Source organism: Tachypleus tridentatus, chromosome 7 (genome assembly GCF_004210375.1).
Source record: "Tachypleus tridentatus isolate NWPU-2018 chromosome 7, ASM421037v1, whole genome shotgun sequence".
Classification (NCBI taxonomy): Eukaryota; Metazoa; Arthropoda; class Merostomata; order Xiphosura; family Limulidae; genus Tachypleus; species Tachypleus tridentatus.
The window spans coordinates 104,093,087-104,165,175 of NC_134831.1; the positions used below are offsets into that span (position 1 = coordinate 104,093,087).

At 35.7% G+C, this 72,089-nt stretch overlaps 1 protein-coding gene across 2 annotated transcripts; it reads left to right on the forward strand.

Moving 5' to 3' along the window:
* The first annotated feature begins 14,188 nt into the window (after positions 1–14,188).
* LOC143256316 (uncharacterized) lies at positions 14,189–44,322 on the forward strand. Of its 2 annotated transcripts, none has more exons than XM_076513393.1 (3): positions 14,189–14,293; positions 38,695–38,974; positions 39,222–44,322. In XM_076513393.1, the coding sequence occupies exon 3, from the start codon at positions 39,859–39,861 to the stop codon at positions 40,297–40,299; it is 441 nt and encodes a 146-aa protein (XP_076369508.1). In that variant the 5' UTR covers positions 14,189–14,293; positions 38,695–38,974; positions 39,222–39,858; the 3' UTR covers positions 40,300–44,322. Both variants share the same exon structure in this region, with proteins under 2 accessions (XP_076369508.1, XP_076369509.1).
* The last annotated feature ends 27,767 nt before the right edge of the window (positions 44,323–72,089 follow it).

Sequence of the window (72,089 nt, forward strand, 5' to 3'; positions counted from 1 at the left end):
AGTTCACGCTCGACCAGTCGTTAACCTACTACATATCTTTAGTTTAACGTGAAGATTATCAGATATTCTACAGCAGCCATGACAGATTCTTGTACACCAAACCGATACGTCTCTCCAGTTTCACGTGTAATTTACTTTATCAAGAAAACGTATCTCTTAACCTTAGCCATGACATATTCTTGCCTACCAAACTGATATGTCTCTACATCTTTATATGTAATCAAACTAATCAGTGTAAATGATTTACTTTGATCGTAGTCCGTATTTGTTTGATCAAAGTAACGTAATTATTACATTTCCTCTAAAATCCATTAAACATATTTAAAATATCTCACTGTAGTAATAGCTATGATCAGTTGGTTTGCTGATCACCTTGTAATCTGAATCTAGACTCACTTCTACGTGGATAGCAGGCTGGTTTATCATCATGGCTACCCGAGTTAAAAAATGACTGTTATTTTTACTTATCACAGAGCAACGTAAAACTTTAAAATGTATTATGTTTTATAAGGAAACATAAATGTATGTTGTCGCTATAATTTTTGTGAATCATTATGTAAACAATGAACTCAAACTTCTGTGACCAACTGTAACGTACCGAGTTAACGTGATTTTCTAGAACTGCTTGTGTTCTGATACTATATATCATAGTCAGTCAGTCTTTCATTAGGAGTTGTAAGGCAATTTGTATCTTCGAAAATCAACTACGATTCGTGGAGGTTCATAATAAAAAACAAACAAACGCAATTCTCGTTATCAGTTGCCAATCGGCAATCGGACCTCTGCTCAGGAACCAATTTATCTTAGGTTTTCTTTAAAACTCTAAGCCTCATCAGAGCAATACCTTCCTTCAAAGTTGACTGAATGAATAGTTATGTAGTGCCCAAACTGTACAAACTCGATCGATAATTTTACTAAAACAGTTCACAACTGTCCAAACATGGTAAAAACTCTCTCGTTTCAGTATCATAATTTAATTTTCTACCATACGGTACAAAGTGATGTAGTAAACAGCGAAAGTCATCATTTATTTGATGCCTCGAAGGTCTCGTGGTGGGAAGATGTTTAAGTGTGAGTTTACGTGTGGTTATTATTATTATATCACATTTAAAATTCTTACATTATAGTTGTTTTATTCTTTAAAGTGTTTTAAAATAACAAATTCTCATTGCCTTGTATAATCATTGTTATCCTATTATTAATAATATATTTTATAGGCCTTCCATACGACTGGAAACCACGAGACTGTGGTTTGAATTTCACAAAGCTAAAAGAGGGCTATTTGCGCTAGCTGGCTCTATTTTGCAGTGTAAGACTAGAAGGAAGGCCGCTATCACCACCCACTGCCAACTCTTGGGTTACCCTTTTGCCAACGAATAGTGGGATTGACCGTCACATTATAACGACCCACGGCCGAAAAGGTTGATATGTTTGATGTGGCGGGGATTCGAACCCTGACCTTCGGATTACAAGTCGTACCTTAACCGTCTGGCCATCCTGGGCCAGAGGGTGTAGTAAATTAAAAGTATAATAATTACGTAGCAGCTAGTATAACCATTTGGATATAACCTCATATGGGTTACAGTGATTTGGCGGACATTTTGGAACAAGATAAAACTAATCGGTTGAAAACTCATGTTTTGGCACATTAAATTATTTTGCTTATAATGAATACTCTGAAGTTGAAGAGTCATAATTTTATTAGAAAACCGTAACGATGACGATGTCATATTTGAAAGTTAGTTGTGAATATATACCGATTAGGACTCAGTAGGTGGCGTTCAGTTTTGTTGTGTGTGTGTGCGCGTAACATTTCTCGAAATAATTTTATTTGTTTGTGTCACAATACTGCACAAAGCTGTCTGTGCTATCCGTCCATAATTTAGAAGCGTAAAAGTAGAGTGAAGTCAGCCAATTATCATCACCAACTGCCCACTCTTGAGCTACTCTTTTGCCAACGAATAGTGAAACTGACCGTGGCTTTATAACGCCCACACGGCTAAAAGAACGAGCATGTTTGGTGTGATGGGGATTCGAGCCTGCGACTTTCAGATTACAAGTTGAGTACCCTAACCACATGGCCATGGGCTCTATCCGAAGGTCTGAAGGAAACTCATAGAGCACAGTGGTCTAAGAATCGTGAACTTATTGCATTGGTAAAACGATCGCTCAACCTCGTAACCTGAGGATCACAGGGTTCGAATCCCAGACATTTAAGCATTTCAAGATACCTTACAACGTGTATTAAAGAATCGTATGTTTTCAGTTCGTGTAAATGATTAATTAGATGCTGGGTAAGAGTTGTTATGGTCACGCTTTAGAACAAACCACTTCTCGTGCTGTGAGCGAGCGCATGTCGCTTTTAGTAACCCATTTTATATCTTGTAATAGAGCACGTGCACAGCTTTAATGCTCACAAAATAAAATTCACGATCTCACTTGAAACAATATAAGTTTCAGTGAATCATGAGAAACAAACTTGTAACTGATTTTAATCTTGTTGTGTGAACGTTAAACGATCGTAACGTGCGAAATATTTCCTTCTTCGTGTTTATATTGATGTAAAGTGTACTTTTGTAGTAAAGGAACAGTTGGTTTGGATTATATCAAAGAACTTTAAGAAAGTACTCTAGATAAGAAAGTGCAATATATGGTGTGATTTTACTATTAAATATCAGACATCATAGTCATATGACATACCTACTCAGTTCTATGTGAGATCCTAATTTCTTTAAAGGCTTAGCTCGGTTTGACCACGAGTACGTCATGAACGTACACTTGATCTGTGATGCGGATATAACCCAACGTCACACGGATATAACCCAGGACGTCACACTTACGGTGCAGTTCATTTTCTCCATGAGTTCACATGACATGTTCAAGTGTATGACATAATTCACTTTGTTCGAGTTTGTGCTTGAATTCAGTAATGAGCAGCTTCATTTTTACCGTGAGATCACGGTGACGTCATCATATTTATGACACAGTTCGGTATTGTCGTGAAATCACGTTGACGTCATCATATTTATACAGTGTTCGGTATTGCTGTGAGATCGCGTTAATGTCATCACATTTATGGCACAGTTCGGTATTGCTGTAAGTTCACGTTGACGTCATCATATATATGGCACAGCTCGGTATTGCTGTGAGATCATCATTGACGTCATCATATATATGGCACATTTCGGTATTGCTGTAAGTTCACGTTGACGTCATCATATTTACGACACAGTACAACATTATTTACTGTGAAATAATGTTAACATGATATTTATGGCACAGTTCAGCTACTATGAGTTCATATTAGGATGATAGCGTGGATAGCACAGCTGTGCTTTACATTGAATAAACGATGGCATGAGCAGATGGATGATACGGCCTATATGTTCATGGGACATGATTACACAACTGTACAGTTCATGTTTATTGTAGGTTTATGCTGGTTTCATCAAATGATCACTTAACGGTACAGTTCAAATTTGCTGTACGTTTATGCTGGTTTCATCAAATGATCACTTAACGATACAGTTCAAATTTGCTGTGGGTTTATTTCGGGTTCGTCAAATGATTATGTCATGATACAGTTCGTATTTCTTATATATTCACGTTGGGGTGATCACAAAGATGACATAATTCACACATTTACAGCAAATTCTAGCTGTCTAACTATATCAGGTTCAACTGTCAATATAGTTCATAATTCACACATTTACATCAGGTTCTAGCTGTCTAACTATATCGGTTCAACTGTCAATATAGTTCATAATTCACACATTTACAGCAGGTTCTAGCTGTCTAACTATATCAGGTTCAACTGTCAATATAGTTCATAATTCACATTTACAGCAGGTTCTAGCTGTCTAACTATATCAGGTTCAACTGTCAATATAATTCATAATTCACACATTTACAGCAGGTTCTAGCTGTCTAACAATATCAGGTTAACTGTCAATATAGTTCATAATTCACACATTTACAGCAGGTTCTAGCTGTCTAACTATATCAGGTTCAACTGTCAATATAGTTCATAATTCACACATTTACAGCAGGTTCTAGCTGTCTAACTATATCAGGTTCAACTGTCAATATAATTCATAATTCACACACATTTGGCAGGTTCTAGCTGTCTAACTATATCAGGTTCAACTGTCAATATAGTTCATAATTACACATTTACAGCAGGTTCTAGCTGTCTAACTATATCAGATTCAACTGTCAATATAGTTCATAATTCACACATTTAGCAGGTTCTAGCTGTCTAACTATATCAGGTTCAACTGTCAATATAGTTCATAATTCACATTTACAGCAGGTTCTAGCTGTCTAACTATATCGGGTTCAACTGTCAATATAGTTCATAATTCACACATTACAGCAGGTTCTAGCTGTCCTATATCAGGTTCAACTGTCAATATAGTTCATAATTCACACATTTACAGCAGGTTCTAGCTGTCTAACTATATCAGGTTCAACTGTCAATATAGTTCATAATTCACACAACAGGTTCTAGCTGTCTAACTATATCAGGTTCAACTGTCAATATAGTTCATAATTCACACATTTACAAGGTTCTAGCTGTCTAACTATATCAGGTTCAACTGTCAATATAGTTCATAATTCACATTTACAGCAGGTTCTAGCTGTCTCTACTATATCAGGTTCAACTGTCAATATAATTCATAATTCACACACATTTACAGCAGGTTCTGCTGTCTTTATATCAGGTTCAACTGTCAATATAGTTCATAATTCCACATTTCAGCAGGTTCTAGCTGTCTAACTATATCAGGTTCAACTGTCAATATAGTTCATAATTCACACACATTTTACAGCGTTCTAGCTGTCTAACTATATCAGGTTCAACTGTCAATATAGTTCATAATTCACACATTTACAGCTGGTTCTAGATGTCTAACTATATCAGGTTCAACTGTCAGTTCATAATTCACATTTTACGCAGGTTCTGCTGTCTAACTATATCAGGTTCAACTGTCAATATAGTTCATAATTCACACATTTACAGCAGGTTCTAGCTGTCTATATATCAGGTTCAACTTTCAATATAGTTCATAATTCACACATTTACAGCAGGTTCTTTGTCTGTATATCAGGTTCAACTGTCAATATAGGATAATTCCCACACAGCAGGTTCTAGCTGTCTAACTATATCAGGTTCAACTGTCAATATAGTTCATAATTCACACATTACAGCAGGTTCTAGCTGTCTAACGATATCAGGTTCAACTGTCAATATAATTCATAATTCACATACAGGGTTCTACAACATATCAGGTTCAACTGTCAATATAGTTCATAATTCAGACATTTACAGCAGGTTCTAGCTGTCTAACGATATCAGATTCAACTGTCAATATAGTTCATAATTCACACATTTACAGCAGGTTCTAGCTGTCTAACTATATCAGGTTCAACTTTCAATATAGTTCATAATTCACACATTTACAGCAGGGTTCTAGCTGTCTAACTATATCAGGTTCAACTTCATCAATATAGTTCATAATTCACATTTACAGCAGGTTCTAGCTGTCTAACTATATCAGGTTCAACTGTCAATGGTTCATAATTCACTTACAGCAGGTTCTAGCTGTCTAACGATATCAGGTTCAACTGTCAATATAATTCATAATTCACACATTTACAGCAGGTTCTAGGTGTCTAACTATATCAGGTTCTGTCAATATAGTTCATAATTGTTTATTTACAGCAGGTTCTAGCTGTCTAACGATATCAGATTCAACTGTCAATATAGTTCATAATTCACATTTACAGCAGGTTCTAGCTGTCTAACTATATCAGGTTCAACTTTCAATATAGTTCATAATTCACACATTTACAGCAGGTTCTAGCTGTCTAACTATATCAGGTTCAACTGTCAATATAATTCATAATTCACACATTTACAGCGGGTTCTAGCTGTCTAACTATATCAGGTTCAACTGTCAATATAGTTCATAATTCACACATTTACAGCAGGTTCTAGCTGTCTAACTATATCAGGTTCAACTGTCAATATAGTTCATAATTCACATTTCCACAACGGGTTTCTAGCATTCAACTATATCAGGTTCAACTGTCAATATAGTTCATAATTCACACATTTACAGCTGGTTCTAGATGTCTAACTATATCAGGTTCAACTGTCAATATAGTTCATAATTCACACATTTACAGCAGGTTCTTCAGGTGTCAACGATATTCAGATTCAACTGTCAATATAGTTCATATGTCTACACATTTACAGCAGGTTCTAGCTGTCTAACTATATCAGGTTCAACTGTCAATATAGTTCATAATTCACACATTTACATCAGGTTCTAGCTGTCTAACTATATCAGGTTCAACTGTCAATATAGTTCATAATTCACACATTTACAGCAGGTTCTAGCTGTCTAACTATATCAGGTTCAACTGTCAATATAGTTCATAATTCACACATTTACAGCAGGTTCTAGCTGTCTAACGATATCAGGTTCAACTGTCAATATAATTCAATTCACATTTACAGCAGGTTCAGGTGTCTAACTATATCAGGTTCAACTGTCAATATAGTTCATAATTCCTACATTTTGGCAGGTTCTAGCTGTCTAACGATATCAGATTCAACTGTCAATATAGTTCATAATTCACACATTTACAGCAGGTTCTAGCTGTCTAACTATATCAGGTTCAACTTTCAATATAGTTCATAATTCACACACATTTACAGCAGGTTCTAGCTGTCTAACTATATCAGGTTCAACTGTCAATATAGTTCATAATTCACACATTTACAGCAGGTTCTAGCTGTCTAACTATATCAGGTTCAACTGTCAATATAGTTCATAATTCACACATTTACAGCAGGTTCTAGCTGTCTAACTATATCAGGTTCAACTGTCAATATAGTTCATAATTCACACATTTACAGCAGGTTCTAGCTGTCTAACTATATCAGGTTCGCTGTCAATATAGTTCATAATTCGAACATTTACAGCAGGTTCTAGCTGTCTAACGATATCAGATTCAACTGTCAATATAGTTCATAATTCACACATTTACAGCAGGTTCTAGCTGTCTAACTATATCAGGTTCAACTGTCAATATAGTTCATAATCCACACATTTACAGCAGGTTCTAGCTGTCTAACTATATCAGGTTCAACTGTCAATATAATTCATAATTCACACATTTACAGCAGGTTCTAGCTGTCTAACCATATCAGGTTCAACTGTCAATATAGTTCATAATTCACACATTTACAGCAGGTTCTAGCTGTCTAACGATATCAGGTTCAACTGTCAATATAATTCATAATTCACACAGCAGGTTCTAGGTGTCCTATATCAGGTTCAACTGTCAATATAGTTCATAATTCACACATTTACAGCAGGTTCTAGCTGTCTAACGATATCAGATTCAACTGTCAATATAGTTCATAATTCACACATTTACAGCAGGTTCTAGCTGTCTAACTATATCAGGTTCAACTTTCAATATAGTTCATAATTCACACATTTACAGCAGGTTCTAGCTGTCTAACTATATCAGGTTCAACTGTCAATATAGTTCATAATTCACACATTTACAGCAGGTTCTAGCTGTCTAACTATATCAGGTTCAACTGTCAATATAGTTCATAATTCACACATTTACAGCAGGTTCTAGCTGTCTAACTATATCAGGTTCAACTGTCAATATAGTTCATAATTCACACATTTACAGCAGGTTCTAGCTGTCTAACGATATCAGGTTCAACTGTCAATATAGTTCATAATTCACACATTTACAGCAGGTTCTAGCTGTCTAACTATATCAGGTTCAACTGTCAATATAGTTCATAATTCACACATTTACAGCAGGTTCTAGCTGTCTAACGATATCAGATTCAACTGTCAATATAGTTCATAATTCACACATTTACAGCAGGTTCTAGCTGTCTAACTATATCAGGTTCAACTTTCAATATAGTTCATAATTCACACATTTACAGCAGGTTCTAGCTGTCTAACGATATCAGGTTCAACTGTCAATATAGTTCATAATTCACACATTTACAGCAGGTTCTAGCTGTCTAACGATATCAGGTTCAACTGTCAATATAGTTTATAATTCACACATTTACAGCAGGTTCTAGCTGTCTAACGATATCAGATTCAACTGTCAATATTACTTCAGTATTCATCACACTGATTGGTTTATTGTTTGTTACACTGACTGATTAAGTTTCACAATGTTAACTTACAGTAACAAATATTCGACATTTTGTTCTAGTGTTATGAAGAGGCACCATTTTTGTGATAACGAATCTTATCTGAGTTACGTGAGTTTTCTGTAACCAGTCATCCATCAGATATTATTTATATGTACAGATGTAGCGGTATTAAAATATTTTTATTCGAATAGAAAGGAACTTTAAATAATTATATTTGTATTTCAGTAGAGTTTTATATTAGTACACACATTTATATTATTGAAAGTGATAAGTAACTACCATAATTCCAACTCACAAATGTTTACAATAAGTTGGATAAAGTGATACTTATGAATATATATATATATATATAAATCATTGTTGGTCTTATTATATAGAAAGATGTAACCTTCTACTGCAAATTTCTGTGCGTTGAGTTCGTGGATTTCATGATTTTTTATGACTGGTGCTGGATCCAATAACAGCTCCTTACGTTGAGTTCACGCAGTTCACGATTTTTTATTAACCTGTTTTTGATCCAACAAAAGTTTCTTACATTGAGTTCATATAGTCAACACACTCGTCTTTATCCGGAAATATTTTACTGGGTAACAGTAAGTATTTTCATGCATAAGACTCTTCAATGTGTAAAGTTCTTAAGAATGCACTATGAGACACAGCTGTGAGAGTGAAGCGGGAAAATTAGGTTCCTATATTTAGATGACAAAGATAGAGATACACGAGTGTGCTGCATGTTAACCATGTGCCATATTTACGTCTGACATGTCTCGACAATCTACGCATGCTCTATTGACAGAAAAGCACGCAGCGAATGGCGTTTCTCTAAGAAGTGTCTTATTATTTTGTAGATAGTGCTAGTAATACTATAGATTTTGTTTTGGACGGTATCAAAATGGTTCTCTGTGTTCACGGAGAGCTCTTAAAGCATATAGAAGAAAAAATTTTTAACTAGCTTTCCCGCACAATTTCTAACACACTTAAAGTATTTGTTTGTTTAAAGTTAAGCACAAAATTGCACAATGGGTATCGAAACCTGATACCTAGCGTTTTAAGCCTGCAGACATACCGCTGTGCTATTGGAGACACTCAGAGTAATATATATCTAAATCCAGGTTTTCTCTGAAATGAAAGTAAAACTTGACTGCTTGATTGGTTGGAATTAAGCAAGAAGCTACAGAATGGGCTACCCGTGCTTTGCCCACCACGGGTATCGAAACCTAGTTTTTAGCATTATGAGTCAGCACACATACCGCTGTACCATTGGGGGGTTTAACGTAAAACTAGAAACAAAGAGAGAGTAATATAACGCATTATTTAGAGGTTTTTTTTCTTGCACAACCATAGTGAACAAATGGTGTAAGTAAACATTATATATGTATATATGCGTGTGTGTGTGTGTGTATATCATATGAATGCACTTATGTTCAAACTGATTCGAAATTGTTTAGAAGAAAAATATTACATCAATATATCGATCTCACAGCTACACTTGTGACAGGAGTTGTTGCGTTTGTACGTGAAAATTTAACTTTTTGACTGATTTTCCAATCGACAGAAAATCCTTATACCAATGTACTTACAGACTTGTTCTTAGCCACTTTATGTTGGAACTGGTGGCTGAAGAATAATGCTCTTTTTTCAAAGTACAAGTTTGTCTTTAAACTACAGATGTGACAAAACGTAGACAGTATGGTGTTACTTTGAACCGTTCTAAAAAATATATAAAATGTTTATGCCCAACAATAGCGTACAATGTTATCACATTGTCTCATGGCTTAATGACAGCTTATTTCTGGTTGATAGATAGCATCTGGTATCAGATGCTTTAAAATCTGAAACAATACAATCTTTTAATGTAAATTATAATTTTACAAGTACAAGAAACAAGTAAAATATGACTAATAAACTTTTGTGAATTTTAAAAATAATTTTTTGTTTGTTTTTGAGATTCGCGCAAAGCTACACGAGGGCTATCTGCGCTAGCCGTCCCTAATTTAGCAGTTTAAGACTAGAGGGAAGGCAGCTAGTCATCACTACTCACCGCCAACTCTTGGGTTACTCTTTTACTAGCGAATAGTGGGATCGACCGTCACATTATAACGTCCCCACGGCTGAAAGGGCGAGCATTTTTTTGCGACGGGGAGTCGAACGCCTTAACTCACATGGCCATGGCGGGCCATTTAAAAATAATAGTTTAGTAAAATAAAGCACAAAAAGCTGGGAGGTAATTTAAAAGTAGATTATAAAAAATATAATGTAGTGAAAAACAACCAAATAATAATAAAGACAACATTTCGTAATATTACTTTGAAACTAATCATTTTTCTCAAATTGTTTAAAATAAAACAAAATAATAAAGAAGTGATGAGCGTCAGGAAAATGATAATTATGATAATTTAATATTTATTTAATAATACAGTTAGGATAAAGTCTAGAAAACTACAAAACAAAATTAGAGTAAATTGTGGAAAGATAAAACTGTTTAATATTTACTCTGAAAATATAAGGGAAACAACAAAAAATTAGAACCGGATAAAATATTGAGGGTCAAGATAACTGAATCTGACAGATTACCTCTTTTCTTTTAAACTTTTTCAGCCAGGATATGTCAACTGAAAGAATTTAAAATGCCTGAAGTGAACTGGCACGTTTTATAAGTGTGTTTACTAAATATATGTTTACTTTTAATTTAGGGTAAATAGTAGCTTGTCTTCTTCCCCTCAGTAGTTCAGTGGTAAGGATTATAATGCTAAAAACCATGTTTCAATACCCAAGGTGGACCCAAGGTAATCCTTTATACAGAATTTGTTTAACAACAAACTAGCAACTTAATTTATGAAAATTCAAATGAGATATTTTACTAAATTATCAGTTGTTTTTCACAGGACTACAATAATAGCACTGCACAACAATGCTTTTGTTTCTTGAACACTGTTGGGTGTTCCTTATAAATTTTGGCTGCTGATCACGAAAATCACATCAAATTTGCCCATCACGTACCGTTTCATCGAAATCTTCAGTTTCACCAGGACGTTGCTACAATGGAAAAACGATATCAGGGCAATTGGAATCTGTCAATGCTTGCTGACTACTGTTGGACACTGCAACGTGATGCACTGGACATTGAATACAAACAAAAAATCAGGAGCAAAACACTTTTAATTATGTTGAACTTAATAGCATATCAGAAACATAAATGCAATTAAATATGTTATTGCCGGTAAACAGTTAACTGTCTATTTCTCAGAGTTCCTACGTGATGAAGCAAAACCAAAACTATATTTGTGCATACCCACCAGGTACCTGTCACAATCAGCAAAAACTTTTCAGAAAGCAAAACTTATCAAAAAATTGTTGTGCAGTGTTATGTTATTAGTACATATTTGTCCTATTGTTTTTACTGACATTACTGAACAAGCATTGCCTGGAATATTTTGCCTCCACTTTACTTTATATGAATTCTGAAAATACATTTCAATAACACGGTTATATAATGTTCTGTCATAAGTATTAGAAGAAACCTTGAGCTACTGATATGAACCACCGAACGTAGCCTTATTTGAGTGCAACTCAAAAAGACACACCGGCTAGGTAGATTAGTGTGTGGAAGATGACACATGCCTATTAATTACACGTATCTGAGAGAGGAGAGAATATAGACTGGTGTAGATATGAAAATAAATACTTAACATTTACTTGGTCACACACACTACGTACAATGTAAAATATCATTTGTTGGTCTTTAGGAGTCATATCATCCATCATATATAAAATGTTCAGTTGACTTGAAAATGATACAGGAGTCTTTAAAACGATCACTTTTTTAAGGATTCCATAAAGTACCAAGCAAAGTGTAGCCTAAATTCACAGTAATGTAGCTATATGTAATGGGCATTACCTGTGAAGTCTGTGAAATGCGCTCCTCGTGAAGTTGGAAATCCTGTTGTAACCATGACATCATTTTGTTTGAAGTAAAGCCCTGTGGTACCAAATTCTTGAGAATTCTTCATTATTTTCAGGTGATGATAATAATTGCTTTATCTTTCAGAATAATTCGTTATTTTCAGAGAATGATAATAATAGCTTCATCTTTCAGAATACTTTTTTATTTTTGTGATGAATAATTATGGTTCTGGAAGTACGAACGAACAAAATTTGACTGTAAAGATTTATGTTATTTGTGGGACAATCTGGTATTAGCTGCAGTCTGCACTTGTGACGTGAGGTTGTTCTGTGTATTTCATCATGTCTAAACGTGCAGTTCCCTGTTAGGTCAGAGGTAAGTTTACCGTCTTACAACACAAAAATTCAGGGGTCGATTTCCCGCGGGTGACATAGCAGATAGCTCAATGCGGCTTTGCGTTAAAACGAACAAACAAACAAACAATAAATACACCTGGACATTAAGAAGTTTTAAAGGACATCTTATAAAGGTCATAGATGATTTTTCAACCAACAGATCAATACGTTGATCCACTGAATAATGCTACGTTTTAACTCGTAATATCATCGACTTGGAATGACCTGTCTAAACATTTACCTGTTTATTTGAAAATAAAAACCACAGTTTTAACATTGTGATCAAATGGTCGTGCTCTTCAAAAGAACGCTAAATAGAAGCTACTCCAGACACCCAGTTGAAATTAAATGACAGCATACCTTAGAAAACATTTATTCAGGTCAAAGGCCACGGTCGTAGTAAACTATAGTTCTCACAAAAGGTCATTGATAATCAAACCATTTTTTTCTTAATAAAAACACTGAAAGTTATATATTCCATATGAAGAACCTTTGTAGAAGGAAATTACACGTAAGAAATATATTCCCAGACTCATATCTGGATCAGCAGTCACATCCCTACATATATCCTATCACATTACACTTTTCAACATATATTATTTATAGATCATAACAAGTCGTTTGAAACATTTAATAAAATTAAAAGATTGATAGGCAGATTCATCTGCACATTAAACATTTATGTACTTTCATAAGACGAAGAGAAATTTATCCTAGCTGGATAAGGTTTCAGGTATTCGAAGGAACAAATGTATTAAGAAAGAATAATCACATAGTACCGTTTTCTATGTGGCACTAGTCAAAGTTCATAAAATTTCAAAAGAAGAATTGGTTGTCAATGGTTTGTTGTTTTTGAATTAAGCACAAAGCTACACAATGGGCTATCTGTTCTCTGCCCACCACAGGTATCGAAACCCAGATTGTAGCGTTCTAAGTCCGCAGACATGCCGCTGAGCCACTGTGGACAACGGTTTGTTATTAACGTAATTCCATGCTATAATATATATAGTAAATTAACTCGTGATATATAGATCTTTAACAACACTGATGAAAGAAGAAAAATATCAAAGTTTAACTATGATTATACCGATCTGTTTTTGTGTTAGTTTTGCCTAGAAAGAGTTTGACCATGTGGTTTATTATGAACAAAAGTTTATGCATTTCGCAAACATTATTTTCGTCATTTCTTAGATATAAGAAAAACTGAGGACATTCATCAACTTCGTTTGTTTGTTTGTTTGTTTTGAATTTCGCACAAAGCTACTCGAGGGCTATCTGTGCTAGCCGTCCCTAATTTAGTAGTGTAAGACTAGAGGGAAGGCAGCTAGTCATCACCACTCACCGCCAACTCTTGGGCTACTCTTTTACCAACGAAAGTGGGATTGACCGTACCATTATAACGCCCCACGGCTGGGAGGGCGAGCATGTTTGGCGCGACTCGGGCGCGAACCATCAATTTCGTACTTTCAAGAGCATTACGAATCTCAAATTTCTTCTTAGACTCTCAGTCCATTAAACAGGTAAACAAATGAAATGCAATCGCTTACCTAAAGCTATATGCAATGTTCTAGTGTTACTTTATTTCGGTGCGGAAACATACATATCAAAATTGAGTATTTTATGACGTTAAAGAGTAGCAGTAATTCGTACAGCTACCTACCTGTTGCCACATATCCTCAAGGGAAAGCTGAGAAGAGAAGAAGCCGGTTTCATGAACTGTCTGTAGTTCTCTGAAGATGTTTCCACTTGGTAGAACGTCCATCATTAGAAACGTATACACAGGTTGGTGTTGTTAGTTCTTATTAATACTTCGTAAATTGTTCGGAGATGTGAAATATACCACTAAACACGCTCAGTTACACTGCTAACTTTCACCCTGTTTAAAAGCTCACTCCAGCAAAAAAATCACAGACACATTTATATTTGTGTGTAGATTTGTAAGTATATATATTTATGTACATATCTATACAGTGAGGTCAAGCTGTCTCAGCTCTTCTCTAGTCTTCTGCAGTGACACTGAAAACATTTAGTATACATGCACATCACCCAGCTCTGACCGACTACACGGGCCCCGAGTTCTGTGGTTCGCGCCTATGCAAACGGTTACATCTCCACACGCTCGCTAACTCACTCGTAACTCTAGCCTCGCTCACAGTTATCAGCAGGAAAGCTATTACTGGGTTTGAGAGTACGGAACTTTGGCATCCTTTTCAGATAACGCGGTGAAACGCACCAACAAAGAAGAAGTGTTATGTAAACACTTTCATATCGCAAGTATTTCTTCGCAACAGACATACCCTTGTTTTAAGTAACTATTCAAAATAATTGGACGCAAAAAAAGGAAGACAAGTGCACAAGAAAACGAGTTTTGATTTATTGGTATAACAATAACAACGGTCCGTCATGGTCACGTACGTGGTTAAGGCACTTGACTCGTAATCCGAGGGTCGCAGATTCGAATCTCCGTCACACCAAACATGCTCGCCCTTTCAGCCGTGGGGGGCGTTATAATGTGACAATCAATTCCACTGTTAATTGGTAAAAGAGTAGCCCAAGAGTTGGCGGTGGGTGGCGATTACTCGCTGCCTTCTCTCTAGTGTTACATTACTAAACTCGGGACAGTTAGCGCAGATAGCCCTCGTGTAACTTTGCGCGAAATTCAAAACAAACAAAAACAATAACAACATTGGTTTAGTTCAAAGCTGGTTTCTGGTCATTTACGTGAATCATACACTACAAAAACATTTAATAAGCTTACATAGTTGTTTTTTATTTATGAAATCGTTCTAAATCATAGAAAGCATGTTCAAAATGAATCATTTACAACAACACTGACAAGACCCTGTTAATTAATAGTGAACTAATAAATTACTCAACGTTTCAAGTCCTCTATCGTATGTACTAATCATGGTTCTAGTTCATCTTGTTTTCATATACACTACTGATATATCTTATAAACAGCTTTTTCAATTAAATTTTATCAGATAGAACAGACGAAGTGAGCGAGTAAATATACAGCGAATAAAATGTAAGTTCCGATATAAATTCATAAATAAAATAATTTATGAAAATATAAATTTAACTGGTGGAAGCTAAAACTTCGAAAGGGAATCTAGAAGTGACCTGTCCTAATGAATTTTCAGAAATAATTCACAGTAATTACTACACGCACGCTCTTATTGAAGTAATACGTTATATATATATATATATATATGTATAATATTTATACATATTAAACCTCCTAAAACTCACAATAGATAAGATGTTTAAATCTCACACTGACAGTGACTTTCACTAAAGAAAAATTCGAATAATATATTTGATGTAGAGTTCTTTTCTTTTGTATTTCCTCTTTATGTTAAACATAAAAAAAACGGTTAAATACTGAAAGTAAACATCTTTCATTTGTTAAGGGTTCATTTTAAATGATATTAGTTTTATTTATTTTCTACTTCTGAGCTTCAGACATGTGTTTATCAAACATTTTATTTTTATCTTGTTCAAAGACACAAATCTTGTATGAATTACACAACATACAATGTTACCTAGCAAAATATATATACACTTTCTACAGCCCTTAAAGTTTACAAATATTTTTTTGTAATTTTTGACAGCATTTATTTTTGAAGGAGGAAGAAACTAAGAGAAATATTTAATTTGTTCTTTTATCTTTCAGAGTTTAATAGAAGCCACAAGAAATGTAAAACAAAGATTGTAAACATGATTCAAGAACATAATCTAATTACTCTTTTACTGGGTCATGTTGAGCATAAAGCACGAGGAAAACTTATGTAAAACACAAAACAGAAAAATATTACAATAATTTAATGCAATGACTCTTTCATAAGATAGACGTTGCATTTAAAACACTATGAAAGTTTGTACCGCGAGTAAACAATGATGAAAAACTGACGAAAAAATGAATTTAATTTTTACAAGTATAAAAAAATGAGGAAAGCGTTTTTGGTTATCTACCCTGATGGCCAGGTTGGTTTTGAGATTTTCCATAAGTACATAGATTATTACGTAGGTTATTATTTGTTTTTATAAATAAACAAATACATTTAATTCAATGAACTATTATAGAATATAGGTAAAACATTTAAGGCTCAATCCTGTAAATGCTTAAAAAATACAATTAGTTGATTTCTACTTGTATAATAACAAGGTTTTTTTTCTTTCTCTTTGTTGATAATTTATGTGCCTTTCCAAAGTAGAACATTGTTTAAGTTTCGTTTCCTGCACGAGGGCTATCTGCGTTAGCCGTTTTTAATTTAGCAATGTAAGACTAGAGGGAAGACAGCTAGTCATCACCACCCACCGCCAACTATTGGGCTACTCTTTTACCAACGAATAGTGGGATTGACCGTAACGTTATAACGCCCCCACGGCTGAAAGAGCGAACATGTTTAGTGCGACGGGGATTCAAGCCCGAAAAATGAAAGAAAGAGGAAAACAGAAAGTGTATATCTAGAAAATTTAAATATATATCTGTGAGAAAACATAAAAAAGTGAATATTCTAGATAAATATATCTCAGTGAGCGAACATAAAAAAATGAAATATTCTTGAACAATATAAGATATCTTGGTGAGGAAACATAAAAAAGTGAATATTTTAGAGAAATATAATATATCTTAGTGGTCAAACATAAAAAAGTAAATATTTTAGAACAATATTATATATCTCAGTGATCAAAGATAAAACTGAGTACTCTAAAACAATGTAATATATCTCAGTGAGCAAACCTAAAAAAGTGAATATTCTATGATAGTTAAATATATTTCAGTGAGAAAACAAAAAGTGAATATTCTAGAACAATATATAATATATCAGTGTGCAAAAATAAAAAAAAATATTTTAGAACTATATATCATATTTCAGTGAGCCAAGATAAAGTGAATATTCTAGAACAAATAAATATATTTCAGTGAGCAAATATCGAAAAGTGAATATTTTAGAAAAATATAATATATGTCAGTGAGCAAACATAAAAAGTGTATATTTTAGAACAATATATTATATCTCAGTAAGTAAACATAAAAAAGTGTATATTTTAGAACAATATATTATATCTCAGTGAACAAACGTAAAAAGTGTATATTTTAGAATAATATAATATATCTCAGTGAACAACCATAAAAAGTGAATATATTAGAACAATAAAATCTATCTCAGTGAGCAAACATAAAAAGTGTATATTTTAGAACAATAAAATCTATCTCAGTGAGCAAACATAAAAAGTGTATATTTTAGAACAATAAAATCTATCTCAGTGAGCAAACATAAAAAGTGTATATTTTAGAACAATAAAATTTAACTCAGTGAGCAAACATAAAAAGTGTATATTTTAGAACATGTGATGCATCTTAATATGTAAACAAAACGGCTGGTGGTTTTAAGATCTGGGGAATACGAAGGATTCACACACAACCCGATTGTGATTCCCGGCTTTACATCTTCCAGATTAGTTGGAACGTGTGACACACTCTAAGTATGTGATGCGAACTCATATGTAAACGGCTGTTGGTGTAAGATATTGAGAACATACAAGATTTACACAGAACAGGATTACCACCAAATATTCTTGTAAAATTAATGACGCACCAATCAATTGTTCTAGAAAAACAATATAAAAACCAAATAAATTAAAAACAAAATGCTTAGGCAAAATCACAAAAATATCATAGACATGTACGATTTTTTGTATCACCCTTTACATTTCGTAGAATTATTAATCATTAATAACCCAACATGTAAGAATCGGATATTTTATTCCTGAAGATAGTACATAAAGCACTCTGGTTTACTGGCACTAACTTCAGTGTTAAAGGACATTTGTAATAGTCACTTCTAATGTGAGTATTGTTTGTTTGTTTCTTTTTGAATTTCTCACAACGCTACCGGAGAGCTATCTGCGCTAGCCGTCCCTAATTTAGCAGTATAAAACTAGAGGGAAGGCAGCTAGTCATCACCACCCACCGCCAACTCTTGGGCTACTCTTTTACCAACGAATAGTGGGATTGACCGTCACATTATAACGCCCCACGGCTGAAAGGGCGAGCATGTTCGGTATGACGGGGATTCAAACCCGCGATCCTCTGATTACCAGTCGAGTGCCTTAACCACCTGGCTATGCCGGGCTTATAATCTAAGTAGTCGAAACCGTAATGTAATGACAGTATACTATTTTCGTGTGTAACAAATGGATTGCTTTTCATTTGCAAAATAATTAAAATTGTTTTGACCATACAGACGTCATTAAGTTAGTATTGAAAATTTGTACAACGAATAAACAAATAAAGATAGTATGGTGTCAAAGATACTTGAACTTACGTTCCTAATATTGCTGTCCATCTGACCCATAAATGATTTAGTAAAACTTTATTAAAAAGATATAAATATTCCTAATTATTTAAAAGCTCGTATGACTTACAAAAATGTGCTAATTAAACTTTAACCGGCATCACCTCTCTTGCAGCTTAGCGGTAAATATTCAGGCTTACGTCGCTAAAATTTGGGTTTCGATATCCATGGTGGGCAAAGCATAGATAACCCACTGCGTAGCTTTGTGCTTAACAATAACCAGGCAAGTAGCAATTAACCAGTATCGAATCCCCTATTATTCAAAAACTTACAAAAAGCATTAATAGATAAACAATATTGTTACACTCACACAACACTGTTCGACAGTCCTAGCTTATAAAAGTTATAAAACACTGACCCACAAAGCTTAGGCCAGCGTTAAACTGTTGACTCTTTATAACTTATTAAAACGTTCACAGCACTGTCCACCAGTCTCAGGCCAATATTAATCTATGAGTTCCTGAATAGTTCGTAAAGCTATAACATGGATGTCAACATTAATTAAATTGTAATTATTCACTAGCTCATAAAACTGAAGCACCATCGTCCACCAAGCCGAGGTCAACATCAAAGTACTTGTGTTTAACAAGCTTTTAAAATAAACACATATTGCTGTCCTTTCACGTAACGTTAACAACATACTTAATACTAAACAACCTGTGAGTTCAGTTTTCCATTCTCTCAGCTCTATAGGCTTTCAAAATTAGATAGCACGACGTATTTTTTTCTAAATAGGACACAAACCGTGCTTTCCTGGCCATACAAGTTGAACTGCTCTGCGAAGCAGAACTCGTAAAATCAACACAATTTTGACATTATGAAACTGAAATGAACGAACCAACACTTGCACCAGTGTAAGAATGGTAGCTTTAATAAAATATCGCGTTGTGAGGCTTAAGTCTAGAATGTGATTACATTTGCTCACCTACATTTGATCACCCAGCGATACACGTATATTTTTTGTGACAACAATACAATAAAATACTAACGTAGTCGTTCCTACTGTTTAGAAGACGCGAATTTAATTTTTAAATACACATGTTCAATAGAGGGCGGGTGGGAACGTCCTGAAATCCAGACAAATGTTAAAAACAAAATGATTTTTTTTTTTGACAAAATAATATAACATTCTTATCAAGTGTTAAAAAACAAATGAAATATTCTACATATTTCCGCCGAAACTTATTACAGGCACCAATGATTGCAAACACGAAATCAATCTCACATGACAGCTTCAACAGTGGGTGGGTAACGCCTCAACGTAATGGCAGATCAGTAAACGCTTTCGCAGCCCGGGTCGAAATGCCATTTTCTAGCAGCAAATATATATATAAAAAAAAATCACAGTGTTTAACCTATCCATGCTGAGAACTACACAAATGTCACAGCAAATAGAACACTTTTCGATTGTTGCCTGCGGCCTGGCATGGCCAATCGTGTTAAGGCGTGCGACTCGTAATCTGAGGGTCGCGGGTTCGTATCCCCGTCGCGCCAAACATGCTCGCCCTTTCAGCCGTGGGGGCGTTATAATGTGACGATCAATCCCATTATTAGTTGGTAAAAGAGTAACCCAAGAGTTGGCGGTGGGTGGTGATGACTAGCTGCCTTCCCTCTAGTCTTACACTGCTAAATTAGGGACGGCTAGCGCAGATAGCCCTCGAGTAGCTTTGTGCGAAATTCAAAAACAAACAAACAAACAAGCGATTGTTACCTTGGCAACCAGTACACAGGATAGTCGCTTCTGTTATCCACATATTTTCCTATTGTTTAGTATTAGGTGTGGTGGGCTGAGGTTTCACTAATGTGTAAATCTAGTGAATGCATAAGGATTTTTAGATTGTTTTCTGTTTCTTTGATGTTTAGCGCAAAGCTACAAAACGAGTTATTTGTGTTGTGTCTATACGGAATATCTAAATCATAATTTCAGAGGTATGAGTCCTCAGAGCCACTGGGGTGTTGGAATGAATATTTTTACACATTTACCGAGCAACTTTTATAGCAATATTATAAAATGTAAAAATTACTAATGCCTACTGATATATTTCATGTATGTTGATTTAGCATCAACAAAAACAGGCAGCGGTAAATGGTTACATTAAACAATTAATTCTTTGCATTTTAAGCATTTTCCGGTCTATTAATTTGTTTGTTTGTTTGTTTTGTTTTTTGAATTTCGCGCAAAGCTACTCGAGGGCTATCTGCGCTAGCCGTCCATAATTTGGCAGTGTAAGACTAGAGGGAAGGCAGCTAGTCATCACCACCCACCGCCAACTCTTGAGCTACTCCTTTACCAACGAATAGTGGGATTGATCGTCACATTATAACGCCCCCACGGCTGAAAGGGTGAGCATGTTTGGTCCGACCGGGATTCGAACCAGCGACCCTCAGATTACGAGTTGAGGTATCTTTTACATTAGTTATAAATACATCTTACCATTTTCTTGCCCCCCCCAGTGACACAACAGCAGCTTATACTGCTAAACCCGGGTTTCGATACCCGAAGTTGGCATAGCACAGATAGCCCTTTGTGTATCTTTGTGCTTAATAACAAACAACAACAACAATTATCATTTTCTTGATAAACTGTTTTAAGTTTGGAAAGTGAAAAGGAGTCTTTGGTAAAACAGATATTTCAATATCCTTTAAAATCCATTAGAAGGATACATTTCACTCTTTTTTATATCCGTTAAAATCCATTAGAAATATGTATTTCGCTTCCTTTATATTCTTTAACATGCAGTAGCAAGATATATTTCTCTCCTTTTATGTCCTTTAAAATGCGTTAGAAAGATATATTTCTCCACCTTCACTTGTCTTTTTCATTTTGATCTTTGTTTTTGTTTTTTAATCACGATAAGTTTGTTTTTCTTTCATATAGTATAATCAGTCACAGCTCGGAAAACCATTTATTAGGCTTAAGGTATTGTGGAGATTTTAATAAAGAACTCAACTTCAAGACAAACTTTCCAGTTACGTAAGAAAAAATGAGTATTGATGACGTAGAACTAGTCAATCGTAGGGCGTAGAGTATGATCTGTTACAGTTTACTGCGAAGGTTGTAATAACTTTACTTTCACAACGTTGTTTCCGGTTACGTGCGGAAACTGAGTGTTGCGAATGTAGGCTTAGCAAATACTTGGACATAGATAAGCAAATCATTTACGACAATTAAAAATCCTAATCACCACTTTCAAAACACACGTTTCAGTAGTATGTTAGAAAGCGTTACGGTTGTGGTTTGCCTGTTTTTCAGTGGTGGCAAATCTTTAGATTTATAACACTCAGAATTGGGGTTCGATATTCGCGGTGGGTAAAGCACAATATCTATTTTTCTGGCTTTGTGCTTAACAACAAACAAATAAATTAAACAACGCGTTATTTCGTCGGTGAGTAAGCGGTAACTCCAGGGATTTACAGAGCTAAAATTCTGGATTTGATTCCACGTGGTGAACACAGCATATAGCCCAATGTAACTGACATGAGTAGCAAAATTTAATGGATTTATTTAGTGCTGAGTGTGTGTAATATTTGTTTGTTTGTTTGTTTTGAATTTCGCGCAAAATTACACGAGGGCTATCTGCGCTAGCCGTCCCTAATTTAGCAGTGTAAGACTAGAGGGAGGGCAGGTAGTCATCATCACCCACCGCCAACTATTGGGCTACTCTTTTATCAACGAATAGTGGGAGTAACCGTCACTTTATAACGCCCCCACGGCTGAAAGGGCGTGCATGTTTGGTGTGACGGGGGGTTCGAACCCGCAACCCTCAGATTACGAGTCGAACGCCGTAACACGCTTGGCCATGCCGGGCCCAATGTGTAATTGTTGGCATCGAAGGAAGTAATGTGTCATTCCAGAAATAGAGTAACGAATTCTCTAAATCCGGCCCCCTAGTGGCATCGTAGCATATATGCGGACTTGCAAAACCAGATCCGCTCGGTGGGTAAAACACAGATAGACCATTGTATAGCTTTCTGCTTAACTTCAGAAACAAACAAACTCTAGTTTGTTCTTCACTAACAACAAAAGCTTGTGTATCGAGGCTGGGAGAGAATACATGATATATAAGAGAAAAAAATATTTTTAAGTTCAAATCACATATATTGGCCGAAGCAGGTTAACCTTAACGATTTTTTTTTTTTAATTTCACGCAAAGCTACGCGAAGGCTATAGGCGCTAGCCGTCCCTAATTTAACAGTGTAAGACTAGAGGGAAGGTAGCTACTAATCATCACTCACCGTCAACTCTTGGGCTGTTCTCTTACCAACGAAGAGTGAGATTTAGGGTATCATTATAACGCCACCAAGACTGAAAGAGCGAGCATGTTTGTTATGACAGGGATTCGAACCCGCGACCCTAAATTACGCGTCGAGTACAATAACCACGTAGCCATGCCGGGCCGCCAACCTCAACGAAAAATGCCTATTGAAGAAATTTATCAGGTATGTAAAACAAAACAAATCTGATAGACGTAGAAGACATTAATATAACCTGATGATTGAACTGGCCAGAAAGATTTAGCGACTAACACAAATATTAACCTGTTCAGTGCCGTAGACAAGATAACTCGTCCAAGCCAATCGGTAACACAGTGCCACGGACGAGTTAATTCGTTCTCAATAATACCTAACTTCAACACTAGATGTCAGCACCATGCATGCTTTTGACCTACATACAAATTGTTTCACTTTCGATTTAAAATGGCGTCATGAAAAAAGTTATAAAATGAAGAAGCATCAGAGTTGAATTGTAGTAGCTGAAATACTTGGTTGTCAACAGGTTAAAAATTTTATAATTCCATTTTTCATTACTAACTTCTCATATAAAATCACACGAACTAGAATAAGGTTTGAAAGACTCCTAGATACACTCAGGATATGGAATATCGCAAGATAAGTGTAATTTCTGATATCCAATAAAAGATATAAAGACACTTGTTTTTTTTTTTTTTTTAGATTTAGTATTGAGACATGAATTTTATTAAACGATATGGAAATTGCTTTTCAAAACCAGTAACGCACTGAAACAGTTTATTGAATTGGAAAGAAATATCCTGAATAATTTAAAATTAGGATGTTTTTGTTGTTTCAAATTAAGCATAAAGCTACACGATGGGCTATCTGTGCTCTACTCACCACGGTTATCGAAACCCGGTTTATAACGTTGTAAGTTCGTAGACATACCGCTGAGCCACTGGGGGGCATTAAAATTAGGAACATTGGTAAAAAAAAAAAACAAAGACTATTGACTAATTGTGTACTCATGTTGAGATGAAAATCTCAATTTAGAGGGGTCGGGGGCATGCTCTCCAGAAAATTAATATGATAATATAATTTGTAGTTGCTATATAAGTCTGATATATATATTAAACATATAGATAAGTAAAAGTCATAAGCTGCATAACCATCTTTACTATTGTTAAGTGATTCTAATATTTTGCCTACAAAAAACAGTCGCAGAGTGAGTGCTTTTTAAACACATTGAAAATATTTACAACTGTTAAATAAGATTCTATAATTCTAGTTCAGTTAGATACTATAGCATTTTACTGGCAGGACTCATTTTATTTATTTGAAGATGGATATAATGCCCGAGGTTAAAATCATAAACTCAATAGCTTAGAACTACGAGGGCTGTTCAAAAAATACGCGGACTGTTTGAATTGCGCGGCTCCAGTTGGTTCCAGGGAAATCCGCTTGGTGTCGCTAGGTTCGCACAGATCAGCTGATTACGACGCCATTTCCCGATTGCAGATATCTTCATTTGTGTATTAGCTACGCGGTTTTAAGTGAAGTGCGATTTTTTCGTTTGGCGGATTTCAGAATGAATGACCTGAAGGAGCAACGACTCACTGTGAAATTTTGTGTTAAACTTGGAAAATCTGCGACTGAAACTTTTGCTATGCTTAACACGGCTTACGGTGATGTTGCTATGAAGCGTACGGCATGTTTCAAGTGGCATGAACGTTTTAAGGATGGTCGACAGTCCATTGAAGATGATGAGCGTCCTTCCACGTCAACTGACGACCCACACGTCGACAAAATCAACACCCTGGTGCGGGCAAATCGACGTCTGACTGTCAGGGAGCTTGCTGAAGAGTGTGGGATATCAGTTGGATCTTGTTACGAGATTTTGACCGAAAAATTGAAGATGCACCGCGTTGCTGTGAAATTTGTGCCTCAGAACTCGTGAGTTTTTGGCCAAACACTCGATCACTGTTCTTCCCCCCCTACTCACCTGACCTTGCTCCTTGAGATATTTTCTTGTTCCCCAAACTCAAAAGACCCTTGAAAGGAAGAAGATTTGAGACGATTCCCGAGATTAAGGCAAATGCGACGAAGGAGCTGGAGGACATTACAAAAGAAGCGTACCAGGACTGTTTCAACAAGTGGAAACACCGTTGGGATAAGTGTGTGCGTTGGGGAGGAGAGTACTTTGAAGGGGTCCCAGACCTGTAACTTCTAAATAAAGTACATTTTGTTTTATGACGTCAGTCCGCGTATTTCTTGAACAGCCCTCGTATTTAGTTAGGAAAATATTGTGTTTAGAATCTCCTGCTGCCTTCTGGAAGTTACGTTTAAAATGCATGTTAAGAAACACTGATGTGTTAAAATAACTAAATCTATGAGGTTATTTAACATTATACAACTCTAATAGTTAATAAATAAACTGAATAGTAAATAAACTTCTCCTTTTTAACTTTGCTAGTTACTCGGCATAAGTCTGACTCATTTTGAAACACATTCTCTGTCGTGGCAACGAATTACAATAATTAATAATTTTTATGGTTTCATGTAACAAGAGTTCTCGATCGTTTCGTAAATTGCCTGGCATGGCCAGTTGGGTTAAGGCGTTCGATGCCTAAGCGGCAGGGCGCGGGTTCGAATACACGTTGTACCAAACATGCTCGCCCCTTCAGCTGTCGGTCGTTGTAAGGGGACAGTTAATCCCCTATTCGGTGGTAAAAGCCCAAGAATTGGCGGTGGTTGGTAATGACTAGCTGCCTCCCCTCTAGTCTTACATTGCTAATTTAAGGACGGTAGTGCAGATAGCCCTCGTGCAGTTTTGCGCGAAATTCAAAAAACAAACAAACGTTTTGTAAAAAAAAATAATCCACCAGGTAATTTATATCAAATATAATTTTAGAAATGGATTAAGCCTAAAACACGTATAGCAACTTACACGCATTTTATATAAGTTGCATTATTCATGGCCTGGCATGGCCAAGCGCGTAAGGCGTGCGACTCGTAATCCGAGGGTCGCGGGTTCGCGCCCGCGTCGCGCTAAACATGCTCGCCCTCCCAGCCGTGGGGGTGTATAATGTGACGGTCAATCCCACTATTCGTTGGTAAAAGAGTAGCCCAAGAGTTGGCGGTGGGTGGTGATGACTAGCTGCCTTCCCTCTAGTCTTACACTGCTAAATTAGGGACGGCTAGCACAGATAGCCCTCGAGTAGCTTTGTGCGAAATTCCAAAACAAACAAACAAAACAAGCATTATTCAATATCTCAAAAATTAATAATTTCAATGAAGTATTTGGGTGAAGTAATTCAGAATCTTAAGTGGGGATCGGTTTTACCCACTTTCTGATCCATCTACCAAATAACCGATAGTATTATGAGAAAGTTGTTTAAAATTTAACAAACCACTTTAAAAAGATTCGACATTTTTGTTTAATATCCTTATATAGCATTACGAACAAAATACATTTTTCGTTAAAAATATTAAAAAGGCTGATTTACGAAATCATTCATTCTCTCTTATCTGTCCAGAAATAAAACTTTTATAAGCGCAGTATACAAAAAAGCCTTTGTTGGAACTTTCTTTGGATATTTGAAAACTAAATTAAATTTTCGCGTAAAATACGATACGCTAGAAAAAAATTTGCATAATAAAGAAGAGAAAAAACGTCATATGTTGTATCTGTATTGAAATTCGTTGGTACAGAGAGAGAACATCGCCTTGTGGGAGTGGTATGTATATATATATTTCTTTCTTTTTCCCTTTAAATCTGCTCACTTTGCTATTAGGCTTAAAGACGGATGAAAAATGTTAACTTTAAACACTAGATGGCAGTGTTATTGTATATAGAATAGTTTGGGAATTGGCAAAAAAATTAGATCAATGTGTTTAGTTCTTTATAAACATTAATTTCGTTCAGTGAACACACGTGAGGATTTGAAATTATAATTTTAAAAGATATTTTACAGAGAAATTAAGTAGAAAATAACTTTGGCGAAATAATAAAATATTTTTATATGATCTGCATATTTTTTAGGATGTTTTTTTTTTTTTAATTTCGCGTAAAGATACACGAAGGCTATCTGCGTTAGCTGTCTCTAATTTAGCAGTGTAAGACTAAACTAAAGGGAAGGCAGCTAGCTAGTCATCACAACTTACCGTCAACTCTTGGACTGCTCTTTTACCAACGAAAGGTGAGATTGAGTGTATCATTACGACGTCCCCACGACTGAAAGGGCGAGTCACGGGGATTCGAATTCGCGACCATCAAATTACGGGTCAAAAGCCTTAAACACCTGGTCATGCCGGGCCCATTCGAAGATGTAAAAGACTTACATTTAGATTAAGTAGTCTAGATTGACTTTAGAGTGTTAAACTACTAGCAATCATGTAGGATGAGAATCAGAAGTCTTAAGAAGATGTGTCCTGTTTTTCAGTCTAATTAGGCTGCTTGTTTTGCTACAGAGAAACGTAACAGTTAAATATATGTGATATGAATTAAATGTATCGATTGCTAATTATCACACTGCGTACTTGTAGCAGTATTTGTTCAAAATAACTAGGCCCAGCATGGCCAGCTGGGTTAAGGCGTTCGAGTCGTATTCTGATGGTTGCGGGTTCGAATCCAGGGCGCACCAAATATGCTCGCCCTTTCAGCTGTGTGGGCGTTATAATGTTACGGTCAATCCCACAATTCGATGGTAAACGAGTAGTGACGGCTAGCGTAGATAGCCCTCGAGTAGCTTTGCGCGAAATTAAAAAACAAACAAAACAAACAAATGTTTGAATCTCTAGAATTATAAGACAAATCAAAGACTAAGTCTGATTTGGACTTCTAGAATCTGAAAACAATAATATTTTCTCCACTTATAGCTTTAATCATAGCTATCTGCTTTAAAACAGAGGTTTTGCTTGTGACAAAAAAATGAATTTATCTGGAATTACTCATGCATCAATCTACATCTGAATGATTATAACACAAAAATTCAGGTTTCGATACCTGCGGCAAACATAGCGCAGATGGCCAATTCTGTGTAATTGCGCTTAACAAGAAATGATCCACGTGCAATCCTGTGTTCTTTGTTAATTATTTTCAAATTGGCAATAATATCAGAAGCATACTTCTCTGCACTTGATTATTTTGTGATGTTTCAATACTCGAAATGAGAGACTAGTGCCACATACGTAAAAGAATTATTTCGTGGGACTAGTGCGACTTGTATTGCAGCTTTTCTTGTCAGTGAGTGAAATATTTTGACGTTGCTATGGTGACTTGGAATTATTTGATATAGCAAATCTCTCCCTACTTTTAAAATTCATTGTCATCACTGCTCTAGCTACCCTAGAGACAAGAGTATACTAGGCCCAGCACAGTCGACTGTTTCAGTGTGGTATGGAACATAAGAGTCCCAATAAACACTACCATGTCAGTCAACTGTGATTTTTGTTACACATATGCACACATCCCATACGTGTGGTGTATGACTGAATCAAAACATATGATGATTACAGAGAAAAGGTGACATAAGATATTATGTAAAACAACATGTGACAGTGAGTAACATTCTATATTTTTTACTCACTCTATTTTACTTCCGGAAGATAAACGCTCTAATAAGATATTCTTTTATACAATGAGCAATTATCTTATAGTGATCTAGAACGGGATAACTACACGTGTGGCCCGGCATGGTCAGATGGTTGGAGCACTTGACTCGTAATCCGAGGGTCGCGGATTCGAATCATCGTCACACCAAACATGCTCACCCTTTCAGCCGTGGGGGCGTTATTGTGTGACGGTCAATCCTACTATTCGTTGGTAAAAGAGTAGCTCAAGAGCTGGCGGTGGGTGGTGATAACTACCTGCCTTCCATCTAGTCTTACACTGCTAAATTAGAGATGACTAGCGTAGATAGCCCTCGTGTAGCTTAGCGCGAAATTCAAAACAAAACAAACCACACGTGTTCACTGCAAGTATATATTCGCATTTACAATGTAGACTGAACACTCCTTTCAGCAACAAGCAGTTTATAAAACTGGAAAGTGTACCATTCAATGTTCGAGGAAAGTTATTAGCACAGCTTCAAGAAAATGATTTACGTTACGTTGATGGATCATAATAGAAGAGTTACTTTTTAATTTTGTGAAAGAGAACTGTGACACTTCATGTCATACAACCGTCAGGAGTAGTGTCTGTCCAATCACAGAAAAGATCTGGTGTCTGTTTAATCATAGAAAATATCTGGTGTCTGCCTAATCACAGAAAAGATTTAGTGTCTGCTCAATCAGAGGAAAAATATAATACACTCCTAAAAAAACAACTCATACCGGAAACTTAAGTATTAATAATACACTCCTATAAAAAAACTGATACGGGAAACTTAAGTATTAATAATTCACTCCTATAAAAACAACTTATTCCGGAAACTTAAGTATTAATGGCATTACTCTCGAAGCAGTTATAAGTACGACAAAAAAGACAATTGTTTGTCGTAATACATTATAAGTACGACAAAAAAGACAATTGTTTGTCGTAATACATTATAAGTACGACAAAAAAGACAATTGTTTGTCGTAATACATTATAAGTACGACAAAAAAGACAATTGTTTGTCGTAATACATTATAAGTACGACAAAAAAGACAATTGTTTGTCGTAATACATTATAAGTACGACAAAAAAGACAATTGTTTGTCGTAATACATTATAAGTACGGCAAAAAAAGACAATTGTTTGTTGTAATACATTATAAGTACGACAAAAAAGACAATTGTTTGTTGTAATATAGATTTTAGTCTGTGACAAACAATGTTGAAATTTTGTATAATTATTGACCAAGAAATAGAAATAATTATAACAATTAAGGTCAAAGTTTGTATTGAGGTCAAACCAACGTACCAGTTTACCTTATTCACGAGGACATCAACACCGATCTGTATCAAGGCCAAACCAACGTACCAGTTTACCTTATTCACGAGGACATCAACACCGGTCTGTATCAAGGTCAAATCAACGTACCAGTTTACCTTATTCACGAGGACATCAACACCGGTCTGTATCAAGGTCAAATCAACGTACCAGTTTACCTTATTCACGAGGACATCAACACCGGTCTGTATCAAGGTCAAACCAATGTACCAGTTTACCTTATTCACGAGGACATCAACACCGGTCTGTATCAAGGTCAAACCAACGTACCAGTTTACCTTATTCACGAGGACATCAACACCGGTCTGTATCAAGGTCAAACCAACGTACCAGTTTACCTTATTCACGAGGACATCAACACCGGTCTGTATCAAGGTTAAACCAATGTACCAGTTCATTTTATTCATGAATAACTGTTAGTGTCAAGGTATAAAGCATAAGTTATCGGCCCCCCAGTAGCTTAGCGGTATGTCTGCGGATTTACAACGCTAAAAACCGGGTTTCGATACCCGTGGTGGACAGAGCACAGATAGCCAATGGTGTAGCTTTGTGCTTACTTCAAAACAACAACAACATAAGTTATTGTCCCGTTCCATATTTCCTTGCTATAAAATACGTTCTAAGTTTTTATCTGTGCCAGTAGTTACATTATTATTCATTCAGTCAGTCAGTGTTTATTAAGCGACTATCAGGTTAAGACAAGATAAATGATTTTAAGAAATAACACATGCATTTAAGAATACAGTGGATCAGAATACTGCGGTTGGAATATGGTTGTATTTTGTAAAAACGATATGCCAAAAGAACTGTGCTGCTCTCGGAAATACGTCCTCTATCGGCAATCGCATTTACTTTGAGGACACTTATTACCCGCCAGAACCAGAAACTGGAACGCCCATTGCAATTAGTTTCTGCAATCAATCTTACTCCACACATTTCTACTGACCTTCCATTATACTGGACATCGTCTTCCAATATCATTCTTGAAGCAAGACAAACACACAGAAATCCATGTGTTTGAAGAATGTTAGAGAAAGGGGCGAACCTAAACAAGGGTTTTATTCTGCACAGTTCAAGGAAACAATGTTGTGAATTTAAACGTGAAATTTGTTGCTAGCCATTTATATTTGTTGATGCGATCTCATAATGAAGTAATTTAATTTCGTATAATTGTAGCCAGTATGTTATTTTCATAGTAGCTAGAGATTTATGTGTGTTATTTTGTTTATAGAGATATCAGTGTGATATTTTGATAGTAGTTAAGATATCAGTGTGTTATTTTCATAGTAGTTAAAGATATCAGTGTGTTATTTTCATAGTAGTTAAAGATATCAGTGTGTTATTTTCATACTAGTTAGAGATGTCAGTGTGTTATTTTCATAGTAGTTAAAGATATCAGTGTGTTATTTTCATAGTAGTTAAAGATATCAGTGTGTTATTTTCATAGTAGTTAAAGATATCAGTGTGTTATTTTCATAGTAGTTAGAGATGTCAGTGTGTTATTTTCATAGTAGTTAAGATATCAGTGTGTTATTTTCATAGTAGTTAGAGATGTCAGTGTGTTATTTTCATAGTAGTTAAAGATATCAGTGTGTTATTTTCATAGTAGTTAAAGATATCAGTGCGTTATTTTCATACTAGTTAGAGATGTCAGTGTGTTATTTTCATAGTAGTTAAAGATATCAGTGTGTTATTTTCATAGTAGTTAGAGATGTCAGTGTGTTATTTTCATAGTAGTTAAAGACATCAGGGTGTTATTTTCATAGTAGTTAGAGATGTCAGTGTGTTATTTTCATAGTAGTTAGAGATGTCAGTGTGTTATTTTCATAGTAGTTAAAGATATCAGTGTGTTATTTTCATAGTAGTTAAAGATATCAGGGTGTTATTTTCATAGTAGTTAGAGATGTCAGTGTGTTATTTTCATAGTAGTTAAAGATATCAGTGTGTTATTTTCATAGTAGTTAAAGATATCAGTGTGTTATTTTTATAGTAGTTAGAGATGTCAGTGTGTTATTTTCATAGTAGTTAAAGATATCAGTGTGTTATTTTCATAGTAGTTAAAGACATCAGGGTGTTATTTTCATAGTAGTTAGAGATGTCAGTGTGTTATTTTCATAGTAGTTAGAGATGTCAGTGTGTTATTTTCATAGTAGTTAGAGATGTCAGTGTGTTATTTTCGTAGTAGTTAAAGATATCAGTGTGTTATTTTCATAGTAGTTAAAGATATCAGTGTGATATTTTCATAGTATTAGAGATGTCAGTGAGTTATTTTGATAACAGCAAAAGCTCTTTCTCTTTTCTATAAATCTTGATGAAGATTTATTTACATTCTCTGAATTATGTTAGAATATCCTTATAACTTATCTTGTCACGATGATGAAAGCACATCTATTTCTTGTTCCAACTTTCGTTTCTCAAACTAGAAATTTTTATAGAGTATTTTCGTAATTTTTGTTTTGCACGCTGATGCATTATTTGTAGGAAAAAATTGAGAGTTACTCTTTGCATGACTGATTCGTGATTTGTTCATCTTGTTAGTACTAACGTCTAGGAGACGTCCGTTTAAAATCGTCTGGCAACGTCGTCAATGACAATGTGCTTATGGTAAACGTAATTTTTAGCGATTCTACATCCTCGTATTCCAGTACTAGTCTTCTATTAACAATTTTGTTTACTACGTCGCAGAGAGATAGTCATTGTTAAAACTGGTATGTCCCGGATTTTGTATTTCTTTACTACTTTTCCATACAAACATTTTTCTTCAAAAAGTGATGTGACAAACCATAAATTCTATCGGTTGCAACATCGTATTAACACTTGGTTGTGAATTCCTCATGAGATAAATTTGCAGCAACAAAGTTATGTCTCCACAGCTAACACATTCACACTACTGTATTGCGAGTTAAAATTAACCATCTCTGTATGAAGCAAATGTCAAACATTGCTTTGAATTTGTGACTTTTCCTTAAATAACTTAGCTTTATGTGATCATTAAAAAATAAAATCATTTTAAACGGGAAACCAACAATATAATAACAATTTACCTCTCAAAAATGTGTTTTATTAGAGAAATGACGTATGAAAGCATAACATGTACACATATCGTCAAAATACTTGGTTTTACGTAGACAAAGAATAAAAAAATAAAGTCGTGTATATTTTGAAGTATTCGATTTGGTGTGTTTTGAATTTCGCGAGAAGCTACACGAGGGCTACTTGTCTAATTCAGCAGCGTAAGACTAAATTGAAGGCAACTAGTCATCACCACCACCGGAAACTCTTGGGCTACTCTTTTACCAACGAATAGTGTGATTGATCGTAACGTTATAACACGCCCACGGCTGAAAAATCACCGCCCACCGCTAACTCTTGGGATGCTCTTTTAACAACGAATAGTGGGAACATGTCTGTGTAATGGTTGAACAATTAAAAGGGGTTTTGTAGATTAATAAACCGCATTGTTTGAATAAAAGTTAAGACAAAAACTACCTTTATGCTCCAAATAAAAATATAAAAGTAATATTAATTTTTAAAATATTTATATTGTGTGGAAAGGTCGTTTTGGTCTGGCATGGCCAGGTGGTTAGGGCTCTCGACTCGTTATTTGAGGGACGCGGATTCGAATCTTTATCACATCAAACATGTTTACCCTTTCAACCGTGGTGGCATTATAGTGTGTGGTCAATACCATTTCTCGTTGGTAAGAGAGTGACTCAAAAACTGGCGATGGGTGGTGATGACTAGCTGCCTTTCCTCTAGTCTTACACTGCTAAATTAGGGACGGCTAGCGCAGATAGTCCTCGTGTAGCTTTGCGCGAAATTCAGAAACAAACATAAAAAACTAAGAAACTACATATTCACAATGCAAAATCGCCGATTACAAGATCACACTCGATTGGTTAAGAACAGAAGGTCAACATTTACAGTTTGCAAAATCATCAGGTTTAAAAAACTGATAGAAATTATTTTACAATTATAATGTACACCACACGTAATTGTAGCCGTGGGGTTTTTCAAAAGTTTACAAAATTTATGCTGTGCAAAATCTGCGTTACAGTTACAGATATATTATTAAAACAAACTTCTAAACTAAAAACATTTCAAGCCTTTTAATTTCTCAGTAATGACGAGAAAACCCACTTGTAGAGAAATATATATATGTAAAAACGGCTGGTTTAGGATGAGGACCCCTACATAAAAATTTTCTCTACCGTTTAATTTCTGTTGGAGTCTTGCACACTTAGGAAAGATTGATATAAAGTATTATCAGAAATATATGCTCATGTTTTATTTCATCCAACAGAACACTCATTTCAGTTGGTAAGATACATTTCCAGAGCCTACAGCCTACTTCTCTGAACTATAAATAACTCACAATTCAGCGGTTAAAGAGGAAAATTCACGAGACTACTGTTAAGATAGAATAAAAGCAAAATTTTTGTGTAGATTGATTCTTACATCCAGTAAAAAACTCAAAAGTACCACAAAAACAAGATACTTTTATAATCCACTAATACCTTTAAATTAAGACTGAGCTTTTGTTAGCATGTTTGTTTGTTTTTTTGAATTTCGCGCAAAGCTACTCGAGGGCTATCTGCGCTATCCGTCCCTAATTTAGCAGTGTAAGACTAGAGGGAAGGCAGCTAGTCATCACCACCCACCGCCAACTCTTGGGCTACTCTTTTACCAACGAATAGTGGGAGTGATCGTCACATTATAACGCCCCCACGGCTGAGAGGGCAAGCATGTTTGGTGCGACCGGGATTCGAACTCGCGACCCTCAGATTACGGGCTGAACGCCTCAATAGACTTGGCCATTCCGGGCCTTTTGTTAGATAAACGTAGAAAATAACGATGCGCTTGTATCCGTTAAACTCGGAGTTCCATCTATGTTGTGAGCACAGTGCAAATTTGCGTTTGAAAAACTAAACAAACAAGCATGTGATGTACGGTGTACTTTAAAAAATAAATAAAAGTAACTGTTCTTATTATTGTAACTCCAGTGGATCAATGGTAAATGTTCAGACTTGCAATGTTAAAATTCGAGCTTTATTTCCTTTCCGATAAAACACACATAGAGCTTTCAAAATTTGTAATGCATACCGGAGGGATTTAGACATTTTGATAAAATTTAAGAAAAAATTGTCTTTTGTGTGTTTGTTTTAATACCACGCAAAGTTACACAAGGACTATCTGCGCTAGACGTCCTTAATTTTGACAGTGTAAGACTAAAGAGAAAACAGCTAGTTGTCACCAACAGCTGCCAATTCTGGGGCTACTCTTTTGTCAATGAATAATGGAATTGACCGTGACATTATTACGTATCTAGGGCTGAAAGGGCGAGTATGTTAGGTGTGACGGGGAATTCGAATACGCAACCTTCAGATTACAGTCGAGCGTTCTAATCACCTGGCCAGGCCGGACCAGTTTCTTGATTTGAAGAACACTTTAAGAGTAAAGGGTGCCCTGTACGAGTGACTGTGAAATCTCATTATTCTATTAGGCAAGAGTAATCTAAATGTTTTCTTAAGTGCTGTTGACCAGTTACCTACTCTGTTAGAAATCAGTCTAAAATTATGGGCAGCAATTGTGCAACTTTAGGCAAAGTTTGTAACGAATGTGTGCATAAAAATTCCAACTTTTAATATATTTTATTAGATCCAACCCTTTAGACAAAACAATTGGATTTTCAATGGTAATAATTTCAAGATGACCATCTCGGAATAATAAGGATATGACGTATTGAAAACTGTGTTTTCATACTTTGGAATATGCGACATGTAAAGTTAACATTCGTAACGAAATAAAATTTCAACATACGAGGTCTGATCAAAATGTTCTAAGACTTATACTGTTACAGGTGCCAGTGCAGAGGCAATGAGCTTCACTGAGATGTGTACAAAGTACAAATAGTGATCTACCCTGTGAACAAGCCATTTTTCCAGACCTTATATCCGTGTTGCGAAAAACGTGTTCAAAGACAGACGTATCTCTTGCCTCTGTCGTAACCAAACTGGGCAAAAAATAAGAACAATGTGTTTGTATCAAGTTTTGTGTGAAAAATGGAGGAACAGAAATTCTTAAAATGTTAAAAACTGCCTTTGGTGATAACTGCTTAACTAAGGATGTCGTTTATCAGCGGATAAAACTCTTCCAAGATGGCCGGGAATTGGTCAAAGATGACCCACGTTCTGGGCTACCGACGACATCGTCCACTGATGAAACGGTCGCTAAGGTGAAAGACAGTTAACTAGGCCTTTTATAAAGCGGTCATAATTCGTTTGAGGGAGAAAGTTAGAAGAAATAGCCCCGAGCTGTGGGAGAATGGCTACTTCACCATGACAATGCACCTTCACACACACTGTTGTGCCTGTGCACCATGACAACGTTCCTTCACACACACTGTTGTGCCTGTGCACCATGACAACGTTCCTTCACACACACTGTTCTGCCTGTGCACCATGACAACGTTCCTTCACACACACTGTTGTGTTGACACAACACAACCCTGTATTCTCCCGATCTTGCCCAGTGTGATTTTTTCTGTTCCCAAAAATCAAAATCAAGTTGAAACGAAATAGATTTTATGATGTTCCAACCATCCATGATAATGTGAAAGCGGAACTTATTCATATTAAGGCTGAAGACTTCCAGCATTGCTCCTGAAAACAGCAGGAATGTTAGAACAAATGTGTATCAGCTGGGGAGACCACTTTGAAGGGGATAGCATATAATACTGATGTATGTAGATTATTCTTCGGAAAAAAGAGTGAAGACTTAGAACTTTTTGATCACACCTTGTATATAAATAGTTGTTGCCTTTCCCTGGTTTTTAATGAATGCATACCAATAATTTTGTTTGTAATGCAAGTTAAAGAATGAAGTATTTTCATTGTTTAATTAGGGAGATGGGTGGCACTTTCTGGGAAATGGGTGGCACTTTATTGTAGCTCTCGTGCCAGAGTAAGTTTTATCCTCATAAACGTGCTGACTCGTGCTACCAACAAGAATACCAGACCTCACTAAACAAGACGTAGAAGAGTACTTAAGTAGTATGGTTTTAAGCTAAGCATTTCAGCACTACATAATCGTAAGAGTAGGACAATATTACAAATAAGCTGTTATTTATATACAATAAAACTAAAGTATGAAAAAATGCCTATTTTTAGTTAATGTGAACAAATTCGTGTTTAGATGGATAATCTTTTCAGCTCACATAATCTTAGCTGGAGTTAAATTAAACATTATCTGTCTCAACTGAAATTTAATAGAAAGTTTAAGATATAAGATTAAACAGATTTGGGATAATCGTGTACCACGACTTTTCTGACTCCACGTCTGTAGTACCGATCGACTTTTGTGGAGTTAAATTAAGTATTTGTAGTTTGAGTAAATAATGTAGACACTATTTCCAGCCTAGTTTGTTTACTGCTATTTTAGATGTTCCTAGTTGTAGGCTTGAAAACATAATATTTGTATTTTGTTTCAATTTGTAATTCTCCCCTTTTTAAATAAACAATTTTTACCAATTTTGTAGATATATATATATATCAGTCAAAGTGAAAAATATATGAAAATGTAATTAATTGTAGGTAAATTATACAGATTCACAGAAAGAAGTTGTGTCAAATATTATCTGATCTTTTATTTTATTTTGTGATAAAATTTCATTGAGGTTTCACTGAGCTTTTCTTCAAAGAAATCCATATAAAGAAACGCACCAAAAACAGTGAAAAGAAACCAACGAAAGTGCCCAGAAATGCGTGAAGTGTCATCAATGTAAAATCGTCTTATTTTCGAGGCACTTAATCAAATGTTGCGGCAATTTTTAAAGGGTTTTAAATATTAACAGTTTTGTTTTTTTGGCATTATATTTGAAAAAAGACGTAAACTTACTTGTTGATGTAGGAATACGATTGAAATGTGTAAACAAACTGGATGCGTTACGAACAGAGACGCTTATAATGTTTGCCAACTATTGTAAATTTCAGTTTAAATATCAAGCCTAGTTGGTTCAACTTGTGAGAGCGACTTTTTAGTGAGTGTGTAGATGCATCACAATTCAATAGAATGATAAAACGTTGTGAAGATATTACAGTTCCCTTGTGTAAATATATTGACTACAGTTTTACGTTTATGCCCAACCAGTTCTATCATGAAACGCCAAAAGAAGCAGAGCTAGAAGTCCACCAGTTCTGGTCACTGATTAAGATTCAATGTTCAAAGAACTTGTGGTTCTTTCTATGTTTTATGTACACACCAATCTGTATTTCAGGCTATAAGAAACCTTTTCCGGTATGCAGCTCTGTTTGTGAAAAGACACCATCTTGGATTTGCTCGCATTGCACAATATAACAAATTTTTACTTTTTCATGTTCCTGGGCAAAAAGTGTTATTTCCCAATTGCTTATGCCTAAAGTAAATGGAGAAGACCTGTTTTTCTCTTCAAACTTTGCTTTTGTGACCCAGGTAATGAAATTTTCAAGTTTACCCATTTTCCAGAACATTCCAGGTACATTCAGTGCTAAGTAACTGATAGAGAATTTTCACGAACTTACAAAAATTTTCTAGAATATTGTTGAACTTATGAGAGTTTTCAAGAACCTTTTATAATTTTCTAGAAATTTTTATGGTAATATATATATACACAGGGGCTCACCACTCACCACTTCAGTTTGGTTCTAGCTCCCTAAGTGAACACATAGACGTATCTGATTTATCAGAGATGGCATCAAGAAGCTGCAAGCATTCTCCAGACGCATTCTGTTATGTATGTGGCCAATTTATCAAGACAAGAGCAAAAAATTACTCTGTAACAGCATCTGCTAAGACGTGTGAAGCCTACAAGGTATATTTCAGCATGCCTGTTGGGATCAAGACAAACCCTGGGCACCTCATTTTACCTGCGAGCAATGCAAAAAACTCTATAAGGTAAGACGGACAATTTTTGCTTGCTTGAATAGTAAGATTTTATATTTTACAAAATTTAGACCTTTTAAAATTTAAATATTTTTCAATTTATTTTTTAATTTCCAATAGTATAGAAAAATATCGCATATAAAATACTTTGAATGAACCTCTTACACATTAGTTGTGGATGAAATAAATTTATTTTTCATAATAACAATTTTACAATTAACAATTAAAATAACACTTTTCGTAATTTGCCCTTTTGGAGGATGGAACAGAGGGGAAAAGAGAGCCATGAAGTTCGCTATTCCAAGAATTTGGTGTGAATTCACTGACCACTCAAGCAATTGGTACTGTTACGTGGTGGACCCTTCCAAACGTCGGGCTGGCAAGAATGCATCTGCTATCATGTACCCGGACCTTTCATCATCCATCGCTCCAGTGCCCCACTTCTCTGAGCTCCCTGTACCCACTCCTCCAAAGAGAAAGCAGCCATCCTCAGAAAAGACCATCAAATCAGAAGAGGAGGTGGACAATTTCAGAGGGGCAGCTGGTGAGAGAAACCCATACTACCCCAACTAAAGAGACCTCAATGACTTGATCGGAGATCTTGATCTTACAAAGTCGAATGCCCAGCTATTGACATCTAGGCTCAAGGAGTGGGATTTGTCAGATGAAAGTGTGCAAGTCGCAAGTCAGAGAAAACGTCACCGACTTTTTTCAAGCTTCTTTGTTCTTCAAGATGGCTCTGCTTCTGCCACAATGTATCCGGTCTGTGCGAGGCAGTTGGAATTGCCTGTAACCCGAACGAATGGCTCCTCTTCATTGATAGCTCATCCAGAAGTTTCAAAGCTGTGCTTCTCCATAACGAGAATAAGTATCCGTCTCTTCCCCTAGCTCATTCGATGCAACTCAAAGAGGAATACAACAGCGTCAGGACCTTGCTAGAAGTCTTGAAGTATGATGAGTATGGCTGGGAGGTTATCGGAAACTTCAAAATAGTAGCCATCCTGATGGGTCTCCAAGGAGGCTTTACCAAGTTTCCCTGTTATCTTTGTCTTTGGGATAGCAAGGACACCACAGTGTACTACAACATGAAGGACTGGCCACAACGGACCGAGATCTCTGAGGGGAGGCACTATGTCGGGGTTGAGCCACTAGTAGACCTCCAGAAGGTGTTGTTTCCACCATTGCACATAAAATTGGGTCTTATGAAACAATCTGTCACAGCTCTTGATAAAGAGTCTGCAACCTTCAAGTACCTTCGAGACTTCTTCCCTTGGCTGTCTGAGGCAAAGGTCAAAGAAGATCCTGGAATGTACAGAATTCTTCAAGAAACTCAGTAGGAAGGAAAAAAAGGTTTGGGGCAGCTTTGAAGCAGTGGTTCAGGTCTTCTTGGGCAATCACAGGGCCGAAAATTATGTTGAACTGATTGAGGTTCTGGTGAAGAACTACGGAAAAGTGGGCTGCAGGATGTTCCTGAAAGTCCATATCCTTGACGCTCATCTTGATGAATTCAAGGAGAACATTGGAGCACACTCAGAGGAGCAAGGCGAGCGCTTCCACCAAGATATACTGGACTTTGAACGCAGCTACCAAGGAGCGTATAACGAAAACATGATGACAGACTATATTTGTGGGTTGATATGTGAAAGTGATTTACATTACAGTCGCAAATCTCGAAAAACTACTCACTTCTAAACATTTTTGTTCAATTTTGTATAACTTTAGTATAAATACATGTAAATCTTTATTCATGTGTTGTTTTATTTAGACCTTATGTAAATGAAAATGTGCAAATTTTCCCGTTTTAGCATAGAAAATAGGTTAATTTCTAAATTTCATTATCCAGGTCACAAAAGCAAAGTTTGAAGGGAATAATGATCATTTTCTGTACTTTTACAGCATAAGCAATTAAGAAATAACACGTACTATCCAGGAACAAAATATGTGTTACATAGTGTTATGAAACAGTTTGCTTGGCCAGAGGGAATGAACTACATGAATCTATTTGAATATGGAGATTGAGACCACGATAATTAACGGTTACCATGATCAATATATGTCTGGTTTTTAAAAGTCACCTAAATGTAAGGATTAATTAATACATCAGTTGTAGAGTTTCCTAACGAAGAGTGGTATACAGTGATTAACATGCAAAAACGTAACACTTTAACAGACATCACTTGAAGAAGGGCCTAAGCCCGAAACGTTGGGTAAAATTAACTTTTTCCTAGACTTTATTACCATTGTATCTGGTTTTGTTTTTTTCTTTCTTAAACGGTTACTAACGTCGTAACCTAAATCAAAAGAAACTCATACTCTTTGTAATTATGACTAACAATTTACCAGTTTAAGACTAGAAGGAAGGCAGCTAGTCATCAACATCCACCGCCAACCCTTGGGCTTTATTCTTTTACCAACGAATAGTGAGATTGACACTGAAGGGGCGAGTATCTTTGATGCGACGGGGATTCGAACCCGCGACCCTGCGGGTTACGAGTCAAACGCCTTACACCCCTGTCTATGCCGGGTCAAATACAGTAATAGTAACTTCCAATTATTTTAGTAATCTGGGCGTGTAGTTTGATTCTAAATTCAATCAGTTCCCTTCACTCAAAGTATTGCTTATCTCAAAAAATTTGACCATCCATTTATCCGGAACTTACTAGAAATCCAAACTTTCCTTCAAAACGTAGAGCGAGATTTTTAATGTTAACATCAAATTACTTTACTAGTTCTACAACTGTAAAAACTTTAGTGTAGTTTATTATTCTTTCAAAGTAATTTGACTAATGTCGAAAATAAAAAAATCAGTTTTATTTTAAGTGCTTTATCGGTTCTATCACTTCAACTATCTTTAACTTGAAGTGTGTGTGTGTGTGTATATATACTTGTGTTTTCGTTTTATTATGATAGGTAAGTCCCCCGCTGGTACAGTGGTAAGTCTCGGGATTTACAACGCTAAAATTAGGGGTTCGATTCCTCGTGGAATCGTACGACATTTCAGTGTAGTTACTCGAATCTATATCAGTTTTCATGATACCAACATGCTTTCCTGCTCCAAGTTCACTACAGTTTGTAGTCAAACAATGCTTTCTTACTTTTCCATAGAAACTGTAAGCTTTTTGTTTTTCAAGTTAAGCACAGAGCCACACAATGAGATATCTCTGCTCTTCCAACCACTTGGGGGAAGGGGACGGGGGGTAGAAGTCGCATCAACGAATCCCCTCCCTTAGTTTGTTGTTTTTTGACCTAAAACTGCAAGAACAAGTTGGTAAAACTTTTAACATTTTCATTTATTTCAGTAAAAGGTACTAGATAGAAGTCACGTGAACAAGTTACTGTGGCTTTAACTTCTCGGTGGTATCTGTGAAGTGCAGATAGCCCTCATGTAGCTTTGCGCGAAATTCAAAGAAACAGCGTTGGTGTCTGTGAAACGGTTGTCGTTCAACCAATGCTTTTTAGCATTAATATTTCTATCACAGATATCCCACTGTATTTAAATAAAAAAAATTACTAACTATTTGGTTCTCTAATTAAACAACGGTAAGTTTACGGACTTACAATACTAAAATACGAGGTTCGATTCCCCACAGTGGGTATAACAAATAGACCACTATGGAATTGATCAAAAAACAATTGAGTATTTGAATTTCAATAACAAATACTTTATTAGTAATTAAATAATTTATTTTCTGTGAGCTGTATTTCGATATAGACAGTAACAGCGTATAAGCGTTTGTTATTACCTCATAGTTAACGATGCTGGCTGGTAAACTTCAATATAAGTTAAACATATGATGTGAGTGAAATCAGAAAGAAACAGTTTTAGTTATTCCACGGGCCTCATTGGGACAGCGGTAAGTCCATGGATTTACAACGCCAAAATTAGGGGCTCGATTCCCCTCGGTAACACAGCAGATAGCCCGAAGTGTCTTTATTATAAGAAAGCACACACACACAAACAAGTATAACGGATTAGTTTTCTAAACGCACATCTGTAAGTGAAATGATGCTATTGGGAAAGATTTACAATATTTTATCACAAGTAGTGCAGTAGTTACGTTGAAGATATTATGGTAACAAAACAAAGTTATGTTGTAGTTACAGAATACTTAAGAGACATTCGATCTATGTGTGTAGTGATGAGACTAGAGACTTTTGGAAATGTCAAATAAAATTCACGTTGTTTTAAGTGCGTTGGGTTTGAATTTCGCGCAAAGCTACACGAGGGCTATCTGCGCTAGCCATCCCTAATTTAGCAGTGTAAGACTAAAGGGAAGACAGCTAGTCATCACTACCCACCGCCAACTATTGGGCTGCACTTTTACCAATGAATAGTGGGATTGACGGGAACATTATAACGCCAGTGTCCGACGGGGATTCGCACCCATAACTCTTAGATTACGAGTGGAGTACCTTAACAACTTGGCCATGCCGTACCATTCAAGTGTGTTGAGATCCGTGATTTTATACACTCAAAATCTACTGGTAATCACAGACAACCATTAGGAGATATACGATTTGTTTACAAATACTGAACTGAGGACAGGAGGAAAAGAAAACCAGGTGAAAGATGACTGCACAGTGTGTTACAGATGAAAGATGACTGCACAGTGTGTTACAGATGAAAAACGAGTGCACAGTGTGTTACAGATGAAAGATGACTGCACAGTGTGTTACAGATGAAATATTAGTGCACAGTGTGTTACAGATGAAAGATGACTGCACAGTGTGTTACAGATGAAAGATGACTGCACAGTGTGTTACAGATGAAAAACGAGTGCATAGTGTGTTACAGATGAAAGATGACTGCACAGTGTGTTACAGATGAAAGATGACTGCACAGTGTGTTACAGATGTATATGATTTCCTGTATGTTTTCTGAACTTTTGGAAACTGAGGTCAGAAGTGGGGGTAACATCACGTTACTGCATATCGATTCTTTAGTTTTCTATGTTACTTCGTCTCATATATCTAGGAGGTTGTTTACTGAACTATTGTCATTGTGTTTAAAGCCATTTGACTTTCTAGAAAGACGTAATTTTTAGAGTGAATTAAGTAAAGCCTTTTAATAAAGCATCAGCCCAGTTTCACAGATAAAATGTGTTTTTTTATTTTGTTATTTTGGATGTAATAATGATCAGTTCCTGCTTGTCTTTGTGGTTCTGAATGGGTATGGCACACTTGGATTTTATATTGTATATGAATCAGTTCGGCTTTATAATGTGTATGGCTCACTTGAGTTTTATGTTGTATATTATCTAGTTCGGCTTTATAATGTGTATGGCTCACTTGAGTTTTATATTGTATATTATCTAGTTCGGCTTTATAATGTGTATGGCTCACTTGAGTTTTATATTGTATATTATCTAGTTCGGCTTTATAATGTGTATGGCTCACTTGAGTTTTATGTTGTATATTATCTAGTTCGGCTTTATAATGTGTATAGCTCACTTGGGTTTTATATTATATATTATCTAGTTCAGCTTTATAATGTGTATGGCTCACTTGGATTTCACATCGCAAACTGCTCATTTCATGTAATTGTTTAATTTTCATTCAGTACACATGGCTCTATTAAGTAAATTTATCATCATAATAAGTTCGTTAGTTTTATTGTGTAACAGGTCAAGTATATATACAACACCGGAAATAAAATATGGAACTGTTCGATTTAACGGTAAGTAAGTATGTAGTTAGCAAAACATACCTTTTACATCATACAGTGATTCGCCAAACAATTAACCACTAGTCATGAATAGCTAAGATAAGAAAGCGTACGTATCGTTAACGTGTGAAAACTAAATCGATTTATAATTTGTTGATTTTTACCTTGATTTACTAAATGAAAATAGGTTAGGTCACGGGTCAAAGTTGGGGTGGGCAAATTTAAGAAATGCCTCTTCATATCAATCTTATTGTGGCTGTTGGAGTAGAGAATTCATCTGAGCTTATGGATTATTACAATAGTGATGATGATTGTTTTCGCCACATTCCTCCATAGACAGTGGGGGCGCACTCTCTTTGATATCAAAATGTAAGTTGTTTTTTTTCTTTTTGGTTGGGCGTAAGAACGTAGCGCTATCCATGAATGCTGTTTACGTTAGCTTACGTCAATGACAATAAATACTCAATAACATCAATAATGGAGCAGAAGGGTAGTGTGCCCCATTATTAACATTCCCCTTGTTCCAACCTGTCATCCCAGAATGTTTGGATTAGGTTGGTCAAGCGACCTAGAAATAGTTATATAAATGACAAACAGACAGATAGACATATTTCGTGCGTTAAATATACAGATTTTAATTAATCAGTTTTTATCTTTAGCCGCGTGATTGTAGAACTATTAAACCTAGTTCAAGAAATCCAGACAGACTAGATAATTGCTAAGATACGCTACCATTTACCACGAGAGATCTAAACAAGTTTTAAATATTTAAGAAACAATCTTTTGTCTGCTTTTAGTATTATTCATGCTAAGTTATCCCACATCATTTTCGCATACCCAAAGCTACTGTTCAATCGACAGACTAGAATGAAAGCAACTACTCAACAACACTTTGCTAGTGTTTTTGGCTACTAGTGCCTTATCGAATATAATATTTCAATTTCACTCCTACAACCCGCTCACAGACTCAGATTTCATATGAAGTTGGTAGACACTAGTCACGAACCATGAATTCACGGATTCATAGTTTGGATACTCTAACCAAAGTCAATCTTATAACGCTCGAACGTTCCGAAAATAAAACGCGAACCATGGGCATTCGGAAACACGCCCCGGGTAAGCAAATCACTTGGCCACAAAATAATCCTTTAAGTTTTTATAACAACATTTACCTTCAATAAGGTGTATGTGTTTTTATTATAGCAAAGCCACATCGGGCTACCTGTTGAGTCCACCGAGGGGAATCAAACCCTTGATTTTAGCGTTGTAAATCCGTAGACTTACCGCTGCACCAGCGGGGGACCCTTCAATAAGGAAGTGTCTTCCTAGGCTTAGGTACATTATAAAGCTTAGTTAAAAAAGAATTATTTTCAAGGGGTTGGAAGTAAACTGACAGCAATAATCTTCTTCCCCAAGGCGTTCCCTCAGGAAGATGAAAGTTGTTAAGTAATCGGCGATTAAATTTCTTCAGAACCACATAAAGTAGACAGCGAATTAAAGTGACATCTAATAACTTTACGTCGTCAAACACTAATAGAAAGCAACTGAAAGTAAAGTAATTGAAGAAGGGAACGTTACATGCCTAATTCTGTCTATATTTCAATCTGTCACTAAAACAAATATATCAGTATAAAAACTTGTGATTATGTTGGAAAAGTGTAGATAGAGGAACTATTACTACTATGGGTTATAAAAATATCTATGGACCAGTCGTTCCTAAACTGGGTACCTCGGAATTTTTACAATTATTAATTAAATCTTTTTTCTTAAATTCAAATTTGATTTATTTTCTACTTGAAGCCCCCCGCTAGTACAGCGGTATGTCTCCGGATTTACAAAGCTAAAATCAGGGGTTAGAGTCCCCTCGGTGGGCTCAGCAGATAGCCCGATGTGGCTTTGTTCTAAGAAAACACACACTTCTTCTTGAAACATAAAATAACAGTAGTTTTTGCTTGTCTTAGGAAGAGTGACATGTGATTGTTTCTTTGTTTTGAATTTCGTGCAAAGCTACTCGAGGGCCATCTGCGCTAGACGTCCCTAATTTAGCAGTGTAAGACCAGAGGGAAGGCAGCTAGTCATCACCACCCACCGCCAACTTTTGGGCTACTCTTTACCAACGAGTAATTGGATTGACCGTCACATTATAACGCCCCCACGGCTAAAAGAGCGAGCATGTTTGGTGCGATCGAGATTCGAACCCGTGACCCTCGGATTGCGAGTCAAACGCCTTAACACACTTGCCACACCGGGCCTGAAGAAGTAAGGAAGCTATGGTTTAGGCAGTCAATGAAGCCTTATTTATATCAAAATACACGAATATCGTATGTCACAATTTTTAGCTCAGCTTAGTTTCATGTATAAAACCATCCGAAAACCAATAAACATGTGTATTAATTCCATGCAGAACGATTCTCTGTAATGTAATACGAATATAAATCTAATAATGTAATACGAATATAAATCTAATAATGTAATACGAATATAAATCTCCAACAATCGATTCGCCTGAAAATACCCGAATACTTGTTTGTTACCAAATTTTTCGACATTTTTATAATAAGGTCAATTTCTTATCATACTCAGCAATACATGTATAGGGCTCAGACGTTTTTTGTTAACCGTTAAAGTAGAGTTTTATTTATTGTAATGGAATTTTAACTAAGTTCTGCATGATTAGAAGAATTTTTTATCGACAGGATAAAACTTTTATTTTATATTAGAGGCTTTTGACTGTCATTTATCACTGTGCCAACTAATTTAATCTGGTTTGGCATGTAAGGGAATTCGCAATCTGTGGGTCGCAGATTCGAATCCCCATCCTACTAAACGTACTCGTCCTTTGAGCCATGGAGGTGTTAAATAATGTGACGGTCAATCTCACTATTCGTTGGTAAAAAGAGTAGCCCAAGAGTTGGCTGTGGGTGGTCATGACTAATTACGTTCCCTCTGGTCTTTCACTGCTAAATTGGTACAGATAGCTCTCGCGTAGCTTAGTGCGAAATTAAACAAAACAAAACAGATTAGTTGAATTGTGTTAGTTTTGTATTATTTTAAATCAACATGTCTCTGATATTTTCAACTAAAGTAATGATTTCTTATTAGTCCAGTGGAGCTACTTTCAAGTAGAAGCTATTTTAATCCTACAATAAAGTAATGTTGAGTACGTTGGTGGGTGAAAACTATTTATACTAAGGAAAACCGGTTGTGGGTTGTTTTTAATTTCGCGTAGAGCTACAAGAAGGATATCTGCGCTAACTGTTCCTAAGTTAGCAATGTAAGACTAGAGGGAAGGCAGCTAGTCATCACTACCCACCGCCAACTCTTGGGTTACTTTTTACCAACGAATAGTGGGATTGACCGTTACATCCCCACAGTTGAAAGGGCGAGCATGATTGGTGTGACGGAGATTCGAACCCGCAACCCTTGGATTACGAGTCGAGCGCCCTAACCACCTGGCCACACCGGCCCTCTATGTAAAATAAACCTCAGCATTCCCAACACTGTGACAGTGGTGAAGTCTACGAATTTACAATACTAAAATAAGGGGCTCGATTCCCCTGGGTGGACACAGCAGATAACCCACTGTGACTTTGCTATAAAACAAACAGTTTTAACTTTATAAACATCAATATAGTTAAACAGGAACACGTGTTTAAATAATTTATCACAGGTTTTAAGCTGCTCTAAAGGTAAGTTGTGCAAACCGTTTAATTAAGTTTCGTTAGTGATTCAAGTTATGGGTCACGCTTTTCAGATGAAATTGACGATATTGTGTTTGTTTTATATTTCATTCTTCTTTGTCAGTATTTGGGTATAAAGATCCTGGAGGGTCAGATTTGATCTCTTCCGTCGTCCTTTACGTCGACATTCAGCTTCTGATAAATGTAGTTATAAATATTACATGAGAAACCGGCCCTTACTCCGACACCTCTCAGGATACTGTCCATGTATTATCTACGTATACGTGGTCATTGCGTTAATCTACCACTTCTCTCAAAAGTTCCATAATTATTTTACACTTTAAATGGTTATTGGCTTAAATCAAGAGCATTTACATAAACACTCTACAATGTTTTTTAATTAAGTCTAAAATTAATGTGGGCTTTAGTTTATATATATACCGGTGAAAGACCCGTAGGAGCATCTTTATTATGTATGTTGTATTTGTCACATAATAAGTCATTTTTTTCTCCAATTTTTTTGAAGTAATTTAGTGTACTATGTAGGAGTCTATCTGTTACTATTTCTAGTGTTCATGTATAAATTCAGAGGAAGTAGTTAGTTCTAGAAACCTTACTCTCGGATTACGAGAGCCTTAACACACTTGGCCATGCCGGGCCATTTGTCTGTCTCTTGTTTCCATAAATTTTCTTCTTAGTTGCGGTCTTTGCTTAATTATTGTTATTAGATAGGTGTGTAGTTTCCAAGCTTTGTTTATTATTTCGTATTGCTGTAGTGGTACCGTTTGTTTGGAGGCTTTCTGATGGCGCTCCGTGATTATTTGATAGTACTTATCTATTTCGGATTGGTTTTCAGTTGTTGTAATAATTTTAATTGGTAGTTGGTAGTCTAGTAATTTTTGATATTCTTGCCAATTCGTTTTTTTTTTTGTAATTGTAGTTTTATTTTCTGTGGGTTATATTTTTGTAGGGAGCTAGATCGAAGACACACCAGATTGGTAGGTGATCACTGTCAAAATATTTTCCCACATTAAATTTTACTCATATCTGGCTCATGTTGTATGAGCTCAGGTATAAATCTAGTATGTCACAGGTATTTGACACATGCTTGGTATGCATCGTTTAACAACGTTATGTTACTTTTATCTATAAATTATATTGATTGTCTTCCGTTGTCATTTGTAGAGTTGCATCCAAAATGTGTATGCCTGTTGTTGACATCTCCTATTAATATGGCATTTTGATTTGTGGAAAAACATGTTGTTGAATGATTTAAAGTCAATTTCTTCAGTTGGTAAACATTGTATTCCAGCTGTTATAAAATTTGATTGTTTAGGAGAACATTATGTATCCATTATTACTACTCATTTCGATTCCTGTTACTGATAATTTGAATTTTTGTAACAGGATTATTTCTCTGTTTTTATCCAGGTTATCTTTTCTGATGCCTGGCATGGCCGAGTGCGATAAGGCATGCGCTCGTAATCTGAGGGTCGCGGGTTCGCATCCGAGTCGCGCTAAACATGCTCGCCCTCCCAGCCGTGGGGACGTTATAATGTGACGGTCAATCCCACTTTTTTGTTGGTAATAGAGTAGCCCAAGAGTTGGCGGTGGGTGGTGATGACTAGCTGCCTTTCCTCTAGTCTTACACTACTAAATTAGGGACGGCTAGCACAGATAGCCCTCGAGTAGCTTTGTGCGAATTTCAAAAACAAACAAACAAAATCTTTTCTGACAGTTGAGTAGTCATGTATTTTATGTATATTATTTCTATACAGTAGTGTTTCACTTATAACGATTTCAGGGTTAGTTTGTTGAATCATGTCTTCCATCTCGTGATTCTTGGAAGCAAGCATTTTTTTTTTTTTAGTATTTTAATTTGAATTTCGCGTAAAGCTACGCGAGGGCTATTTTGCGCTAGTCATACCTGATTTAGCGGTATAAGACCAGAGGGAAGGCAGCTAGTCATCACCGACCACCGCCAACTCTTGGGGTATTCTTTCACCAACGAATAGTGGGATTAACCGTGACCTAAAACGCTCCCATGGGTGAATGGGCGGGCAAATTTGGTGCGACGAACTCGCGAACCTCAAATTACAAATCGAGCACCCTAACTACCTGGTCATGCCGGGTCATTTTACTTAGTGATTCATTAACATGTTCACTAAATTGTTTAACATATTCATTTTTTGTTCTAAACTTATTATATCGCTATTATGAAAATTGTTTTGTGTTCTCCATATTGACTTAGGACCAACCAAAGTCTTTTAAAGCTGGCCAAATTATTAATGATATTTCGGCCGAAAACATATCTTACAACAGAGGTATCCAAATGATATATTTTAATCACATAAGTAAGGAAGGTATATCATATTAGATATACTGATTTTCTTCTAATTTTTAGTTTTAATCGACGTAGGCAGCTGTTCTTTCAGAAGTTAGTGATAATTACTGATATGGCCGTAAGAATTACATAACGCCAAATATGACCTAACCCATTTTACTGCAACGAAAAGATGACACATCATTACGTTAGCAGAATTCTCCATAACAAACAGGACCTAGTCTCTTACTTATTATTTTGTTCTTACAAAACCTGTTGAAGTTACTGATGTACCCTTTATCTTTCATAACACATCTGGTGTTTTCTCCACGATCTTCACATGGTAGTTTTTAAAAGTGAATCAAACAAGAAATGCATGTTGTATTTAATAAGGTGGCTTTCGCTGTTTTTCATTTCAAATCTACACGAAGGGCTATCTTCATTTTGTTAACAGCGAGGAATCGAACCTCGAACTTTAGCGTTTTAAGTTCATAAAATTATCACTGATCCACCGGAAGACATTTAAAAGAAGTAGTTTCTTAGTGAAATGTAAAGAAAATAAAAACGGTAATGACAGGAAACGGACAAAAAAAACAACAAGTCCTTGTAATCCAGATGTCATCCCATCTGTAAACTGTTACAACGCATTCAGAAAGACGCGATACTTAGTATGTAAAATAGTGCAAACATAACTATGTTAATAAAGGGCAACCGATGATGAACAGTTCTTTATGTTCAACATTAAAATGAAATTAAGCGAAGTAAGATAAAACAAATCTTTAATACTCTTACAGGTTTCCATAACCACTTCTTCAGTATATGCTAATATATATTTATATATTTACTTATTTTCTTTGGAAAAGATAGTGTCTCGCAGAGACATCTTGTTTCGGTATGTATTATGTTAGCGAAGGCCACATTTCGCCTTCAGAATATTCTGATAAATCCTAAAAAACTCAACAAAACCTACAATTGTGTGGTAATTACAACACGTGTTTGTTTAAAAAATAAATTGCAATCATATCGGACTTCCAGTTGCTGTTATTTGTGATGCAGCAATATTGCAAATACATTTTGACCAAAACTGTCAGGTGGTTAAGGCACTCGGCTCATAATGCGACGGCCGCGGGTTCGAGTTCGAGTCCTCGTCACACCAAACACGCTTGTTCTTTCAGACGTGAGGGAGTTAAAATGTGTCGGTCAATCCCACTATAGGCTGGTAAAAGAGTAGCCCATGAGTTGAAGGTGAGGTGGTGTTGATGACTAGCTGCCTTCCCTCTAGTCTTACATTGCTAAATTAGGGACGGCTAGCGCAGATAGCCCTCGTGTAGCTTTGAGCAGAATTCAAAACCAAACCAAACCAAAACTGTTAATTGTCGTCACTTGATAACAGGATGAACACATGACCACGTGAAGAGCCATCTGTTGAGGAAAGTTGTAAAGTAAAAAGTCTGAACTAAGTGAAATATATTTGTTGTAGAATTACAAATTTATATTAATTTTCTGTGCTTCTTCTATGCATTTACCATGGTTAATAAAGCTCTGAAGAAATTATTGTTTAATGACTCATGACGAATTTTATTCAGACAGTGTTAACTACAGAATAGATTACATCTTCTGTGATGTATTTTGGGTCATGTGCTATATTGAGACAAATCGATATTAATACTTGTTCAAAGGACGAATGTACTGAAATAAAGAGATAGTAGTAATTATGGTGTTAATTTATCAGGTGTATGAAATATATTCTGAAAGTATTGAAAATCTGGCCAAGGTAAGACATTATCATGTCGTTTTGACAATTTCTCCGCTTGGTTATAGAAAATAGACTGCTCTGACGTAATCTATTAATGAGGCAAGCTTCAATGTCCATAAATTTGTTTTCTAAAACAAGTTTCAATATCCATGAAATTTTTAACAAGGGAGATTTAAATGTCCATGAAATGTTTAATAAAACAAGTTTCAATATGTTGCATAAAAACAGAAATAGATAAAAGCTGACAAAAATAATTTTAGGACAGCAAAGGGCTCTGAATCCACCAATACCAAAGGTAATGTTCTTATCCACAAATTTTATGCTACGGTTACGAGGTAGATAGGGGCCTTTTAATCTAAAGTCACCATTGTAATGAAGCTGGACATATCTATTGGTACTAATAACAATATAATAAACAAAGGCATGAAACTGGCTAAGACTCACTGGGCAAAAAGTTTATTTACAAAACGTCAAACAGACTTCGAAATCAGCAATTTTGTTGATGACAAAGATGACAAAAGAAACTGCAATTCCACTCCGTCACAAACTGGTTCAATGTGATCCTCAAAAGTGACGTCCACATTTGTTGAAAAGTTTGTGAAGATGTTTTGTGAGACAAACGATTAACACCCTGATTTTTCGAAAAACGTGATAAGATTGAAAACCGGTGTTAAACATTTAAGACTACTTTCTTATTTTTCAAAATCAAAGCTATTGCAGGCAAAAGCCAATTTTGATTGATATCAGTATTAAAACTAAAACTTTAATCTCACAGCGTATAGCGCTTGATCTTGCGGAGGTAAGAGAAAAATGTAATAAAAAAAGACATGTTTAACATAACACAATTTTTATTACATGTTTCGCTTAACAACCTTACTTCCTATGCACTCTCTCTAACATTCTTCAGTCAGACAAGATAGAAGTTTGGAATCAACTTGGCATTTAGTTTATGTTTATCAAATCCAGCGCATTGTCTTCTATTCTCCCAGTGGCTCAATGACAAAATAAGAGTATTATGACTTTAAAATGTAAGGTTCGATCCCTGTAGTAGTACATCATAGACAGTCTCATGTGTAGCTTTGTGTTAAAATGATCAATCACAAATAAAATACGTGGTTAATAAATCTTCATTTCTATAAATCCAATAACTATCAAAATTAATTTTTGTTGTTCAACTAAATGTATAGGACTTGAGGGGGGCCCGGCATGGGCAAGCGTGTTGAAGCGTGCGACTCGTACTCTGAAGGTCGCGGGTTCGAATCCCAGTCGCACCAAACACGCTCTTGGGCTACTCTTTTACCAACAAATAGTGGGATTGATCATCACATTATAACTCCCCCATGGCTGAAATGGTGAGCGTGTTTGATGTGACAGAATTCGAACCCGCGGCCCTCGCATTACGAGTCGAGTACCTTAACCACCTAGTCATGCCGGGTCCTTTTGGGTGTGAAATAAAAAGTTCTGCCTGTCAGAAACGCTCGGTCCAGTACTTCTTATCAGCGTCATTTATAATATTTGAAAATTATCGTAAGCAACAAAAACACGATATTCGTGAACTAGGGTTTTCATCTTCTAACGTAGTTGTTTTGAATTAAGCACAAGGCTACAGAATGGGCTATCTGTGCTCTGACCCCCACGGGTATCGAAACCCGGTTTTTAGCGTTGTAAGTTTGCACACATACCGCTGAGCCACTGGGGGGGGGCTCTTCTAAACTAAAAAGGAAAATAAATCAACAGTTTTGCTGTGCTGATTGACCATTCTTTGACTGTTGATAATGAAGTCTTTAGAAAATCAGACCACGGCTAATGCTACAAGAACAATCTGTTCCATATATCTCATCTGCCATTGACATATATCACACGTGTTTGGTATTTGAATAAATGGTCAAGTCGTTTCCAGAACCGACGTACTGGTAGCTACATGAATTCATTTGAAATATTGATTCTATTTTCTCCAATACATATTACAAAACTCAAGATAATAGAGGAAGCGTGACAATATATGCTTGGGTTCTCATTTCACGGTTGTCAAACTCTTCCAACACGATCGTGTTCATTAAATTCTCTAGTATCATCGGATTTGAAAACCTGGCAAAATTAAGTAGATTAATGACAGCATTAGAATTCTCTCGTGAAGGCTGACGTCATTCATCAAATTCACGTTATGCGTGATTTATCTCACGTAAAGTGTAGTAACATTTAGAAGACTAGTGAGACAGGTTTCGACTTTTCCAGCATGGAGCAAGTTGTAGGTGTTCACTTGACCTTGTAGCAGAGAGATGGTAAGATTAATTAAAAGTACAAATATAGTAGCTTGTTGGTCAAAATTACAGTTACAATTAAAATGTCATTTGCTCAGTTACAAATACATTACACAATTACTATTATAACTGACCCCAGGTCTGCATTGTAATCGGACGATCATTTCGTTAACCGTTTATATATTTTCATGGCTAAAAATAAAGTTTCCTTCTTATCTGTTAACACTGCTGTTACAGTATATTGATAAAAGATGTGATATCTAGTCGTTAGTTAATGCTATGTTCTATTAGAATAAGTGTATAACAGAGATTCGAAAACACCTCATTTCTTTTAAATCACCATAAACGAGGTTTAGTTCGCTCAGTGTCACATCTCATCAGACTGTCTGCGTTTTATTAAACAAAGCATGACACGAAACTCTATTTGCATAAGTTATGTAACAAAACACCATGTCCTATGACGTACAGATCAGTTATCGTGAGACTTAGCGAGCAGTTTCATGACAGCTGCATATAAGTAAAGTATAATTGAAATATCGCTATACAGTATTCCCTCGTTATTCGCGGGGGTTACGTTCTTAGCCCCGCGAATAGCGAAAAACCGCGAATATTGGATGCAGTTTTAAAACTTCTATGTATGAGATTATATACGGTACTAAATGCTTCCCAGACACTTTCTAAAGACACTCTTACTCATTAATACAGTAATAATGTAGTAATATTGCATGCAGTCATGTATTTCCCTAATGTAGTAATGATAATGTAAACACATTTTAATTTTGTACTGCAACAATATTTTAATCAAAAAGAAACGTACATAGTATAGTTACCCATACTGTATTACTGTACCGTAAAGTCATTTTCTATGCGTACAACACATGTATTAGAATTGACAGAAAGTGGAACAAATTTAAAGGCAAACTTAGACAGATAAATACAGTACGCACAGTTAGGTAATAATAATACAGTACAGTACAATTCAGTAATAATTGTTCGATAAAGACATCAATCGATAAAACTCCTTGAGAGAGTAAATACAGACATACCCTCGAAAAGCGCTTTTAGTCTCTATGACCTACAAAAACCCGGTTTACCGAGCATTCGTTTTTATGACGTTATGACGCTAGACCGGTATACCGGCATACGATGCGATAGGGTTAAGAGCCTAACCCGCGAATATGCGGGGCCGCGAATGGGGAACCGCGAACAGGTGAGGGTATACTGTATACATATTTTCATTCTTCTTTTCGAAAAACTGTGATGAACCAATAAGAAAACGACATGAGTGACAATAGTTACAATGTTATTGTAATGTTTGGAAGCGCACAGTGCTTGAAATGATAAAAATAATGTTCATGGGAGTAAAAGAAACAAATAATGTGTAGCAGTACGCACTTAAATATGCGTATTTCTTTAAAATACAGAATTACTGGTATTGCATACCGGCAAATACCGGACCGTTTCGGTCACTGAAGTACACAATGTACGATCCTTGAAGTACACAATGTACAATCACTGAAGTATACAATGTAGATCCTTGCAGTACACAATGTACAATCACTGAAGTACACAGTGTACAATCACTGAAGTACACAATGTACAATCCCTGATGTACACAATGTACAATCCCTGAAGTACACAATGTAGAATCACTGAAGTACACAATGTACAATCCTTGAAGTACACAATGTACAATCACTGAAGTATACAATGTAGATCCTTGCAGTACACAATGTACAATCACTGAAGTACACAGTGTACAATCACTGAAGTACACAATGTACAATCCCTGATGTACACAATGTACAATCCCTGAAGTACACAATGTAGAATCACTGAAGTACACAATGTACAATCCTTGAAGTACACAATGTACAATCACTGAAGTATACAATGTAGATCCTTGCAGTACACAATGTACAATCACTGAAGTACACAGTGTACAATCACTGAAGTACACAATGTACAATCACTGAAGTACACAATGTACAATCACTGAAGTACACAATGTATAATCCCTGAAGTACACAATGTACAATCACTGAAGTACACAATGTACGATCCTTGCAGTACACAATGTACAATCACTGAAGTACACAATGTACAATCCCTGAAGTACACAATGTACAATCACTGAAGTACACAATGTACAATACCTGAAGTACACAATGTACAATCACTGAAGTACACAATGTACAATCCCAGAAGTACACAATGTACAATCACTGAAGTACACAATGTACAATCACGGAGTTCAATGTCGCTCTCATCACCACTTATAATGATTTTTTATAAAATTGGTATATTTGGCAAATCTACTCGGACAGGTCCGGCATGGTGAGGTGGTAAGGGCGCTCATTATTCGTAATACGAAGGTCGCGGGTTCGAATCCCAGCCCCGCCAAACATGCTTTCCCTTTCAGCTGTGGGGGCGTAATAATGTGACGGTCAATCCCACTATTCGTTTGTAAAAGAGTAGCCCAAGAGTTGGCGGTGAGTGGTGATGACTAGCCGCCTTCCCTCTCGTCTTACACTGCTAAATTAGGGACGGCTAGCACAGATAGCCCTCGAGTAGCTTTGTGCGAAATTCAAACAATTACATTACTTTTCACGTTTGTGTACCAATACTTATAAGTATTATCCACAGAAAAGATAAGAAGCATTTACTTTTGTAAGAATCGTACTGCGAATTTCGTATGATACAAGATAGAGTATTTCAAGTATGTGTCGCTGATGCCTTAGCTTGTACCAAAAACATTGTTTTACAGGTTAGTAAGTGACAAATAATCTATAAAAGTTCATTGATCTCACAGAAAACAGGGACAGACGGAGGTCAGAGATTCTTCGTCACAATACATGTTCGCCTGGACTTTTTCTGTCTCGAGCCCATTTGACATAGATTTCTAAGATTAGGCACTAATGCTCTTCATGAACATGTTCACAACATGTTTTCACTTTGCACAGTAACGTGCCAAAGTGTGAGAACACCAATACAATTTTAACGTGGCTCAACACGATTGTTAGAGTTATGGATCTAACACCATCTAATGTAACACATGATTCAATGCTACACTGATTTCTTTGACGTCATTACAAAACAAGGATGTGATCCAATATATTTACACATGGCTTTAATTTGATGGTATTAGTGATGGCTTAGTTCTTGTGCATGAGAATGCTATTCTTGAAACATTCGAGCCATGGTAGGTTTCCTTCAGAAAGATACGAATTTCTATATAGAATGAAAGACTTAAAGTAAATGCAATAGAACACATTTGGAACTCCCGTTAGCATGTTGTTTTGGCCTCCGATATTCCTTGATATAAAACAAAAATCTGGTGTTAAAAGAAGGCACTATTATTTAATAACAGGAACAACGAATACTCAGAATGGCTAAGGAAAATAAAAACTTGCTATTAATCTCAATTTATGTGCGAATTATACACACTGAGTTTAAAATAAATTAATGACACATATCAGAATTTCGTCGTATTAATACCGAAAGTCAAGTCAATTAATGTATATGGTAATTTTAACTGTTAAAAAAGTGTCTTATTAGTAGACCTCAGCTCTACTAGTAGCGCATTTAATATGCGTGAGAGAAATATTGGGTTTCATATCTAATCGAAGCAATGAAATGTTGAATTTCTAGAAGTCTAATGAATCAACAAACGCCTCTGAGGTCCGGCATTGCCAGATGATTGGAGCGCTCGACTCGTAGTCTGAAGGTTGCTGGTTCGAAACCCCGTCACACCAAACATGCTCGCCCTTTCAGCCCTGGGGGCGTTATAATGTGACGGTCAATCCCACTATTCGTTGGTAAAAGAGTAGCTCAAGAGTTGGCGGTAGGTGGGGATGATTAGTTGCCTTCCCTCTAGTTTTACACTGCTAATTTAGGGACGGCTAGCGCAGATAGTCCTTGGGTAGCTTTGTGCGAATTTCAAACCAACCCAATCCTTGACACTGCACATGAACTCCCATACAAAAATCATATCATTCACTTTTGAGTTCAAATCTGTAATCAGATCTCAAATTTTCAACTTTTTTGAAACCTAACATTGTATATGAACTCTATAATCCACTTTTGAAACCTAACGTTGTGCACCAACTTTAAGATCAATTTTTGTAACGTTACATTGTACATTAACTCTAGGATCCATTTTGAAACCTGACATTGTACATGAAATCTGGGATCCATTTTTGAAAACTAACATTGTACATTAACTTTATGATCTATTTTTGGAACCTAACATTTCTACAGGAACTTTAGGATCCATTTTTGGAACCTAATATTATATGTGAACTCTAGAATCCATTTTTGAAAAACTTTGATTTTAGATTTAGGAAATAGATATTGACACTACACGTGGAAAGTTGAAGATAATAATGGTCTGGCTTGCTCAATAAACATAATTGTGTGTGTATTTTAAAACTTTAAAATTTATAATGTATATTTTACATATTTTCATATCATAATGAAAACAAATAATTCGGCCACACCATAGTACAGTGGTAAGTCTCCGGATTTACAACGCTAAAATCAGGGGTTCGATTCCCCTCGGTGGGCTGAGCAGATAGCCTTTGTGGCTTTGCTAAAAGAAAACACAAATAATGGGCGTTATAATATTTGAGGTATCATTTTATCAGTATTACCATTTCATGAGCTGATGTAACACAGAAAATATCTTGGTCGCCTCCATACTAAAAAAATAAAAATTTTTGGAGGTGCAACAACTTGGTTTTGTCGATGTGTTGAATTATGAGGGATTTTATCGTCGGTTGTTGTTGTTGTTTTGATTTAAGCACCATGGGCTATCTGAACGCTGCCCACCACGGGTATCGAAACCCAATTTTTAGCGTTGTAAGTCTGCAGACATACCGCTGTGCCACTGGGAGGCTTTTGTCATCGAACCAAACCTATGACGATGCGAGAATTATACATTGATTCTGGAATGATGAAGTATAATATCTTGAAAGCACGGCCATCTCGTGGGCGATACAGATACTATTTATCATGGGCTTCGATTATTTTAACAATTAATCAAGGAAACAATAACTATATTAAAATACGTCTGTTCTAACGTGTTCAGAATAATATGGAAGTTTTTTCTCACGCGACGGTGTCTCAATTTGTTCATATTTTTCTGCTTCTTGTAACTTCAAATCTCAAATTTACTGACATTGCTAAAACATCAACTACAAACTTAAGTATATAAAGTTCTGTCGGATTTGTTTACTTCAGTCTTAAACGCATATTAGAATTAAACACATATACGTATTAGGTTGTTTGATTGAAAACTGAAAAGCAATTAATGAACCATTTTAAGCCAAGTAGCTTGAAAGAAATGTTGCCTATCCTAATCTTACATTACGAAATAACTCCCCGTTTTGTCTCTAAAAATAACCATAAAAATAATATAGAAACACCTTAACAATAGCTCGATAGATGTGTCGCCTATTATGATCTTGCATAACGTAATCAATCCTGTATCACAAACTAAAAATACAGCTAAGTTCTGAAAAATAACTACCAGAGGCAACAATAAAACACTTTAACCCTAACCAGCCGATTACCTGTGGCGCCAGTGCATTAGATCCGCGTGTGACGTATTCATGACGCCATATCTACATCTTGAGAATGAAGAAAAATAAAGTTCTTTGTGACGGGAAACGGAGGCAAAAGGGGAAAATCGTGACCCCTATTGCAAATCTACATGCACGCAGGATAAAAATTTCGTAAAGATGGGGGGCTGCACATCGCATAATTACAAAGTTTTTAAAATATCATATACATAAGAAAGAGCTCCATTATCATATGACGATGATGATTACATGACATATTTTGCACAAGTTTGTGAAACGTAATACGGGAAGAAGAACTATAAAAACCTCAGACATTTTTGGACTGAAAAATAGGACTTAGTTATGAAACGATAACGTCACAAGTTAGTTAAGCCTAACATTATAATATAGAAAATAACGTTCACCTGAAAATGAAATTACATTTCATTCGCGGATTTCAGATGTTTTGGACCGGACGTGGCCTCGCAGTTAGTTTTATGGCTATAGTTGCACAGTAAAAGTAACGGTCAAATTACAAAAAAATTGTCAGGCAATGGTAACTTCCAGAGTTGGCAGTAAGTAGTTTTGACTATATGTTTCAATCCATCACTTTACAGTTGGAGACGACTATGTGTACATTGCTTATACGCTGTGTGGGTTAGCACGTAAAACATGAAACCAACAATTTTAGATTTCTGACAAATAACATGACTTTAGATAATAAACACAACTGAACTAATACCAACATTGCTCATTTGTTTTAGAGCAAAGCTGAACTGGGTTATCTTATGTGTTCAAAGTGACGAACCGAGCTCTCGATTTTAGCGTTGTAAATCTACAAACGTATCGCTGATCCTCTGTGGGACTAATATTAACATATTTGCCACAGTTAGTAGGCGTAATATGGATAAAGTTGTACTTACATTCAATGGTCCCTCGCTGGGGTAGCGGTAAGTCTTCAAATTTACGATGCTAAAATCAGGGATTGGATTTCCCTCAGTGGACACAGCGGACAGCCCGATATGGATTTGCTATAAGAGAAACATACACAGACATTTACAGTTAATGTACTTAGTTTTGCTGAACAGAAATCTTTACGCTCAAAATCACAAGTTAAAAAAGTTCATGAAAGATGTCAAAACTGAAAATTCGACAGAAAATCAGGAGCTCCGAAAAAATACTAAAAGTAAAAGAAAAGTTGTGAACCCTTGGTTTCTTATGAATGGTTGTAAACCCTTGGTTTATAATGAATGGTTGTGAATCCTTGGTTTCTTATGAATGGTTGTGAACCCTTGATTTCTTATGAACGGTAGTGAACCCTTGGTTTCTTATAAATGGTTGTAAACCCTTGGTTTTTTATGAATGGTTGTAAACCCTTGGTTTATTATGAATGGTTGTGGACCCTTGGTTTATTATGAATGGTTGTGAACTCTTGGTTTCTTATAAATGGTTGTGAACCCTTGGTTTTTTATGAATGGATCTGTGGTTTTTTCATTTTCAACTAATCAAGATCTTCTAAAGTTTTATTTTTCAAAGCCCAGAGAATATTTTTACTCTGTTGTGATGTGTCGTTTTGATAAAACTATTTAAAATATTTTGGGAACCAAGAAGTCAAAGTTTACTTTTTTTTACCTAAGTCTGAACGTTGGAAAATCCAACTTGAGTCCTACTTCTGATAATTCAGCTCCACCTAACTAGTCACAGAGTTATGGACGCCATCAGGTACTTCTTAAATGGTTAACCACACCAGTCCTTGTGGACCATTGCACTGATTTACGGAGAATATAGAATTTCTCATATATATATTCCTCTACTAATTAACTCGACCACATGGCGGGAAGATTAATGCGAAGCTAGTTTTTGGCGGCAAATAATGACTTGTAACTTTGTTTATTTCCGCTAGGACTAGCAGTAGAGGTGTCTTTTCATTCTTTTGGTGTCTAGATTTGGGAAAAACTAAACGTAAAACTCACAAGAAGCAAGTAATAACTTACTGAGCCAATGAGTTCAACACTGATTTTACGTGTTCAAGTTTAGCTAGTTCTATGACAACTCAATGACTTCTCAATATTAAGGATAAAAAAATAGTTCCAATCTTAATTGGTTGTTGAGGCTTAGTAAAGCTAGTTTCATCGCGTAAGAAGACTTCTATACCACACTCGTCACATGCCAGTGTGAACTAATTGCCTTTTAATAAAATACTTTGCATTCTTACGCGCACACATACGAATCACCTAATCAGAACATAAAACTGAATCAATAGTTATGTTTTGTTAAACATAAACTAATTTGTAGCTTTCAGGTTCTGTGAAAAGACATAAGAAACTACAAATATAAGTGATGTTTATTTTGCAGTCATACGGCTAATTCTAATTTTGCTGGAGAAAAGTAGCAAAAAAAATCCAAGTTTGCAAATTAGAGATAAAATTATCTTACGTCTTACAAGGATGGAAAGTGTTAACAATTTACAGAAGTTGAGTACACTTTATATGAAAACAATTTTAGAATCTTACCACGTCATTACAGTTCATGTCACAACGTCGTTGGATCTTCACAGGAGTTCTGCAGAGTAATTTTATGAGAAAAGACTATCACCGCGCATCATGTCCAAAGCACACCAATCTTTCATACATGTCTTCCGTTACCCTTTTCCTGTATGAAGATGGCTGTTTATTTGTTTCAACAGTTCAAACTCACGGATATCCATCGACACTATTCTCGCGACTAGAACGATGATATAGCTTTATATGGAATAGCGTCAGGTGAAAGGATATGTCGTAGAATCAGCTCATATAAACATGACTTGTGTTGCTTTTCCATACAGGGATCCTTCCTGATCATGTTGCATACTGATGCCTGCAGCATATGAATGGTTTTTTGTCATCATTTTTTGTGTTTGTGGCTTCTCACCTGTTGCTGGACTTGACCTGGAAACATGCTGCATACCTCTTTACGAATTGTCCTGGTTCCCTCTGCTTTCCAAACCATTAAAGTACAAAGGGTATCCTCCCCGTCTTGGAAATTCTAACTCTCAACCTGAACACATCCTCATGACACGAATATATGACCATTTCATCGAAAAGTTTGTTTGTTTTTGAAGTTCAGCATAAAACTACACAATGGGCTATCTGTGTTCTGCCCACCATTAGTATCGAAACACGGTTTCTAGTGTTGTAAGTCTGAAGACAAACCGCTGTACCACTGAATGGGGCTTGTCAAAACAGCTGTACATAATGTTCTCAAAATCGATAAACTGAAACTAATTTATAAGTGACAAACTAGAAAGAAGACAGCCAGTAAACACAACACACTACTGAATTTTACTCTTTACCAAAGAAAAGTAAACATTATCTTCATATTTTAGCATACACACGGCTAAAAGACTGAACATGTTTGGTGAAGGGGGTTCGAGTTTGCAATCCGCAATACTCTAGTAACAAGACCATACAATGTCTCTTAAAATATATTTCTGATGAAGTCCCGTTTCACCACGACTTTATATCTGCTGGAAGTTGTTATGGTACTTGCTGCTTTTTATTATAAAGTCCAGTTTTACCACGACTTTACATCTGCTGGAAGTTGTTATGGTACTTGCTGCTTTGTATTATAAAGTCCGTTTCACCACGACTTTATATATGCTGGTAATTGTCATGGTACTTGCTGCTTTGCATTATAAAGTCCAGTTTTACCACGACTTTACATCTGCTGGAAGTTGTTATGGTACTTGCTGCTTTGTATTATAAAGTCCAGTCTTACCACGACTTTACATCTGCTGGAAGTTGTTATGGTACTTTCTGCTTTGCAATATAAAGTCCAGTTTTACCACGACTTTACATCTGCTGGAAGTTGTTATGGTATTTGCTGCTTTGTATTATAAAGTCCGTTGCACCACGACTTTATATATGCTGGTAGTTGTTATGGTACTTTCTGCTTTGTATTATAAAGTCCGTTACACCACGACTTTACATCTGCTGGTAGTTGTTATGGTACTTTCGGCTTTGTATTATAAAGTCCAGTTTTACCACAACTTTATATCTGCTGGTAGTTGTTATGGTATTTGCTGCTTTGTATTATAAAGTCCGTTTCACCACAACTTTATATCTGCTGGTAGTTGTTATGGTATTTGCTGCTTTGTATTATAAAGTCCGTTTCACCACAACTTTATATCTGCTGGTAGTTGTTATGGTACTTGCTGCTTTGTATTATAAAGTCCAGTTTTACCACAACTTTACATCTGCTGGAAGTTGTTATGGTACTTGCTGCTTTGTTTTATCAAGATCGTTTTAACACAACATTCTCAACCCGTTCTATGTTTTTCCTTTTCATTCTCTGGTTATTTTATTTCACCTGTGATTAAAAATTACAGCATAAAAAAGTCACAATACTTTTAATATAAATAGAAAGAATAAGTGTAAGGAAATCCTCAGTAGTTGCAGGCGTGGTTAAACACATCAGATCTGAAATCTGTCAAGAGATGACGGATCTATGAGGCAGAAGTTTGTGTTAAAACAAACTCAGAGTCGTTCCATGAGTCTTTATACAACTGTTAAAAATAAATTGTTTTTATTTCTGTAAGTTTTAGATATCCGGACTTTTAAGTGCACCTTTGTTTTTAATGTAAAATAATAATAATTATATTTTGTTTCCATTTGAATTTCGCGCAAAACTACACGAGGGCTACTGCGCTAAACGTTTCTAATACAGAAAAGTAAGACTAAAGAGTTAGTCTTAGCTCTATCTGAGCTAGCCGTCCCTAATTTAGCAATGTAACACTAGAGGGAAAGCAGCTAGACATCACCACCCACCACAAACTCTTGGGCTCCTACCGTCACATTATAACACCCCCACGGCTGAAAGGGCTAGCATGTTTGGTGTGACGGGGACTCGAATCCGCGACCCTCAATTACGAACCGAGAACCTTAACCAACTGGCCATACCATGCCTTTCATAAGAAAGCGACTTTAGATTTCAAATTCTGAACATTTTTGTACTGTTTGATACTTAGATAGAAAAATCGAAGTACATCAAACAAGTGGAGGTCGTAACTATGTTGCTATTCAATACAATAGTTCAAAGGACTGTAAAAAGTACGTAGTTTCTCATGATATAATTAATTAAACTTCTTAATAATTTGTTATGACAAAGCTAGTCCAACTTTTAACTCTATCTGAAGAAAACTGCCACCATTCACCCCCTTACACAATCAACACAATCACAAGACGACAAGTTACGATACAAGATCAGAGTTTGGTTTGTCTTGGATTTCGCGCAAAGCTATACGAGGGCTATCTGCGCTAGCCATCCCTAATTTAGCAGTGTAAAACTGGAGAGAAGGCAACTAGTCATCACCATCCACCGCCAACTCTTGGGCTACTATTTTACCAAAGAATAATTGGCTTAACCGTTACATTATAATGACCCCACGGATGAGAGGGCGAGCATGTTTGGTGTGACAAGGATTCGAACCCGCGACTCTCAAATTACGCTTCAAACGCCCTAATTACCTAGTCATGCAGGGCTAAATTTATCTAACCTTAAACGCTTTGTAATAAAATTATGTTAACACATTTTACATAATAAAGAAAAAAACAAAGTTTTTTTAATTTTTTTTACCAATACTTAGTGATTTTCTAGTAAATATTGTATAACAAATATATATAGAAAGTGAGTGATTTGTTTTAACTCAGAGTCACAAAAAAAGTAATTGAAAAACTACCTATCGTCGAGAATTAAATCCCGAATGTCAATGTTGGAATATTGTAGACGTTAACACACTAGAGAAGATATAAAACGTTAAGAAACTCACAACTTACTTTAGCTTTAAACATTAACAAAAGGGTTTTAACTACCGTTATTATTTTTTATTTTTATGGAGTTATATCCTTAATACCCGGCATAGCGAGGTGGTTAAGGCACTTGACTCCTAATCCGATGATCGTCGGTTCAAATCCCCGTCACACCAAAACATACTCGTCCGTTTAGCCGCGGGGGCGTTGTAATGTATCGGCCAATCCCACTAGTCGTTGGTGATAAGAGTAGCCCAAGAGTTGGCGGTGATGACTAGCTGCCTTCCCCTTAATCTTACAATGCTAAATTACGGATGGTTAAAGCAGATAGCCCCCGTGTAGCTTTGCGAGAAATTTAAAATAAACCGTAATACGTGTCGGCAGACTCAGGTTTTTTGGCAATTCTATAAGAAAATACATACACACATTCATCAACACCTAAACATTTTTTGATTAAGTATAAAATAGGTCCTTAAAATATATATGCCAATAAGCAGGGTAATAACGAAAAATTTCATGGATCGATTCCTGTGATTGGCATTAACCAGACGACCTTCTGCCATTTTATGAACAAACAAACAAGTTAATAAACTCAAGAGTTAAATAATTAACAGTTTAAATTCAAATATTAAGTTACTTGGATATCCGGACGTCTTTGAAAAATGGCAAATATTTGAGATGTATAATAATATCATTGAATCTGGTCCGACGAATGCAGAGTATTCTATTTCTATTTGTTAATTGTCCCTCTCTTGGTTGGTCAGCCCTATGTTTCTGGACTTAAAATGCTACAATCCAAAGTCCGATTTCACGCAGAGTGTCGCATGACAACGGCATTCTCAGTTTATCAACACCAAGCCCAAACAGAAATCTAAATATCAGGTTACAGGATTGTCAATAGATGGCAGCAAAACACTATCAAAGTCTGAGTGCGTTTTTTTGTTTTTTTTTATAGCAAGTGATTTGGTTTGTTTTGAATTTCGCGCTAGCCGTCCCTAATTTAGCATTGTTAGATTAGAGAAAAGGATCTAGTCATCACCACCCACCACCAACTCTTGGGCTACTATTTTACCAACGAATAGTGAGATTGAACGTTACATTGTTAAGCCGCTACAGCTGAAAGAACAATAATGTTTGGTGTGACGGGGATTCGAACCAGCGATTCTCAAATTACGGGCCTTCGCTAGAAGAGAGATAGTGAGACGAACAAACTAGAGAAATGAGTCTTATGTTTCACTTACTTTATAATTAAAAATTGAATAACACCTCGCTGTAGAAAGTAGTTTACTTTCTTAGCATCATAAATAATAAAAAAGTTGTTTTCTGGAGATACGATTGAATCTTATGTTTACATATATATATCCAACCAATATCATAACTACGTTTTAATGGAAGCTGCTTATACATTTCAAAACCATAGTTTATTTTTCAGAACGAACATTTCAAGCTTAAGGCAACATTATTATTTCTTTCTTTTTAACAATGAAATGCGTCATCATTTAACTGTAATACACTTTTTTTTCCCCGAAGAGGGAGGATATAACGTAAAGTCTAATCGGACGTTCTGTTATATATTCCTTTTCAGTAGAAGTTGTTTTATCATGTCTAAACATGTCGCTCGTAGCGTCTCATTTCGCTTCTACAGCGAGAGACCACTGCATCATTTGGTTTGGATTAGCTGAGCACAAAGCTACACAATAGGCTATCTGTACTCTGCACACCACGGATATCTAAATCCGGTTTGTAGCACTTAACTGACAGACTTAAGGTTGAGCGAGTCACTGGGAACCAAGAGTTTTGAATTTCGCACAAAGCTACTCGAGGGCTCATCGGCCAGTTTGAAAGTTTATTGTGTGGCAAAGCACAGACAGCCAACTGAACCTGTTAAAATAATAAGTTTTAAAACGTTTAAATATTTAATTTTAATTTTCTGATGTAGTTAAAGTACCTTAGCAACATGATATTGTTATTGATTTAGTTAAAGTAAATTCGCAACATGATATTGTTATTGATTTAATTAAAGTACCTCAGCAACATGATATTGTTATTGATTTAGTTAAAGTACCTTAGCAACATGATATTGTTATTGATTTAGTTAAAGTACCTTAGCAACATGATATTGTTATTGATTTAGCTAAAGTACCTTTAGTAACATGATATTGTTATTGATTTAGTTAAAGTACCTTAACAACATGATATTGTTAGTGATTGAGTTAAATTATCTTAATAACATACTCTTGCTATTGATTTAGTTAGGATACTTTAGTAACAAATTATTGCTATTGGTATAGATAACTTGCTTTAATTACATAATATTGCTATTAGTTTATATAACGTATCTTAGTACACAGTATTGCTATTGGTTTAGATAACGTACGTTAGTTACACAGTATTGTTGTTGGTTTAGATCACTTTCCTTAGTTACAAAGCATTGTTCTTGGTTTATGTAAGGTACCTTAGTTACATAGTATTTCTATTGGTTTAGATAAGGTACCTTTGTTACACAGCGTTGTTGTTAGTTAAGATAGCTTACCTAAGTTACATAGTAATGTTGTTGGTTTAGATAAGGTACCTTAGTTACATAGTAATGCTGTTGACTTAGATAAGATACTTTAATTACATTGTATTGATGTTGGTTTAGATAAAGTACCTTTGTTACATAGTATTGTTGTGGTTTAGATAAGGTACCTTAATTACATTGTATTGTAGTTGGTTCAGATAAAGTACCTTAGTTACATAGTATTGTTGTTGGTTTAGATAAGGTACCTTAATTACATTGTATTGTTGTTGGTTGAGATAAGGTACCTTAGTTACATAGTATTGTTGTTGGCTCAGATAAGGTACCTTAGTTACATAGTATTGTTGTTGGTTTAGATAAGGTACCTTAATTACATTGTATTGTTGTTGGTTGAGATAAGGTACCTTAGTTACATAGTATTGTTGTTGGCTCAGATAAGGTACCTTTGTTCCATAGTATTGTTATTGGTTTAGATAAGATACCTTTGTTTTATAGTATTATTGTTGGATCCGATAAGGTATCTCAATTACATTATATTGTTGTTGGCTTAGATAAGGTACCTTAATTACATTGTATTGCTGTTTGGTTAGGTAAGGTACCTTTGTTACATAGTATTGTTTTTGGTTTAGATAAGGTACCTTAATTACATTGTATTGTTGTTGGTTTAGGTAAGGTACCTTAGTTACATTGTATTGTTGTTGGTGTAGATAAGGTACCTTAATTACATTTTATTGTTGTTGGTTTAGATAAGATACCTTTGTTAAATAGTATTGTTGTTGGTTCAGATAAGGTACCTTAGTTACATGGTATTGTTGGTTTAAATAAGGTACCTTAATTACATTGTATTGTTGTTGGTTTAGATAAGGTACCTTTGTTACATAGTATTGTTGTTGGTTTAGATAAGGTACCTTAATTACATTGTATTGTTGTTGGTTTAGATAAGGTACCTTAGTTACATAGTATTGTTGTTGGTTTAGATAAGGTACCTTTGTTACATAATATTGTTGTTAGCTCAGATAAGGTACCTTAATTACATTGCATTGTTGTTGGTTTAGGTAAAGTACCTTAGTTACATAACATTGTTGTTTTGGTTAGATAAGGTACCTTTGTTACACAGTATTGTTGTTGGTTCAGATAAGGTACCTTAGTTACATAGCATTGTTGTTGGTTTAGATAAGGTACATTAATTACATTATATTGTTGTTCGTTTAGATAAGGTACCTTAGTTACATAGTATTGTTGTTGGTTTAGATAAGGTACCTTAATTACATTGTATTGGTGTTGGTTTAGATAAGGTACCTTAGTTACATAGTATTGTTGTTGGTTTAGATAAGGTACCTTAGTTACATAACATTGTTGTTTTGTTTAGATTAGGTACCTTTGTTACATTGTTGTTAGTTTAGATAAGGTATCTTAGTTACATAGTATTGTTGTTGGTTCAGATAAGGTACTTTAATTACATTGTATTGTTGTTGGTTTAGATAAGGTACCTTAGTTATACAGTATTATCATTATGTTACTCGTGACTTCATTTTTTTTATAGATGTGATTATAATTAGGTAAGAACATTATATGGCATATAAATAAATTTGTAAGGATAATCCTTACATAATCCTATTTGATATATAAGTTTATGAGGCATAGAAATATTATTAGCAAATGCTATAAATTCGATATACTCTAAACTTTACAGTGTTAGTAACGTATAATATAAGAGAAGACACAAATAAACAAAGTTTCATTATAATATAGGCATGCTGTGACTACCAATATTTATTAGTGTACTGATTATATTTTAGGTTAATTTGAATAAGATGGTATTTGTCATGCGAAATAAACAACGACTCTTAAACTCCCCAATAAGATACCAGCATTTTGACGTCATGCTCAAATATAGCAAACCGATTACTCTTTTTGTTTCGTCGTTATTGGGTACAAAACTACACCATCGGTTGACTTTGTCCTGCCAATCGTAAGTATCGAAACTTAATTTTAAGTGTTATAACTTCTTGGAGTGTTCAGTGAACTCCCAGTAGACTAAATGTTGGAACAATTCCTTCTTTCGTCGATAAAAAAAGGCACGTGTTTCTGAATTATCAGACTTTTCAGGTATTATGTGACGATTCTTTGTCAACTCTTCAAGTTCTGAGTGAATGTTTTATTGCAAAAAAAAACCAACAAAAACTAAACATGTAAAAACGAGATGAAAGCAAGAGTAGAAAGAAATGTTTTTATTTATAAGTTAGATGTGTTCGAAATTAATACTTAAGTAATTTCTTATAGTAGGAATGAGCTAAGACAAGTACTATTTTATAGTGTACAACAAAAGTCATCTGTCTTCATGTTTACCTGATTTTCATGTACATTTCGAAGACAACCTGACCAAACTATTTAAGTTTCCGTTTCTTTATGGTAGCAAGAAGATACAATACATATAATCTCCGATAATAGATGTTATTTTCTGACTAAAAATTCATCGGTTAATAAGACTAATAACCACCTTTTTTGTTATTTCATTTCAAATGTCTGCACTCTTTTCTCCATCTTAGTTATCAAAGCCCATGACTTTAACAATTGGAGAATTGTTAAGTGGATTAATACTATCTGATGTCTGACCTCTTAACAGAGGTGTTTTGTCTTTCTAAATAACTTCCAAGTTTATGACTACTGAAAGTGTAATGTATTTCTCGACTTAATCTCTGTATTGCTTTTATGTTGTTTCTAAACATTAAATGACTCAGTCAAGATATTTCTTTCTAAGCTTAGCTTCTATAACGTTGGTTTTGTCTCATAACCACTGATTTGTCCGTTTTGTACTTATCTCTATTTCAAAAGATCTTCCTATTGGTTCAGTTAGTTCTTTAGTTATTTTCTCTATCTGTTTAATGCTATCAGACATACTAGGGCATGATCAACTGTAACTTGTTCCGTAGAAGTTGCTCAGTTCTGCTGTCATGAGCAGTTCCAAGAAAACGTTCAACATAGCGTGAAACAGTAGACACCCTTTGTCTACTCCAGCAGGTACTTAGTGAAAAATTCAGTGATGATAGTAAGTGACTTGATGAGGTTACAGTTTCGCATGACTGCCCGTAAAGCTTTCTGTCATACACGACTCAAGGCTTTGTTTAAAGTAGATGCATTGTAGTAGCTTTCTACATGTATCTAATATCCCACGTGTTTTATAACAAAACATTCTGAAGTTAAATCTGAGCCGTTCTCTGCTTTGTTGTGGGACTAACCGAACCTGCTTATTTTGTAAGCATTAGTAGCATCAACATTGTCTTAGGTACGCTGTTTTGGAAGAGACGTCGATGAACCGCGTTCGATCGTAAGTCATTTTTATCCTTGTAAACTCATGTTGAACGTTTGGAAGAGGATATGGACATTATTTTTGAAGTTCCTCTGGAATACTGTCTTTTCCTCCTCTTTTCAAAAAACTGTCAGCCATCTTCTTCCTGGTTTTCTTGTTTACAGGGCTGTAAGTAATAGATTTTCTTCAGAGTTTTCATGATTTGCACATCCAATTGTGAATGGTTACAGTATTTCAATGATGCGCCGAGATTTGTATGCATTAAAT

Bases quoted from the DNA above. Each gene is read 5' to 3' on its own strand.
- LOC143256316 (XM_076513393.1), top strand. From the start codon at position 39,859: ATGCAACTCAAAGAGGAATACAACAGCGTCAGGACCTTGCTAGAAGTC.